This window comes from Gigantopelta aegis, chromosome 10 (genome assembly GCF_016097555.1).
Source record: "Gigantopelta aegis isolate Gae_Host chromosome 10, Gae_host_genome, whole genome shotgun sequence".
NCBI classification, from domain to species: domain Eukaryota; kingdom Metazoa; phylum Mollusca; class Gastropoda; order Neomphalida; family Peltospiridae; genus Gigantopelta; species Gigantopelta aegis.
The window spans coordinates 4,760,378-4,821,325 of NC_054708.1; the positions used below are offsets into that span (position 1 = coordinate 4,760,378).

A 60,948-nucleotide genomic window follows, 5' to 3' on the forward strand; every position below is an offset into this window, starting at 1 on the left:
TAATCTCGTCAAATACGTTAGAAGTAAAATTTCGTTTTCAAAAATGTATAAAATTGGCCCTTAGAAAAGTGTATGATATTCGAAAAACTTCTGTTGTATGAATTGATCTCAAAGATGTTTTTGAATTCTTGTTTATAGGATTTGAAACCGACATATTGGTTTGTGTAAATGAACCCCATTCCCGTATTATTGAAAATACTATTCATGAATTTTGGGCACCCCCCTTGACGTCACTACTAGCACAACACAGAACTTGAACTTTTTTCTTTTTTTTCATGAGCTCATATAACACTAAGTTTTCGAGCACGACTATCACGGGCTTAATCTCGGACATCGCCAATGACTAAGTCCAGGACAGGAGAGGTGGGGTGAGTTTGAGGTGGGCGGAATTTGCAGTAGCATTTAGAATAAGGTCAGAGAGACCTAAGCTAAAAGAGAATACATTCTGCTCATGTTTGGAAAAAAGTTGAGTCCAAAAATAAACTTTGAAAGATCGGCCAAAAAGGATTTCAAGTGATTTGAGCAAATTGGACGGGCTGCCAAAATAAAATGCGTCGGACTATTTATATAAAAAAATAAACATAAAATTTTGAACTGCGGCCAAAAATGTGTAAAGTCCGACTAAGCCCTTACCTGAAAAAGAAGTTGCCCTACGGCAATCTGATGAGCGGAGAACCGGCAAAGGCGAGGATGAAATGCTTCCATCTCTCGTCTTCGAGAATGGTGATGACATTCCGGTAGCTTTTGCCGAAAAGGGCCTTGACGATCCTGTGGATGGTGTGGCTATCCATCTCTGACCAGGACCGCTTGGGGGTAGACTCCTTCCTTAGTACCAACCCCGTCTTGTCGACTGCAGACTTGATTGTGTGTAGTTCTTAAGCGCTTCCACCAGGCAGTTGTTTTAGCTCTGGTTCCACTATTCCGCCCATCAGTGTTGCACGAACTTCAGTCTGGCTGGCCGCTCGGCTGAGTGACGGCCAACTTCTTCGCAACGGCTCCTGTTCGGGCCTTCAGCTCACGAGTGGGGAGTATTGGTGATTCAGGCCCATTCCACGGAGCTGGAGGAGGAGTCGAGGGAAGGTCGTCACGGGGAGTCTCGTACACTGTCGTGTTGAGATCGTGTCGTGGTGTGGTCGGCAGTTGAGCCGCCAGTTTTGTTTCCTCCTGTGCCGCCCTGGCGCGCATTTCCTCTTGCTCCATCTTTTCTTCTGTGTAACCGGTTCGCCGTACACCAAAGTGACGGTTGCCTGTGACCCGATGTACGCGACGCGGCACTCGAGTAGTTTTGCATAGAAAGCTATACGTCCCCCCATGTGTATGTGTGTGTGTGTGGGGGGGGGGGGGGGGGGAGATAACACGAGAGAGCACGAAACTGTGTCTGTTCTCATCGCTAGCTCAAATCGGAATGCACAATACAGGAACCCGAGATATGCTTTATATTCCCGACTAAATGCATGAAAAAATAGAAGATTATCACAAGAAAAAAGAAAAGGAACATTTTATACAGTGAATCAGAACAAATGAGCCAGTGTTATGTTGTCACTGGCAGTCTGCTCTCTGAAAACAAGTTTTTCCTAAAGGCTATATCAGCGTGTTCTAACTACACTAAACGTTTGAGCTTGTTATCTTTGTACACTGCCAATTACTTGAATTTATTGGAGTGGGGAATGTGATTTGTAACAACTAAATCTCCACTGAGGGGATTCGAACTAGAGACTTTTGGTTTGAGATGCGAGCGCTGTATCAATCTATTTAAGCTAATAGGGAAACTCCTAGGGCCGATTTCATATGTCTGGGTTATCGGTGGGTTTTGGAAACATATGGGTTAAACCTAGGTTAATCCCTGGGTCATGTTTACTGTGCATTTCACATGTCTGATTTTCAATAACCCTAGCTTAACACTGGGTTGCAATTGTATTGCTTGTTTAAACCTGCCCTTGAGGTGGTTTTTCACTGGGTTTGCTCAAAGTAACTTTTCTTCATAGATAATTTCACCAGCAAAATGGTGTTTTACATCAGTATCGCAGAGCCATTAAATGTGAACGTATTTTTAGAGACCATTGTAACCCACTACAGTAGCAGATAAAGGGTGGGGGATCAGGGGGTTCGACCCACCCCCACCCCCCCTTTTAGACAAGATGCCATTTTGTCTTTTTTAATTTTCTTTTAGCACGACTGTATATAGGTAATAATACATGAGTGGCTGTTAGATACCATTTATCTTACAACAAGTTGTTTTAAAATGTATCTTACGAGCGAAAGCGAGTTTAATACGTTTTTAATCAGCAAATGAGGTTTTAAGCCAATTTTAACATCTTTTTCGACTAAAAGTTATTTACAGCCCTTCCGCTTGTAGCTAGGTTACGCGTCACAGACAAATGATTGTCAGGTTAACTATACATTACAGTGTAATCGATTTCGATTGTGCTGTTTTTCCATTGGATGAATGGCATTGGTGACCTAAACATCACCTAGGACTAGTCAGTCATATGTCTTGAAATTGTTAACACACGTACATGTTAACAAGTATGTGTTATCAAAAATAACAAATGATGTTCTCACCAATTATGGGTGTGTAAGAAAATTAGATCCACCCCTTCACACAACAATTATTCACCATGTTCGTGGCGAACGAACAACAAAGCGCCTGAGATATATAGATGATAATAAACAAGATACCAGTTATTATATTTAAAAAAAATCATGAGTGAAATAATTTTTAGTTGTCATGAACTTTAGCGAGGGACATACATTTTATAATAACTGGTATCTCATTTATTATTCTATTTATTACCCCAACTAATGTTTCTTTAAACGCCTTTATTTTAGACGCACATGCACGTACATGTATAAAAAAGATTGTGACGGAACATGCTCTTATTTCTTTTCGCCTGTGGCGATATTAATTGTTTTAGAGGGCCGTGTGCAGTTCCAATACACACCCAGACCAGGTGCGGAGGCCATGTGGCCAGTAGTTACGTAATACCTCCGCGAGTGCGGTTTTTACAACCGTGATTTTGGCGACTAGGCGACAGTAAGTCTGGCCATCTAAGGAAAATTGCCGTCTTGGTCGCTGTGGAAATATCACTTGTAGGTATTCGGTACCGCGATGTGCCCCCAGTCGATATTCGGAATTTTGAATAAATAGATAGGATTTTAGAGATATCGGGGAGAAACAGATTGGAAGGTTTCCAGGGAACGTTAGTCCGTTTGGACTGGTAAATATATATTTCTGCTCTGTTGTATAACATTGATGTGATTGATGTGACTTTAAATATTTTAATACTGTATTATACCAATATTCTTTAGACAGTGTTGCCGGTAATCTGACGAAGTAAATTGTAGGCTTCACTGTTCTATTATTGTTATACGAGTATTTGGTAATATAAAGCTTAGCCGGTCATCATAGAGGACCTAGGTAAACTGTAGGTTATTGTCTTTATTGTGATAGGTACCAGTATTAAGTCTGTATTACAAGGTTACTGAATGAGTAGTTAAGGGTTAATTACAAATTAACCAGTTAGGAACAGAGTTGTAATTCCTTTATTAATTAAGTTCCCCTGGAAGCGTTTCTCAATTATCACACGTGTGGGTGTTGTGTCACGGGGAAGTGATTAGAATATTGTGTAAACTAGACACCTAGAGATTAACTAATTAAGTGATCAGTTCTGGGTTGTTATTATTTGTTGTTGTTAATTAACTACTGCGGCAGTACATTTGTCAGCGTAGTATTAATACAGATTCCAAAGTGTATTGTGTTTTGTTGTGTTTTCTAGTGAACTAAACGTGCTATATTATATATACTTTATATAAGATCTTATCTCTGACATACCTAGACGAGCCACGCGGGTATTGGACTGCCCGTTACAGAGATATCTAATAGATATACAGTTAGAAGAGATAATTGGATAATCGTGTTTTATTCAGTTACGGGTATTATAGGATCCCCGTGACAACGATATAAACCACATTACACACTGTTCTGAGTATTGCTATTGCTTTGTATTTTAATCACACTCACAGATAATTTTCAAAAACAAAAGTTATCTTTATTCTGCTAAAAATATATATAATGAATTGCACTAAAATGACATTTTGTTATAATTTTAACACTAAAAACAGAGTCATGAACGCAAATTCTTTAAACGTCTATCACAAATTGCAGTCTTATAATGACATGCTTTCGTGTTTGTCTCATCTTAATAAAGGGGAAAAATGGCAAGATAGGCCTACAGGTTTGAAAATTTAACAAAACGTTTTCTCGTTACCCTCAGGCGTACGGGTCCCTTTTTGGTTTTGGAGTTTCCCCAATTAAAAGGAAATGCCCAATTCTGGGTAACAACGTTTATTCATCTGTGCATTATTATCAACAGCTATGTAGGGTTCTGCACACATTGTATGTGGATTATACCTAATATTGTGAGTAGAATGATGGAAATACACAGTGAAACGTTTTCAGGCCAGCTTATTTTGGCCAAACATCTCCATCATTTTTGCCCGAATATGGTTTGCCCCAGACTGTGGGGGAGGGGGGCCAGGAGATAGCTGACCCCCCCCCCCCCCCCCCCCCCCCCCCCCCCCCCCCCCCCCCCGCTTGTACGCGAATACTATCAACGAGTTTGAACTACAAAGTAATGAAGTGTAAGCTATCCCTCGCTTATGTCCCTTCCTAGATCTGCGGGTAACCCATGTAAAAAGCGTGGTTTTGTAAACACGGGTAAAACACACACATGTGAAATGCACCACGGGTGTAGGTCTTGGTCAAGTTTTTCAGTGTTTTACGTAAACCAGTGTTAAACCTAGGTTTTCATATAACCTGGTGTTATGAAACCCAGACATGTGAAATCGGCCCTTAATGTCTATTGCCAACAGGAGCACTTTATAAAAACACTTGGAAAACTCCTAATGTCTACTGCCAACAGGAGCACTTTATAACAACACTAGGGAAACTCGTAATGTCTACTGCCAACAGGAGCACTTTATAACAACACTAGGGAAACTCGTAATGTCTACTGCCAACAGGAGCACTTTATAACAACACTAGGGAAACTCCTAATGTCTACTGCCAACAGGAGCACTTTATAACAACACTAGGGAAACTCCTAATGTCTACTGCCAACAGAAGCACTTTATAAAAAAACACTAGGGAAACTCCTAATGTCTACTGCCAACAGGAGCACTTTATAACAACACTAGGGAAACTCCTAGGGCCGATTTCATATGTCTGGGTTTCGAAACGCCGGGTTATATCAAAACCTAGGTTTAACACTGGTTTGCGCAAAACGCTGAAAAACCTGACCAAGACATACACCCGTGGTGTATTTCACATGTGTGTGTTTTACCCGTGTTTATAAAACCACGCTTTTTACATGGGTTACCAGCAGATTTGGAAAGGGACATAAGCGAGGAATAGCTTACACTTCATCACTTTGTAGTTGAAACTCGTTACCGGTATATTATTAGCATTCGCGTTCGAGATGGAGAATTAGCTACAGTCTATGATAGACGTTTATTGCTTTGATACCGGTGGTAACCGATCAACTTTCATTACTAGTACTTCCTGCTTTCGTGCAGTTCATACACCATGAAGAAAATGTTTATTTTTACTAATTTAATAAATAACTATATTTATTACCACCACACCCTAAAATAAAGGCGTTTAGAGAAAACATAGCTGGGGTAATAAATAGAATAGCAAACTCAGTACCAGTTATTATCAATGTATGTCCCGAGTGAAATACTTTTCACTTGTCACTCGCTAAAGCTCGCGACAACTAAAAATGATTTGATTCGAGACATAATTTTGATAATAACTGGTATCTCGTTTATTATCCTCTATACATCTCAGGCGCTTTGTTGTTCATTCGCCACGAACATGGTGAAGGGTGGATCTAATTATACAGTCGTGCTAAAAAAAAAACAGGCAAAAGGGCATCTTGTCTAAATGGGAGGGGTTTTTGTATTGGGGGGGGGGCGCACCTGGCAGCCAAGTAAATAATGATATTGAGTACGCCACTGATCACCCCTAATTTTGCCGGGATTGAGGGGGGGGCATGCCCCCTGCCCCCCCCCCCCCCCGGCTACGCCACTGTTTCTGCAGTGTCTTCAAATGATCTCTAAAATACGTTCACATTTCATGGTTCTGCAATACTGACGTCAAACACGATTTTGCTGCCGAAATTATCCATGAAGAAAAGTTACTTTGAGCAAACCCAGCGAAAAACCACCTCAAGGTCAGGTTTAAACAAGCAATACAATTGTAACCCAGTGTTCAACTAGGATTACTGTAAACCAGACATGTGAAATGCACAGTAAACATGACCCAGGGTTTAACCTAGGTTTAAACCATATGTTTCTAAAACCCACCGATAACCTAGACATATGAAATCGGCCCTAGCGTTTCAGTACGTAGGCCTTCGGCTGACGTGCCAACCGATGGTAGTGTCCGAGATCCCACGAAGCAGCCTTCGGCGGTCTCCGTATCGACTTTGGGTAATGCAGTACAGATTACTGCTGGCCCGAAAATCGATATTTCTGTGAAGAATGGAGCCGATCAGCCGGCGACTGCTATGGGTTTTGGGGAAGAAAGGATGGCTACTATTCACCCACAGGAGACCCCGGGGGACAGCTTTACGGTTGTGACGCAAAAGAGGATGCGCCGTTATGCGAACTCACCCGATTCAAATTGTTACAATTCCCCAACCGCTGGGGAATTCATAAAATCTAAGCTGCCCCCCCCCCCCCCCCCCCCCTCCACCGGCTGCCAAACGTACTCGGGCCAAATGGGGAGTTTACCAGTTAAACTAAATACATCTGTCATTCCCCGCCTCTGGAGCCCAGGACTGGTGTTTCCCCGGGGGGGGGGGGGGGGGATACCGACAGACTTCTATAAACAGGTCAAGCCGACGAGGGAGGGGGTGGGCCTAGCCAGGTTCGTCCCCCCCCCCACCCCGTCCCTGAGAATGAAAATATATCTTTTCAAATGGTTTCCAGGGGGGGGGGGGATCCACCCGGCAGGGAGTATCCATCCCAACCCCACCCCTCCCTTCGTAAGATAGCAAAAACCGACCTTAGTGGTGTCAGGGGGCTAGTCTTCTACAGGTGGTCAGGAGAGACAACGCCAACCTCTCCACTGCCAACATTACGGTGTGGGGCAATGGATTTTTAGATGTCCTACTTACCCACCCCGCCGGGGTACAGACCATCAGGGTAAACGGGATGAGACATGAACTTCACCCATTCCAACCCAAACCAGTTAAGTGTGCCAGGTGTCAGAGATGGGGTCACACTGTTAGTAAGTGTAGGTCTACCAGGGAATACCCGGTCTGCTTTAGGTGCGGCACCTCACACCACAAGAGATCCCCAGACAGCCCATAAACTGCATTGGGACTCACTGCACTCATGCAAGGGAGTGTCCTGACTATCAACGGGCCGTCTGCATAATGGCAAACAGGGGACCTCCCAGGAGTCAGACCCAGGGGACTCAATCATCAGTGCCCCGTCCCCCCGTCGCTGTAGCTGGCGCACAAAAAGTCTACTAAGACTGAGTCTGCAGTCAATCACCAACTAAATCAAAACAACCAAACCAGATCGTATGTTACACCGGCGCTGCCTCAGGGACCAAACATTTGAGTTTAGATCAGAATATAACTGCTGTCGATTTGGTTAGGGTTATTTCGGGTTTATTTTTACTAGAGAGAGAGAAAAGGTTCCGTTTTCCAATTTTTTCTTAGATGACGTTATTATGGTTATTATGAAATTTAACTGACAGTTTAAATTTAGCCTGTCTTAATGACGGTAGTCCTACGTATCTATCCGACGCCTACATTACTTGGTCATGTTTGTATGTGACCCTAGTGTCTAGTGACTTAGCTGCCAAATGCGGGTGGAAGGTGCTTGATGACTTGGGCAGCGACCACCTCCCTGTCAAAATTTCTTATAATGTTTTGGATATTGTGGTGAATAATATTAAATATAAACAGAAATGGAATTTTGACAGAGCAAATTGGCCTAAGTTTAGACAACTGTGTGGTGAATTAGATCATAGTTTAATTCGTGATAGTGACACCGGTTGGTTTAGTGAAAACCTAGTAGGTGCCATTATCGACATAGCAAATAATACTGTTCCTAGGTCTTCTGGGTTGGGTAAAAGGAACTCGGTCCCTTGGTGGATTGAGGAACATACCAAGCTCAAGAGGATTAGAAACAGATGTAGACAAGTATTACGAAAATCTAACACTAAAGTTAATATTGATAATTATAAGGATTATAAAAGCTTAAAATTAGTATAACTAAAGCTAAATCTGCCTCATGGTATCAGTTCTGTAGCTCCCTAAATAAGAATTCTAAGGCTAAAGTGGTATGGTCGAGGATCAAAAGAGTGCAGGGAAAAGCTACTACAAATAAAATTATTTTGAAAAATAGTAAAATATATAAAACAGATATAGATAAAGTTAATATACTTAGAGCCACGTTTAGAACCAATTCGGTTACTGCTAATTATTCTAAAGATTTTCAAATTAGAAAAAATCATATTGAAAAAAGTAGTCCTACCCTACAGGTACATAAACCCCAAAAGGATGACTTGTTATATAATGCACCCTTTAAATTTCAGGAATTGCTCAATGCTTTTGGTAAGAGAAAAGGCTCAGCTCCTGGCCCAGATAATTTTAGTTATATATATATATATATTTTAATATGCCTACCGAAACCCTTGAGCTCTTCCTGGAACTTTTTAATTTGATCTGGTCTGAGGCAGTCCTTCCCCCAAGTTGGAAACATGCAGAGGTAAGGATCCTGCAGACCCATCAAATTACAGACACATATCTCTAACATCCAGCGTCTGTAAGACCATGGAGTACATGGTAAACCATCGCCTTATCCACTCTACCACCGATCACCTTGTGCGTCTTCAATCCGAAATTAAAGTAGCTTTTAGGAGTGGACACAAGGTGGCGGGTGTGTTTGTGGATATTGAAAAGGCGTACGACATGGTCTGGAAGCGCGGATTACTAATTAAGGCTTTTCAAATGGGGATTAGAGGAGCAATGTTCGCCTTTATCAATCAATTTTTGGAAAATAGAACATTTGCTGTTAATTTGAATAGTAATCTGTCCCCTACTTTTATTTTGGAAAATGGCATACCACAGGGCTCTGTGATAGCACCCACTCGCTTTTCTATATTTATCAATGATTTGGCTAGGGTGCTGTTCACTGGAAACGAGAATCCAAACACTAATTTAAGTATCGGGCTTTTTGCTGACGATACCGCCTTCTGGAGAATAGGAAATTCATATGAGGACATTCAAAACGATCTCCAGATGGACGTAAATAATTTAAATAGATGGGCTGAATCCTGTGGAGTTACCATTTCCAAAGCAAAAACAAAATCTATTATATTTCAAAAATCACGAAAATTTAAAAGTATTTTTTATTTAAAATTAAAATTAAAAGATACAGTAATTAGTCAGGTGCAATCAGTCAAATGTTTGGGTGTGATTTTCGACAATGCCATCATTTTTGGGGAGCACATAGCTGAAGTGACTGATAACTGTATTTTGTATATCAATTTAATCCGAGTGTTATCGGGCACATCATGGGGCTCTGATAGGAAAACTTTACTTATGATCTTTGAAGCTTTCATAGTGTCTAGACTCCAATATGGGGCCCTTGCCTTTGGATGTGCCACTGACAATGAGCTAAGGAAACTTGATGCGGTATATGGTAGGGCCCTCAAAATTATAGTTGGGGGAACTATCTGTACCCCATATGATAGTGTCTTGGCTGAATTAGGAGTCCTACCCCTGGCTCTTAGAAGAATCGGGCAAGGTATCAAATATCTTAGTAAAACAAAAAATCTGGTGCCTGATTCTCCTATAAATCTGATCAAACTAGTTCAGCTAGATACTGTTAGAGATAATCACATATCTATAATTTCATATTTAAATAAATTTGCAATTGACTTTGGTATTGCCGGTCTGCCAATTAGTAGAGCTAATATTAATTTTGAGTTCCCATGGCAGATCGGCACTCCATCTGTCAATTACCACATCCGCAATGAAATTTTAAAAGTTGATAATTTTAGTCATAAGAAAATTTTATTTCGTGCTGTGGTTGAAAACTTTTATCCCAACGTGGTTCATGTATATATGGACCCAACCACTGGCAAAAGAGGAATGGCATTTTTTTCGGGTAAATCATGGTATTTGGCCACTTTGTACCTTCTGCATGTTATATCAGCCTAGAAGGCATAGTTTTGAAACAATGTGATATTTTTGTGGTCAAATATGTGGCTAATGGTACTATGTGTACCCCAAATTTGAAGGTTGCACGTATAGTAGAATTGTTTTACCAAATTTAAGTATGCCCAAAATATACCTATTTTGGGTCGTTATGCTGTTGCACTTCAAAATTACTAAATTTGCAAAGTAAGTATTTACATAATTCAATACAAGTAATTTCAAATTACTTACTTAAATATCGAAGATAATTTTATCGCCGAAAAATTGATGTATGTTGATATTTTGTGGGACAAACGTTGTTTATACAATGAAGCTATATGTGAATGGTGCTCTTCGTTATACGTGTTCGTATAGCAACAACCTTCTTCTTGTTATGGGCTTAAAAATAACTCATCTATTTAATTTATCCTACTGGTTTTCACTTCTGGACTGCTATTTAAGACTGTTCATAATGTACAAACCAAACAAAAGCCAATATGAAGCTGCATTTTTTAACTTTTTTTTAAGCGAATGCCTAAAAATTTGGAAATAAAATTGTGTAGTGTCCGTAACCACCTGGTAATATTTGTCATTTACAGGTGATAATCAGTATTATAATATATTCTGCTTTTAGATATTTCGTTGTAGACCTGGAAAATTCAAAGATTCTGATCATTATTTCCAATTATTCCTTCTCTAGCAGCCTAAATTGGTTACGGAGTGTACCAAAAAGCTGTAGTGTCCGTAACCACCAAAAATGAATCATGTTTGTCAGCTTAAAACATACAAGTAATGCAACAATATAAAGTTAATTTCTACTTCATTTAAATTGCATCATCATATGCTAAAACATTTCCAAGAATATAAATGATGCAATAAAAGTTACTGAAATATTGCATCATCCAGTCTGTGGCTTAAATAATGAAATAATTGGCATTTGTCATCATTAGATGGTATGAAACATATTGGTGAGAGTTTTTAGTTAGATGGCAGTTATGGACCAGTGAACCTTCACTTAGATACTCATAAAGAAATGATGATGCTGAAATGAACAGAAGGTAAATTTGAGAATGTACTGTACAAGATATAGTTTATGTAGTATCCGTAACCCATTTTAGGCCTATATGACAGATCAAACTAATGTTACTCAGTTCGTGACAATTACTTTCCTGTGTACAATTTGTCTTCTGAAACAAATGTTATATGTATTTAATTCATTTATCAGTCCACAAATTATAAACAATTGTGTGCATAATTTATGAAAACAATTGTAAATTATTTTTTCAGCCATGCATACTTTTGATGTATTTTCTATTGTCCCTGCACACAATATTTATCTGCATGGCATTGCATAAGGATATACAACATCATAGAGTATAACAAATGTAGTATATGGTAAATATGTGTTCCTATGCTAAAAGGTTACGGACACTACAAGAGCCACACATCAAATTGTACTATGTGGTTTTAGTCAATTTTGGTGAAATTTAACTTATTGTATGCAGATATGTTTTCCTATTACGTAAAAGTATACATTTTAAAAATAATATGGTAGCTATCTATATATTAGGCCATATAAATCACAGAATATATAAAAAATTATACATTACCCATACTTGCTCTATGCTATTGCCATATTGGGCCAATTTCGTAAACTAAAATATATTTAAACAAATATACCTTTAAAAGAGGAATTGACCTTAAAGAGTTATGACACATTTTGATTCTAACAGTTCAGAATGGACACGAGATCAAAGCGAAAGTGTGATGAAGATCTTCAAATCAGCAAAACAAATAGTAACAGTATTGTTGAAATACCATTGAAATCACAAACATCACGAGAGAACGTTGCTCTGAAGTCAAAAAGAAATCTAGCTAACATTTTCATTGCGGAAATCAGTAGTGTTCACGATTCAGAATTTGAAGTCAAATACATGAAAAGGTCAGGCAACATTTACATTTGGCCAGAAGCATCAGATGTATCATGTGAGCCAAAACAACAACTTGTTCGTACTTTGTCAGAGCCAAGTCTGATCAACGAAAGAGGACATTTCAAATTTAACACATCCGAGATAGACACAGTCAAGTGCGAGCAACTAAAACTCTTCCAACAAGTGTATTTTAGATGAAGTTGAAACACATGTACTGTATAAATGGTGAAATATGAAGATGTGCTGTCTATTGGCACCATTTAGATCAGTTTGAGGAATTCAAATGCTCATGTGTGCTGTTGGCAAGATGTTTCAAGTTCTAGTTCAGTGTGTAGTGTCCATAACCTTTTTACAGTCGTGTTTGTAACATTACAATATTTTCAGTTAAAGTTCATAAATAGTTGTCATTGTGACTTTTATTGCAAGACTTTGGTTTCAAGCTACTATATCAAGGAGATATATTTAGTTATTGTGTCTAGTTTTTTTTAAGAATGGACAACGGATTGTTGAGAAAAAACAATTTCTAGCACTCACTAAGCAAATGTTGTTAAATTTTCAAGTTCTAATATATGTTGTTTAAAGTTTAGCTGTTATTTTCATATGTTAATGTTTTTAGTAAGTTAATTAAACAAAATGATAAAGATTTAACTGTAATATGTTCCTCAGTTAGTATGTTATACACTCCCTGTAGTGTCCGTAGCCATGACCCAACCCACCTTTAACACACTCATGAAAAGTACATTTCCCATGTACTCTCCAGTAAACCGTTACAGATTTATATAGAGAAGGTGTTAACCTTTCAAAACAAAATTATGCTGCATAAATATATTAAAGTTGACAAATGACCCCTAAGTGCAACACAAAGTGGCCAAATACCGTGATTTACCCGATTATTTAAAATTCTGACATACAAATTAAACCGATTGCCGTTAGGGCTAGGCTTACTGATCACATTTCGGTCTATACATCCGAATTAATGGCCATCCTGTATGCGATGATGTGGATTTATAATTATCACAGAAATCATAGCCCTTTAAAATATGTGATTTTCTCTGAGAGCCTTAGTGCTCTACAGGCCATCTCTGGGTCAAGTAGCGTCAGACCGGAAATTATTAAAAGAATTTACAAATTTTAGAACAAACAAGTTTCTGTTGTCCTCGAGTGGGTCCCTGCTCACATTTGCATCGAGGGGAATGAGTTAGCCGATGCTAGCGCTAAGAAATGCATAATGGACCCAAACGTAGGTGTCTCCATTGAAATACAACTTTAGTGAGATTTGTTCTATGGCAGAGGCCCACTTTGGTAAGTTGTGGCAAACCGGATGGAACCACAACGCCAGAGTGTGGCACTCCCATATCAAACCAAGGGTCACAACACCTGGTCTAGTTTCTTTTAATGTTAAAGCCACTGAAATTATTGCTAGGCTTAGAATGGAAAGAAAGAAAGAAATGTTTTATTTAACGACGCACTCAACACATTTTATTTACGGTTATATGGTGTCAGACATATGGTTAAGGACCACACAGATTTTGAGAGGAAACCCGCTGTCGCCACTACATGGGCTACTCTTTCCGATTAGCAGCAAGGGATCTTTTATTTGCGCTTCCCACAGGCAGGATAGCACAAACCATGGCCTTTGTTGAACCAGTTCTGGATCACTGGTCGGTGCAAGTGGTTTACACCTACCCATTGAGCCTTGCGGAGCACTCACTCAGGGTTTGGAGTCGGTATCTGGATTAAAAATCCCATGCCTCGACTGGGATCCAAACCCAGTACCTACCAGCCTGTAGACCGATGGCCTAACCACGACGCCACCGAGGCCGGTGGCTTAGAATGGGTGTATCTTTTGGTCTAGATGATACAAAATTTAAAGTCAGGAAATCGAATACACCCAATTGCTTAGTGTGTAATAAATTAGATAATGTAAATAATATTTTGGTTGAATGCACTAAGCATAAACAAATACGACTGAAACTGGAAAATTTCTTTAAAATTAATAATATTGTTTTTAATGCATATAATTTATTAAATCCGTCAAAACAGCATAAAAAAGTAATAGACAGGTTGTTGATGGCCTTTGTTTTGCAGTGTAAGGTTATTATTTAAGTCTTATTTCACTATCGGCTGTGTACCTATCCGGCTGTAGTGATTGATTACTTTTCCGTGTTTGTTGATATGCTGTAATGATTAAATAGGCAACTAGTGGTTTTACGACTTTTATCATTATATGATAAACATTAACAATATTGGACGGTCTGCCGTCGTCCGTGGAACTCTATCGCGCCTGGTCGTTTTCCTCTCTAACCTTAACCTTTCTTCCGGCAATTTTAAATATTACTGTAAAGTGTATATATTTTGAATTATATTATATTTATATTTTCATTGCGTGGTGTTATAAGTGTATGTTTTTATGTGTTAGGGTCAGCTTCAGGTTTGTTAAGGGTGGGGTTTGTTATTCAGCAATAATGCACTCCGCCGTTCGCCGGCTCGGCCTTTTTCATATATGTATTATTTAAAATGTATAATGGTGTTTGGGGTTTTTTTTAAAATTAGGATGTTTACTGGCATGCTCTTTTAATGTGTTGTTATATTTTATCCAGTGTTTAATTATACATTGATTTAATAAAATAATAAAGAATTTAATAGAGCGGGATACTGCTCCTATGCCGGCGACTAAGACCTGTTTTTTTCAATACCTTCTCCCAAGTCGTTAGGGTTTATACATTAAAGTGGTGACAGCGTCTGTTCAATGACGTAACATTTTTGTTCTATTGGTTATCAGAGAGGCGCCTCGGTTCTTCTGGATCTACAGAATACGTTTCACCGCCACGACTTGCCAGACGCAAAACTTTCCAAAAAACATCTTATAAAGTACTCTTCTGCTACCAGTGTTGGAGTCATTTCTTGGGTATATGTGTCCCTCTCCTAGGGATACCAACGCTGAATACTATTTAAATCTGAGGGGTGCTGGAACTGGAGGACACGACGGCTGGACGGATGGGGGGTGGTTGGTTGGGGAGTGGGGGATGGGGTATTCCACCGGAAATATAGGGTTAGGGCGCTTAGGCGTAGGCGGTTTCGGCCGTAGGGTGTGTTTAGGTTCAGTCTGGGGGCCTGCCCCCTCCCTCCCCCCCCCCCTCTTTCTCGCTTCCCTCCCCTCCTTCGGTCACGCCGAAGTTACCGATATGACCGGTACCCCTTTGCCATTTTTTCTTATGAACCCACTAATTACAAAACGTCCTGTGGTCTTGGACTAACCTCTAATTAGCCTCCTTTCCCCTCCATTCAGGGCTAAAGATAATATTTTAAATATTATTTTTTTGGTTCTTGGACTGCCCGTTCAAAAATTGGTGTCTAAAATAATATGCGGTTGTTTTTATATTATATTTTATATTAGATAATTTTCTTTTAGAACTACACCAACAAAAGTTATTATATTAAAATCTCCCATTTATATCTTTCGAGTAAATATTCAAAATGCCCCTATAATTTCTGACCCGGAGCAGACTTCTGGCTATCCAGAGTTCGACCCCGGGACAGACATGCTTGAAGCTCTAGTGGCACATGAGCATGTAAATACTATACCCGAACCCGAACACGAGCTGTTAACGTCTGACAATGCTAAAGAACTTAATAATCTCGGAAAATATTTATTTAGAGCAAATACCGTTAGAGATCAGCTACTGGAGCAAATGGGTTAATAATAACAAAACTTCTATTTATTCACTTATTACTATTTGTTTACATGTATATTAAACCAATAATACATGTATCTCTCAGTATACTTAATAATGACTTGTATGTATTAAATAATATAAGTCAATAGAACCTTAATTTAATTATTTATTTATTATTATTATTATTTACTAAATCACTCTGCTCCATAATCCTGTATATATTTATTATTTTGTTGTGTATTGTATTATGCTGATAAGTTGTAAAAACTTAAAACAATAAAGAACTTCAACTATATACCCCGATGAATGTAAACAAAATAACAGACACTATGAGACCTCGGTAATCCGGACGGTATGTTTTTTTTCTCTAAAAGTGTCCGGTTTAACGAATTTCCGTAATACTGACTCATACCTTAAGACGACCGGCCTCGGTGGTGTCGTGGTAGGTCATCGGTCTACAGGCTGGTAGGTACTGGGTTCGGATCCCAGTCGAGTCATGGGATTTTTAATCCAGATACCGACTCCAAACCCTGAGTGAGTGCTCCGCAAGGCTCAATGGGTAGGTGTAAACCACTTGCACCGACCAGTGATCCATAACTGGTTCAACAAAGACCATGGTTTGTGCTATCCTGCCTGTGGGGAGCGCAAATAAAAGATCCCTTGCTGCTAATCGGAAGAGTAGCCCATGTAATGGCGACAGCAGGTTTTCTCTCAAAATCTGTGTGGTCCTTAACCATATGTCTGACGCCATATAACCGTAAATAAAATGTGTTGAGTGCGTCGTTAAATAAAACAGTTCTTTCTTTCATACCGTAAGACCTATTTTCCTTAAATGGCAAAACAAGTAAAAGAAATAAGCAACAAATACTGATTTTTATATTATAAAAAAATATATCTAATAAAAAAAGTTACATTACAAAAACATTGAACAGACCCATAGGTGAAAAATAATTCTACATGTATATTTTAAGAAACAAAATCAATTTTAAAAGTTATTTCTTAACTGGATTTTTTTAACTTGTATATTTTTATATATGCTTTTATCTTCTGTCTTCAGTATGTTGACCCCTGCTCGTACTGTAACCTCACCGTGGTGCAAGGGGTGAAGCATTCTCCTTGAGAATGGCTAATACAGTACACCTCCCCTTTTGGGGGCACCTTGTTTGCCATGAGGTGCAACCCGTGAAAATGGATGATGGGATCGGCCGGTCATGCCAAACTCTAGAGCAAACAACCTATGTTTTGTTAATTTTGTCAAGAACAAACATTATTTATATACTATTTGCATGTGTTGCTCTTGGGCGGTGGCTAGGGTCAATCAGGTGATTTATTGTGTGCTTAGTGTCTGAGTATATCAGCCATGTATCCCTGGCATGATTGTCTGGTTGTTATCCGCAGCTTCGTGTCCCCTTGTTGGACTCGGTGGTGGGTGGGGGCATGGTTGATGAATATTTGAACTTTATGATGGATACAACTACATTCATACCTTCTGATGGGGCCCTTAAAAGGGTCCACACCGAGGTTTCGGACTCTTCATCATCCACGCCTTTGAACGTAAAAAAAATCAAAGGTAATTTCTGGCAAAACCTGGCCAAGGTTCCTTGTAATCGGATCATCTGATGATGGGGGCCTTGCAGAAATTATCACGCTTTGCAATTGCAAAGGGTCTGCAAGGGCTAGCTGGAGAGCTTAAGAATATCAAGAAACTGTGGAATGGCTCTTTGTTGGTGGAGTGCACTACTGAGAGTCATTCTAAAAATCTTCTTAGGTCGAAAGTCTTATGCAATGTGCCAATTGAGGTTGCACCACAGTCCTCCCGTAACTCTTCAAAGGGAGTGATCCGTTCTAGAGACTTGGAGGGAGTAAGTGAGGGTGTTGTCTTGGTCAAAGGATAAATGTTCGTCGGAATAATGTACTTGTTCCGATGAATACTCTGATCTTGAAGTTTAATGTACCAACTCTACCAAACACTATAAAGGCAGGGTACCTTTCATACCCAATCCCTTGAGATGCTTTAAGTGTCAGACGTTTGGTCATGGGCAGAATACGTGTCGTAACAGATTGAGTGTGCTCGTTGTGGTCATTATGATCATGACAGCAAGGCATGCCAAAATGATATGGCATGTATCAACTGCAAAGGCCAACATTTTGCTTGTTCACGCGAGTGTCCAAGGTGGAAAGTCAAAAAGCAGGTACAGCAGGTGAAAGTGGAAAAACAACTGTCTTTTTACGAGGCAAGTAAAATTGTAGAGACCTCTACGACTGTAGTGGCAGGAAGATCTTATGCTGCTGCAGTTAAGGTTTCTACAACCAGTGTTGCTATTCAGACGGATGTAACATGGCCTAATGGTGACGATCGATTTAAGAAGATTTCTGATATGGATAAAGCTCAAAAGCAAGCTAAGAAAGCTCTAAATGTTGTTCAACAGAAAGTTGTGGAGCCAGGTCCTAGTAAGCCTAAGTCAGGAAAAGACACTAAGACTGTTCTTCAGGTCGACTGAAGAAATATGAAAAAGCATTCAAAATTCAAAAACATAATCCTCTTGCAGTGTGTCTTCAAGAAACTTTCTTGAACACTGATAATATTACCATGAGAGGATTTAACCTCTATCATAAATTTCAAGAAATTGAAAATAGAGCAGCTGGGGGTGTTTCCATTCTTGTTAATGAAAACATTCCTCAGAGTTTAGTAGCATTAAATACTACTTTACAAGCTGTTGCTGTAAAAGTTACAGCTCATAAAACTATTACTCTGTGTTCAGTTTACTTGCCACCTCGTAATCATTTTAACTTTAATCCTAGGGACCTTCAAGATCTTATTGACCAGCTCCCTACTCCCTTCATTGTTATAGGAGATTTTAATGGCCACCACACTTTGTGGGGATGCGAGGATATTAATATTAGAGGAAAAGAATTGGAAGACTTAATTCTCAAAAATGGCTTACTTTTATTCAATGATAAAAGTCATACATATTTTCACTCTGCAAGTCGTTCTTTCACTTCTATAGACTTAACCCGTTGTACTCCTTCACTTTTTCTTGATTTCTCCTGGAAAGTTGGTTCAGACCCTTGGGGTAGTGACCACTTTCCCATTATCTTGGAGAATGATGGACCTCCATCGCTTGAAAGTGTTCAAAGGTGGAAGTTGGCGAAGGCAAATTGGGGTCAGTTTCAGCATCTGTGCAGCACTCGTTTGCAAGTTTGCTATTACTGATGCTGATGATCACTTCCATCTTGAAGGATATTGCAGATGAAACTATTCCTAAGACTTCGGCAGTGCCAAAGCATTTCCATAAACCATGGTTTAATGATGCGTGCAAAGATGCATTCAAAGAGCGAAACAGGCTCCTTGAGAGCGAATCAGGCTTCCGTACTGGGGATAACCCTGGATGCATTTCGTATTGCTAGTGTCAAGGCTCGCAGAGAGATCAGACAGAGTAAGAAATCATCTTGGAGAAATCTGTCTGGAATAGGATCCGTAAAATCAAAGGTAAAGAATCCAGTAATACAGTTCATCATTTGTCTGTCAATGATACGGATGTCACGTCTCGCTGTCACATTGCCAATGCATTGGCAGACAATTTTGCTCATAACTCATCTTCTGCTTTCAGTACAGATGCATTTACGTCTGTTAGAACTAAAGCTGAAAAGCAGTCCATTAATTTTTCATCTGAAAATGCTGAAGTATACAACAGGCATTTCTATTTGGAGGAATTGCAGGATGCTCTTCATAGAGCCCATGATACTTCAGTAGGACCAGATGAAATTCATTATCAGTTATTAAAACATTTACCTGAATCATCTTTGATGGTTCTTTTGAATATTCTTAATAACATCTGGATTTCTGGAGACTTTCCTTCTGATCGGAGGAAAGCAATTATTATTTCTATTCCCAAGCCTGGCAAGGATCCAACCAATCCTACTAGTTGTCAACCTATCGCTTTGTCAAGTTGCATTCGTAAAACCACGGAACATATGATCAATCGTAGACTTGTCTGCTATCTTGAATCTCACAAATTGCTTACTAACGTGCAATGTGGGTTCAGATCTAGACGTAGCATGATTGATCATCTTGTTAGATTTGAAACGTTTTGTAGGGAAGCTTTCATCCATAATCAACACTTGTTTCAGTGTTTTTTGATTTGGAGGAAGCTTACGATACCACGTGGAAATATGGGATTTTAAATGACCTCCATGGCATGGACCTTAGAGGTCGACTTCCTGTTTTTATATCTCAATGTTTAAGAGATAGATCTTTTAAAGTCAGGGTGGGGTCGACTCCGTCCGACATTCACCCACAGGAGATGGGTGTGCCTCAAGGTAGTATCCTGTCTGTAACTTTATTTTCTGTGAAAATTAACAGCATCACCCAGTGTTTAACACCTGGTGTGGATTGCTCGTTATATGTCGATGATTTTCAGATTTGCTATAGATCGTCCAATATGAGTATCACTGAACGTAAGTTGCAGCTTTGTTTGCATAAACTTCATCACTGGGCAACTGACAACGGCTTTCGATTCTCAAAGGCAAAAACGGTTTGTATGCATATCTGCCAAGAAAGAGGTCTCCACTTAGATCCACAGTTGTTTTTGGACAAAAATCCAATTCCAGTTGTAGAGGAGACTAAATTTCTGGGGGTTATATTTGACAGGAAGCTATCTTTTGTGCCCCATCTTAAATATGTTAAAAAGAAGGGCTTGAAAGCTCTCAATATTTTAAAAGTTATTGGTAATACAGAATGGGGAGCAGACCAAAAGATTATGTTCTGTCTGTATAGATCTCTTGTGAGGTCTAAACTAGATTATGGATGCATTGTGTATGGGTCGGCACGCAAGTCTTACTTGCAGATGCTAGATCCTATACACAACCAGGGACTTAGGCTATGTATTGGTGTATTTAGAACATCTCCTTTAGAGAGCTTATAAGTTGATGCACACGAACCTTGTTTGGGTGCTAGACGTGCAAAGCTTTCTCTGCAGTAAGCTACCAAGATTAAATCTTTACCAGCACATCCTACACATAATGCAGTGTTTGACAACAAATATATGAAGTTGTTTGATGCAAGGCAAATGCTATTCGTACGTTTGGTCTTCACACTAAGCGCTTTTTGTCGCTTTCCAACATTGAGTTAACTGACACTTTGGAAACTCCTTCATATTTTGTTTTACCACCTTGGTTTATTATACCACCTACAAATGTGTTTGATCTGGCGCATCTGAAGAAAGATTGCACAGATGCTGTTGTGTATAAGCAATTTTTCATGGAAATTCACAAGTACCATGATTACATTCCTGTGTATACAGACGGATCACGGGATGGGAATTCTGTGGATTGTGCTACAGTCTTTCCATCAGAAAGTGTCATTTCCATCAGACTGCCTGACTCGGCATCAATCTTTAGTGCTGAAGTTTGGCAGTCATTAGAAGAAATCAAGGATTCCAGTGCATCCAAATTTATTGTTTTTACCGACTCACTTTCGTGTCTCCAAGCTTTGCGCAATATGAAGCTGGACCATCCCTTAATTGGGATGGTGATACAAAAGTGTGTCTTTTTATCTATTGCCAATAAACATATTGTATTGTGTTGTGTGCCCAGCCATGTTGGCATCAGGGGTAATGAAAAGGCATATTCTTCTGCGAAGTCTGCTTTGGATTTGCCTCATGCCAGGGTTGGTGTACCTCATACAGATTTTAAATATAGTATCAACCAATTTATCTTTTCGACTTGGCAACGTGATTGGGACAGTGCGGTTGCGAACAAGCTTCATGCTATCAAGCTAGTCTTAGGAGAGTGGCAGTTCTCCTATAGACAGTGCAGGAAGGATGAAATAGTCTTGTGTCGTGCTCGCATCGGTCATACTTACTTGACCCATTCATTTATTTTGAAGAAGGATCCTCCACCTCAGTGTGAGGACTGTTAGTGTACTCTGACGGTACGCCACATTTTGGTGGAGTGTCCTCATCTCAAAGAAACTAGAACATATATTTTTGGTCAGAGAAATGTGATGGAATCCACATCCACAATTAGTCTTACAATGTTTACGTGCTACTGACTTTTATTGTAAATTTTAATATTATTTGTCTGAATTTTTTTTAATTTTGCACAGTTCTTTACACTGCTGTTTTAATTTAACTGCTGAATTTTTATACTGATGTTGCTCATCAAATATTTGTTCCATTTACCATAGGTCGACACCCAATAGCCGATGTATTTTTCGTGCTGTGGTGTCGTTAAACATCCATTCATTCATCCATTCATTCATTCACTATGTTGATTGTTTACATTTTAAACCATATACCTGTTTCTACTAGTAATCGTAAATTTGACGTAGGCACTACTATTACAGTATAATCTATTTCGGTACGATAATCTCGGGAAATACGTTTCGAAGTAAAATTTCGTTTTGTATAATGCATAAAATTGGCCCCTAGAAAAGTGTATAATATTCTAAAAACTACTGTTGTATGGATTGGTCGCAGAGCTGTGCTTGAATTCTTGTTTATAAGATTTGAAACCGACATATTGGTTTGTGTAGATGAACCCCATTCCCGTATTATTGAAAATATATTTTATGAATTTTGGGCACTCTCTTGACGTCATTACTAACACAATACAGAACTTGAACTCATTTTTTTCACGAGCTCATATAATACTAAGTTTTTCGAGCACGACTATCATGGGCTTAATCTCTGATATTGCCAGTGACTAAGTCCGGGACAGGATGGGTGGTGGTGAATTTGAGGTGGGCGGAATTTGCAATAACATTTAGAATAAGGTCAGAGAGACCTAAGCCAAAAGAGAATACATTCTGCTCATGTCTGGGAAAAAAGTTGAATCCAAAAATAAACTTTGAAAGCTCGGCCATAACGGATTTCAAGTGACTTCAGCAATTTGGACGGGCTGTCAAAATAAAGTGCGTTGGACTATTTATAAAAAAATAAACATAAAATTTTGAACTGCGGCCAAAAAGTGTAATGTCCGACTAAGCCCTTACCTGGAGGCGATGGTTCTAAGAGAAGTTGCCCTACGGCGATCTGATGAGCGGAGAACCGGCAAAGGCGAGGATGAAATGCTTCCATCTCTTGTCTTCGAGAATGGTGATGACATTCAGGTAGTCCTTGCCAAAAAGGGCCTTGACGATCCTGTGGATGGTGTGGCTATCCATCTCTCTGACCAAGACCGCATGGGGGTGGACTCCTTCTCGGCGGTGAGTTAGTACCAGCCCTGTGTTGCCGGCTGGAGACTTGATGGTGTGTAGCTCGTAAGCACTTCCATCAGACAGTTGTTTCAGCTCTGGTTCCACTATCCGCCCATCGGTGTTACCGAGGTGTCCCCTTGCACGAACTTCAGGATCTCATGTTCCAGATCTGAACATTCCAGACGGCTTCCGAGTCGGACAATGGGCGACGATGGTAGAGTTGGAGGAGGCCTTGCCTTGTCTGGCCGACCGCTCGGCTGAGTGACGGCCTTCTTCTTCGCAAAGGCTCCTGTTCGGGCCTTCAGCTCACGGGTGGGGAGTATCGGTTAGTCAGGCCCATTCCACGAAGCTGGAGGAGGAGTAAAGGGAGGGTCGTCACGGGGAGTCTCGTACACTGTCGTGTTGAGATCGTCTCATGGTGTGGTCGGTTGCTACTTCATATTTTGACTTACCATAGTTTGACACCCAACAGCCGATGTATTTTTCGTGTTGGGATGTCGTTAAACATTCATTCATTCATTTCCTCTTCCTCCATCTTCTCTTCTTCTGTGTAACCGGCTCGCCGTACACCAAAGTGACGGTTGCCCGTGACCCGGTGTACGCGACGCGGCACTCGAGTAGTTTTCCGTAGAAAGCTACAAGTCCCCCCATGTTGGGGGGGGGGGGGGGGGGGGGATAACACGAGAGAGCATGAAACTGTGCCTGTTCTAATCGCTAGCTCAAATCGGAATGCACAATACAGGAACGCGAGATATGCTTTATATTCCCGACTAAATGCATGAAGAAATAGAAGATTATCACAAGAAAAAAGAAAAGGAACATTTTATACAGTGAATAAGAACAAATGAGCCAGTGTTATGTTGTCATTGGCAGTCTGCTCTCTGAAAACAATTTTTTCCTAAAGGCTATATCAGCGTGTTCTAACTACATAAAACGTTTGAGCTTGTTATCTTTGTACACAGCCAATCACTTGAATTATTGTAGTGGGGAATGTGATTTGTAACAACTAAATCTCCACTGAGGGGATTCGAACTAGAGACTTTCGGTTTGAGATGCGAGTACTGTACCAATCAATTTAAGCTAATAGGGAAACCCCGGATGTCTACTGCCAACAGTAGCACTTTATATAAACAACACTAGGGAAATTTCTGATATCTACTGCCAACAGGAGCAGTTTATAACAACACTAGGGAAACTCCTAATGTCTACTGCCAACAGGAGCACTTTATAACAACACTAGGGAAACTCCTGATGTCTACTGCCAACAGAAGCACTTTATAACAACACTAGGGAAACTCCTGATGTCTACTGCCAACAGGAGCACTTTATAACAACACTAGGGAAACTCCTGATGTCTACTGCCAACAGAAGCACTTTATAACAACACTAGGGAAACTCCTAATGTCTACTGCCAACAGGAGCACTTTATAACAACACTAGGGAACTCCTAATGTCTACTGCCAACAGAAGCACTTTATAACAACACTAGGGAAACTCCTGATGTCTACTGCCAACAGGAGCACTTTATAACAACACTAGGGAAACTCCGAATGTCTACTGCCAACAGGAGCACTTTATAACGACACTAGGGAAACTCATAATGTCTACTGCCAACAGGAGCACTTTATAACGACACTAGGGAAACTCCTGATGTCTACTGCCAACAGGAGCACTTTATAACAACACTAGGGAAACTCCTGATGTCTACTGCCAACAGAAGCACTTTATAACAACACTAGGGAAACTCCGAATGTCTACTGCCAACAGGAGCACTTTATAACAACACTAGGGAAACTCCTAATGTCTACTGCCAACAGGAGCACATTATAACAACACTAGGGAAACTCCTAATGTCTACTGCCAACAGGAGCACTTTATAACAACACTAGGGAAACTCCAAATGTCTACTGCCAACAGGAGCACTTTATAACAACACTAGGGAAACTCCAAATGTCTACTGCCAACAGGAGCACTTTATAACAACACTAGGGAAACTCCAAATGTCTACTGCCAACAGGAGCACTTTATAACAACACTAGGGAAACTCCAAATGTCTACTGCCAACAGGAGCACTTTATAACAACACTAGGGAAACTCCAAATGTCTACTGCCAACAGGAGCACTTTATAACAACACTAGGGAAACTCCAAATGTCTACTGCCAACAGGAGCACTTTATAACAACACTAGGGAAACTCCAAATGTCTACTGCCAACAGGAGCACTTTATAACAACACTAGGGAAACTCCAAATGTCTACTGCCAACAGGAGCACTTTATAACAACACTAGGGAAACTCCAAATGTCTACTGCCAACAGGAGCACATTATAACAACACTAGGGAAACTCCAAATGTCTACTGCCAACAGGAGCACTTTATAACAACACTAGGGAAACTCCAAATGTCTACTGCCAACAGGAGCACTTTATAACAACACTAGGGAAACTCCAAATGTCTACTGCCAACAGGAGCACTTTATAACAACACTAGGGAAACTCCAAATGTCTACTGCCAACAGGAGCACATTATAACAACACTAGGGAAACTCCAAATGTCTACTGCCAACAGGAGCACTTTATAACAACACTAGGGAAACTCCAAATGTCTACTGCCAACAGGAGCACATTATAACAACACTAGGGAAACTCCAAATGTCTACTGCCAACAGGAGCACTTTATAACAACACTAGGGAAACTCCAAATGTCTACTGCCAACAGGAGCACATTATAACAACACTAGGGAAACTCCAAATGTCTACTGCCAACAGGAGCACATTATAACAACACTAGGGAAACTCCAAATGTCTACTGCCAACAGGAGCACTTTATAACGACACTAGGGAAACTCCAAATGTCTACTGCCAACAGGAGCACATTATAACAACACTAGGGAAACTCCAAATGTCTACTGCCAACAGGAGCACATTATAACAACACTAGGGAAACTCCAAATGTCTACTGCCAACAGGAGCACTTTATAACAACACTAGGGAAACTCCAAATGTCTACTGCCAACAGGAGCACATTATAACAACACTAGGGAAACTCCAAATGTCTACTGCCAACAGGAGCACTTTATAACAAGACTACTACAAATATGGCAGGTTTCAGTCGACTACTCTGAAATAGAATTTGTTGATACATTGCATCAATAATTATTCAAAATAGTCTCGATTTGCACGTGTATATATCCATCCTGTCAGTAAAAATATACCACATTAATTTGCATACTTATAACCTTTGAAAATGTAAGTGTATTTTCATAATAATTATCAAAGATAAAGATAATGATAAGATGGGTTTTTCTTACATTTGAAATATTTTAACTTACTACATTTAAATCAGTTCTCTACCAGTGTATTCAATATAATAATAATAATAATAATAATAATAATGGTTAGGTTGAATTTCCACAATATGTCAAAATTATCTTTCTTGGCAGATATGCATACAAACCGTTTTTGCCTTTGAGAATCGAAAGCCGTTGTCAGTTGCCCAGTGATGAAGTTTATGCAAACAAAGCTGCAACTTACGTTCAGTGATACTCATATTGGACGATCTATAGCAAATCTGAAAATCATCGACATATAACGAGCAATCCACACCAGGTGTTAAACACTGGGTGATGCTGTTAATTTTCACAGAAAATAAAGTTACAGACAGGATACTACCTTGAGGCACACCCATCTCCTGTGGGTGAATGTCGGACGGAGTCGACCCCACCCTGACTTTAAAAGATCTATCTCTTAAACATTGAGATATAAAAACAGGAAGTCGACCTCTAAGGTCCATGCCATGGAGGTCATTTAAAATCCCATATTTCCACGTGGTATCGTAAGCTTCCTCCAAATCAAAAAACACTGAAACAAGTGTTGATTATGGATGAAAGCTTCCCTACAAAACGTTTCAAATCTAACAAGATGATCAATCATGCTACGTCTAGATCTGAACCCACATTGCACGTTAGTAAGCAATTTGTGAGATTCAAGATAGCAGACAAGTCTACGATTGATCATATGTTCCGTGGTTTTACGAATGCAACTTGACAAAGCGATAGGTTGACAACTAGTAGGATTGGTTGGATCCTTGCCAGGCTTGGGAATAGAAATAATAATTGCTTTCCTCCGATCATCCATGATTTTCATTTTCATTTCAACTTATTTTCGTGCTTATATATCTAATTAAGGTCCAAGCACGCTGTCCTAGGCATACACATCAGCTATCTGAGCTGTCTGTCCGGGACAGTGGGTTGGTTGTTAATTGGTTAGTGGTTAGTGAGAGAGAAGAGGGTGTAGTGGCCTTACACCTACCCATTGAACCCTTGTAAGCTCGCTCTGGGTTGGAGCCGGTACTGGGCTGCGAACCCTGTACCTACTAGCCTGTAGTCCGATGGCTTAACCACTACGCCATCGAGGCTGGTCATCCATGATTAATCACTTTGCAGTACATTTGATGATTATCCCACTATTCATGTTAGATGGAGAACTAGGAAGAAGACCCCTTAAATTAATTATTCAACAAAGAATTTTAAGTGTTTGGGCCGGTATTCTATCTGGTAAACGATGACTTTATTTGTTTACTGCATGAATTGATGTTACACGACTTTTCTGTTAATAGATATAGTTATAAAATAGATAAAAATGGTCGAAGATACATTTAACCAGGCAGGCATGACAAATGTTTGGATGTCATGGAACTTTTCATCTACAAAAATACTTCTTAATCAAGTAAAATTAACACAAAATGACCAGTATTTACAAAAATGGAATAGTAGCATAGCTTTATCACCAAGAGGTAAAATGTACACTATATTTAAAAAACACCTTAGATTAGAAAAATATCTTATATTACCACAAACATCCTGGTAGATAATCTATGAGAAACTACGTTGGAATTCAAAATGGTCCGAATCAGACATGGTTTTAATTTGATTTTCAAACATGTATCAAATTGAGGCTCAAATGCGCTGTCCCGGACATACATATCCATACATGCAGTCTATGAAGGACGGGTTAGTTTCTGAGGAAAAACGTCGTCCTTCCACCTCCTATTTAAGTTTTTAAATCTCACTCTATGTGGAAAGCCGATACTGGTTTGATAACTACTAGCATTAAGGCTTAACCACTATACTACTAGGCTAGTCGTATCAATATCTATGACTGAAGCCAGTTAAAGTTCTGTTTAATAATACTACAAGATACACTGTACAATTAATAATCGGTGATTCGATGTCAAAGTGTGAAGCAAGATACAACCACTAAATATAATTACATAGTTCACATGACCTGCGGGAAAACCTTTCTGCAAGCATCTTCATTGTTTTCTTTCATAGAATGCATGACCGATTCCATACTGACTCCTTCCTCCAGCATGTATTCGTCTTTGAACAGTTTTTGTTTGTGAGATGGCAAATCCCAATAAAAATAAGGATACCCTCTTAGCAACATGATGCAGACACGCGCCTCCCGGCCGATACACATCACACCCGGGGAACCAGATGCCCCTTTCTCAAATCTGCAGTGAAATCGAACAAACTTTGGGTCTTCCAGACCTTCATAACCATTGCTTCGAAACTTATTCTGAATGCAAAACTTGGTACCTTTTTTTATTTCGTCACTGCTTGGTTCGACTACGACACACGCTGGGTCGCATTGCTTGTCTTCGCCCTTGTCGTGACCTACAAATGTGAATTGATGTTCTTTGTTGACGTCACAAAACGTGACCTGCAGCGGCGGCGTCCTGCCCTCAAGATTCAACTCCAGTACGATGACGTCGAGTTCAACCTCGCGATACAAGTCTCTCAGGAAAGTGTAGCGCCTTGACGGATTTTCATCTCTGTTCAGGGTATTGGAAAAGTCAATATATGCATTAGGGTTGTTGAAAAATGTCGCATTTGCATTAAACGTTTGATAACCTGAAAAGAAAAACAAAAACACGAAAACATAAATTAATAAGGCATTTTACGTTTTTGTTACGATTTTTATCTTAAGATGAATGAACTAAATCAATGAATATTTAACGACAAGAACATAGGCTATACAGTTATATGCTGATCAATATCAATATAAGATTATAAAATTACTAACAAAAATAGTGTAGACATCAATGAAGTATATTAACATTAAATACCAACAAATTAAAATCTTTAAGGAGGAAGAAATTGTTTTATTTAACGACGCACTCAACACATTTTATTTACGGTTATTTGGCATCAGGCATATGGTTAAAGGAAACATGACACGAGACCATATTATAGCTCATTTTAAAAGAAAAATGATATAAAAATAATATACAAATAACTTTATAACAATAAAATACGTGTAGTTAACTTAAAATGAAAAAATTACGCTAATCAGTATCAAAGTACGATTTATGCATATTTCTTCGTGAGCGTTCGGAAAAAAAGGGAAGTGACGTCAGAGCCGCTGTACTCTTCCATTGTTGTTAACTGTTTATATATGGAGTAAGGGGCTTACGATCTTTTCAGTTCAACAGTGCCGTACTGCGCGGCCTTTGGGTGTAAAAATAAACAGTTTAAACGATCGGGATTGTCTTTTTATGGTTTTCCAAAGGATTGTATCCGAACAAAGACGCGTGTATTTTATCGCAAAAGAAAAGATTGGACACCAACACCGCATAGTACTTTGGTGTCAGCCTAATTACAGCCCGGAGCCCGAACGTTACCGGAGACAAAAACAGTACTCGGTTTGCGAATGCCGAGGTGTACATTGTACATATTTGGCACAAAGATACACCTCAGCATGATGTATTTATATATGTTAAAACAAAAATGTAGAATTTTTTATTTATTTATTTTTTGGAAAAAAAAAAGATTTTTCATGTTAGGGCTGTAGGCCTACAAAACATAACAAAATCTGTATTCACCGTCCGAAGAAGGAAACGTCAATAAGTAATTAAATATGGCATATACAAACATGGGATTTGGCATGAGGATACATCTCAGTACGATGTATTTAAATATGTTTTTAAAAAACGTGTAGAAAACAATAATAATTTTAAATAATGTTTTTAATCTTCGGGCGGAATACGTCACAAAAACGTTCCTCATCGCCCGATGAATGAATGTTTAACGACACCCCAGCACGAAAAATACATCGGCTATTGGGTGTCAAACTATGGTAATGCAAATAAATAAAGTGATGATCAACATCAATATAAAAATTCAAGGTTTAAACAAAAACAGTGTACTGTGCCAAAAAATACAAATACAAACATCACAGAATTTTACGGACACCGAATTATACTCTAAACTTCAATTTGTGCTGTATTGGCCATTCTCAAAGAGAATGTTACACCCCCTGCACCACGGTGAGGTTACAGCACGCGCAGGGGCTCATCGCCCGAAGCCCCAAAGCAACACGAAGTTCAATACAAAAAAACCACTACTGTCGGTGTCGAAATAACTATTATGTTTCATCCACGGGCTGACTTGAGAATCGGAGTGTTGTTTTTAGTTAATTGGTCCTTTCTTTTCCGTGGCCTGCACATGTGATTCCTGATTGGCAGGTGTATATTGCAGGGTATCGACCAGGTAATTACCACGGTCTAGACATACGTACAAAATACGTGCCAGTTTTTTTAAGATCACAGGGTATTATGGCGTAACCTGTCGCGACTATAGTACAATGTTAATAGACATTATCAGCCGCCCTGCTTCATTACTGTAAATAATGCTGTAAAACCCTTGATTAAGTAGACTTTCGCATCTAAAATTACAAAACTGACCAATTACGTAGTACCAAAGAAAACAAAATTATCACTTGGGTATCGTGAGTGGTCGTTTTTACTCTAACGCACCCTACCAATAGGCCTAATAATATGCTACTTTTTTTTTATGAGAGAAAAATACTATAACCCCATTTCGTTCTATTGATGCAAATAGAAATATATTTAGTTTAAAAGTTGATTATACTCTCAAGTCATTTATGTTGTTTTACAAGCCAGGTTAATGAAAGTGAAGCGCCTTGTCGTAAATTAGAGCGTTTGTTTACACTGTGCATACAGATTTCATTATGTACAGCCCGAACATAAAAATGCGATATTTTCTTTAAAAAAAAACCCCAAATGTTTGTCCTACATTTATATTTTTTACATATTTAAATACATCATATCGAGGTGTATCTTTATGCTAAATATGAACAGTATACACCTCGGCATTAGCATCCGAGTTTTGGTTTTGTCTCCGGGTTGCTTTCGGGCTCCGGGCTGTAAATTGGTCGACCGGTCTGGTCTGGCACCATCAGTTTCTCCACCCTCCGACTCGCTATCCGTTTTTTCTTCAGTATCACTGTTGTAAGTAAATGTGTGTCTTTCTTCATTTACTAACAGCTCATATTGATACGGCAAAACGTTTTGCGAACGAACACTCATTGTTTTGGTAAGCTGTGCAAGTCTTAGATTCTTTATGAGTGGTACGGACTAATGCTTTTAAGTGTAAGGCTTCAGATCAAGCGACGCGTCTCTGACGTCACGGACCTCGTGATTGCCCTGCTCATTAAAGATCGGCAATTTCCGCTAAGAGCTCGTATCTGGGGTTCTTTTATGGAGATATTTTAAGTAATTAATTTTTTATAATTTTTTTTTTTAGGTGATTCAATTTATAATTAATTGTACATGGTTGGTGCCAAATATGGTTTACGTGACATGTTTCCTTTAAGGACCACGCAGATATTGAGAGAGAAAACCCGCTGTCGCCACTTCATGGCTACTCTTTTCGATTAACAGCAAGGGATCTTTTATATGCACCATCCCACAGACAGGATAGTACATACCACGGCCTTTGATACACCAGTTGTGGAGCACTGGCTGGGACGAGAAATACCCCAATGGGTCCACCGACGGGGATCGATCCTAGACCGATCGCGCATCAAGCGAACGCTTTACCACTGGGTTACCTCCCGCCCCAAAATCTTCAAGAAGACAAAAACAAACGCTGTGGTAAGACCATGAAAACTGTGTATGGATATGTGGTGATCAATTTTAAGATATACTAAATATACGGACAAACATGACACGTGCTCAATTCCAATTCAATCTGCATATTATGAAGTGACATTAAAGTAGAGAATTATGTTTTGCTACTATATATAAACCAGCACTAACAGTGTAAACGATTTGTATCATACATTATCGTTATTAAAAGTGTCTGACTCTGAAACACCACAGACAAAATCTGACTTTGTAGCAGTGAACAAAGTCAAGCCTAGACTAAAATTAAGTAGGAAGTCAATAAAAACAAAACCTAGGGAATTGTCATACAAAATATTCTCCAGAAAGATAAAGGGTACTTGTAAATTAAATTGGAAACTATTTTGTGGGGGGTTTCTGGGAGACTCTCTAACCCCTTGACCCTTCCCTTTAGGGGCATTATCAAAGTCTACTTGACAAAAGTTGTGTAATAATAATTGTTGTGAATAAAAATATTTTATTCCGAATTACGTGTCTAAAACCAGCTACAGATTAAGTTTGAATCAAGCCTTCACACTGATAAAGAACTAACTGAATATAAGTGGCGAACATTTTCTATGTAAATTGTATTTTTAACCAGGCGTTCTGGAGGAAATAGCTGTTTAAGCAGTAAAGGACCACATAACAATTTTGATCTTTTTAGCTAATTATACGAATATGTAGAATCGATTCATTTATAATTATTAATCACAAATCAAAGTAAAAAAAGTAAAGTTTGTTTTATTTAACGATGCTACTAGAGCAAATTGATTTTTTATCTTATCATCGGCTATTGGACGCCAAACATATGGTGATCTTAACACTGGTTTTTTTAGAGGAAACCCGCTGTCGCCACATAGGCTACTCTTTTACGACAAGAAGAAAGGGATCTTTTATTTGCGCTTCACACAGGCAGATAGCACAAACCATGGCCTTTGTTGAACCAGTTATGGATCACTGGTCGGTGCAAGTGGTTTACACCTACCCATTGAGCCTTGCGGAACACTCACTCAGGGTTTGGAGTCAGTATATGCATTACAAATCCCATGCCTCGACTGGGATCCGAACCCAGTACCTACCAGCTTGTAGACCGATGGCCTAACCACGATGCCACCGAGGCCGGTAAAAATCAAAGTAAAATAAAATAGCAAAATGTGACATTTTCACCTAATATATGACCATCTACACACACACACGCATACGCACGCACGCACGCACGCACGCACAGACACATGCACACACAGACATACACACATACATACATACATATATATACACACACACACACACACACACACACACACACACACATACATATATATATATAATTTTTATTTTTATTATTTAAAAAAAAATTTATTGCCCCAGATCAGTGTGACAATGGCAAGGATGGGGTGCCTTGAATCATTAATTTACACAGTATTTGTAACAGTATATGTACATACATATTCATATCCAAACCATACACTCATACATAAACATATTTTCACAGATATACACATGTTGTTACTTGTGCCTGAGTAAGAAGAAGAAGAAAGAAGAAGAACAAAAAACCTAAGAAGAGGAAGAAAGATGAAAATGCAGAAAAAAAGAATAAATAATGAATGAATGAGTGGAATTTGTTGTTTAGTTTGTTGGTTGGTTTGTTGGGGGGGAGGAGGGGGGGGGTTAGGATTTGTTTTGGGTGGGGGCTGATGGAGTAGAAATACTGTGTACAGTTCGCAGACATATGTTTTACTGAATTTTTGTATCTTGTCTAGCATTTTAATGGTATAAATGTAATATTTAATATTAATTGTTAACCAGTTTACAGTTTTAACAAAATCAGTATCTATCATCCCAAAAATAACTACATTTTGAAGTGAAGTGTAAACTCCATTTTGTCAAATATCCTATTTTCTACAGCTATCCAAAGCTTTTGTACTTTGGCACAATCATAGAACAAATGTTGCAAAGTTTCAGACAAGTTATTACAGAGTGTACATTTATCTCAATCTGCATAGTTTATCACATGTAAATAAAAGTATACTGAAACCACATTAAAGTGGTATCTTTTGAAGTGTAATTTTATTGCTCAAAATGTTGAATATAACATTACTTACCGTGTTTTTATTTACCAACAGTTTTAATTTAAATGGCAGAACTGGTCTTTTAATGGTGATCAATTAATTATTAATAATATTTAATGTTTTTAAAACAGATTTTGCTGAATTCATTAATGATGGATAGAATACAAATTTTCTTTTATGTTATATGTTTTGGTGAAAGTTTCAAATTCAAAAAGGTTTCCTTGTTCATCAAGTAAGTCGTTAATGAAAATAATTCCTTTGTTAATAAAACTCCTATATAAACATGATTTATAATTTTTTAATATCTTCGCATTATACCAAATATTAAGTCCCTGTATATCGTATGTGATGTGTAACGTTTGGTTTTATTGAACTAGTACCCATATATATACGGCACCTCTCCAATATATATATATATATATATATATATATATATATATATATATATATATATATATATATATATATATATATATATATATATATATATATTTTTTTTCATTACAATAAACTAATCTCCATATATAATGAGATCTTTAGAATTTAAACTAGTAGTGGATTCAAATAGTGTAATCAATTTTGTGGTTTGCCGAAAAGGTGTTTGTATTCATGTAGATTTTTAAGATGAAACTTTTAGGCCACCATATTTATAATCTTGTGTTAATATCTTTTCCTTGACTTTTTCTTGTTTGGCAAATAAATTTGAAATTGGTTTAAGGGTTTCTATCATGTGTTTTGTGGATTTGGTAGTGTTAATAGTAATGAATCACTTTTGGCATTAATACAGTTTTAAGAACTGTAACCCTTCCAAGGACAGACAGTTTTTTAATTGACCAAGTTTTAATTAAGTGCTGATTTCTATGATCTTTGAGTTATAATTATATTATATTACACAATCTAAATTAACTGTAAAGTAGATTAACATTTTGAGCACCCCATTCTAGTTTTCATCGTGTGTGATGATAGACTTCTTTGGATTGCTTTTTGCTACCTATTCAAGTGGCTTTCGACTTGGTGTAATCAATTCTTAAACCAGAAATACCTATCTAATAGTCAAGTAAAACCATAGTATTATTCAGAGATCGGGATGGTCCATCTAAAATAAACGTAGTATCATCAGCGTATTGTGATATCAGGTCTTCTTCGGCATCAGTAGTAATGCCCTTTATATCTTTGTTGTTTCTAACCAAATAGCAAGGATCTCGGAGCATATTATAAAAATATATGGAGAAAGTGTCCTTGCCTGCATCCTCTTTCGAGCTAAAATGTTTCTGATATATGATCATATTGAATTATACTAGACATACAATTATTATAAGACGTTTTTACCCATCTTTTTATTGATGATCCAAAGTTAAATATTTCTAATGTTGTTGTTTTTTCTATCAAGGACCAAAATAGAGAGTCAAATGCCTTTCAAAATCTACTAGTATCAAGAGACCAGGCTCCATATTCATAAACATACTTAAGTCAATGTATGATACTTATCTATGTACTTTAAGTATGTATTTAGGTATCATACATTGACTTAAGTACGTTTATGAATACGGAGCCAGACATGTAATGAGTTTCGGTATACTGCACAGTGTCATGTACGTTTTCTCCAATATATCGATCCTTAATGAAACCCGTTTGATCATCATTTAATATTCTATCAAGAACCGTCTCAATTATGTTAGCTATGCAACCTGCAGCTATATTATATGAGCAATTTAAAAGATTTATAGGTCTCCAATTTGTGTTTTAAATTGCTTAGGCTTGTTTGGCTTTGCAATGCATGTTATTATTGCTAACTTTTGAACCAATACATTTCTCCAATAGCATAACTGTAATTAATAGATATAATTATAAAATACCCTAAATCAGAACCCCAAAAAGTTGAAAAATTCAGCAGTGAATCCATCCGAGCCAGGACTTTTATCGTTTTTTATATTTTATATAAAATGCAGAGCTTTTGAATAAGTATTTTGTCCTTCTTTTGATTCTGTTTCGTCATTGGTTAATTTATTAAAAGTATAATCAGATATTTTGTGTGTTATATCATGAACTGATTGGTCAGATGGTGCTGAGTATAGCTTTTGAAAGAAACATTTTATTTGTTTTAAAATTTGTTTAGGGTCACTGGCTATTGTTCCAGTATTTAATTCAATTCGTGATATTAATTTTCTGTAATAGTTTCTAGATTCCATATTTCAAAATTAATTTGTTGGTTTTCACCTTGTTCGATCCATTTTGCTCTGGCCTGAACAATGACCTTTCAGTTTTTCTCTCCTCAAATCTACCTATTCCTGTCTTCTGTGTTCCTTAGGATTCATTGTTATCACTTTCAGTTTCTTTAAAGTCTTTAATATGCTAACAAAGTATATTTTCAAATTCATTACTTTGTTTTCTTTTTAAATGCTGAATATGATATTGTTTTACCTCTTATTTTCATTAATAATGTTTCCATAAATGTTGGTCATTTATTATAAAGTGTATTTCATCTTTTGGAAGTGTGTTTAAAATGAGTGGGTTGTAAATTAAGACAGCATATTGAATTGTTACATTATTTATAACTTCATTTATAGTTTTTCATATTCTTTGTCAGTTAACACTGAATTATTAAATTGCCATAACCCTTTACCTTTTTTTTTTTGCTTAATTCAATATATAACACTACAGGTGAATTGTCTGATCTATAGCTTTTCTCTATTATAACGTGGCATTAAATTATTGGATAAAAGAAAAAAATATATAATCTAGCAAATTTCAGTGGGTTTGGTTTTCTCAAAATATACCTTCTCAAAGGGGTGCAATTCACTAAGAGGATCTTTCAAATAAAAAACTTCAGTGTTCTGTAAAAGACTTTGTCTCGCATTAGGATTATTAATATGTAAATACGTTTTGATATCCAGCTTTTCGTCCAGAACTAAATTTAAATCACCACACATTAAATACTGTTCATTAGCAAATTATTCGAATATACTTTCAAAGAAACTGGGCTTATCGCTATTAGGCCCATAAATGTTTACAAGTGTTATTCGTTCTTCCTCTATATAGCAATATCTAAAATAATAAAGTTACCAGACTTATTCGATTTTATTTTATGAAGTTTATATCCAAAGTTATTGTTTCACATAACTGCCACCCTCTTGCCTTGCTTGTGAAATAATTGAAATGCATTTGTATCCCCATTGAGTTTTTATATATGTTTCAAGTTCATGAGTAAAGTGTGTGGCTAGCAAGCAATATATCTTGATTGCTGACATTTTAGATAGTTCAAGTAATTTCCCCGCTTCACCGGATCTCCAAGTCCCTGGTTTAACGTCATTATTCAAAAACGTGTCATTTTAAAATATCAATTAACTGCTCAAACTTGACTCTTTTTACTGGTTTTAGTTTGTAAAAGATGTGTAATTAACACAGTCAATACTTTGTGCGTCAGTAGAAATAGGGAAGCCGAAATACTTTTACTCCATCTGACTGTTAAGCTAAATTGATTGTGAGAACGAAAATAGTAAAACATAAAAAGTAGGAAGTTAGATGCTGAATGTGATCAAAATATAGTAGCATCAAAACTAGATTCAACATTAAAAAACATATACGGTAGGTCATGGGTTATTTCCCTTTGCCCAAGCCTCTTAAGCGAGTACTAATGTATACGGTGTATATATATATATATATATATATATATATATATATATATATATATGTGTGTGTGTGTGTGTGTGTGTGTGTGTGTGTGTGTGTGTGTGTGTGTGTGTGTGTGTGTGTGTGTGTGTGTGTGTGTGTGTGTGTGTGTGTGTGTGTGTGTGTGTGTGTGTGTGTGTGTGTGTGTGTGTGTGTGTGTGTGTGTGAGAGAATCTGTGTGTGTGTGTTTGTGTGTAATTTGCAAGTAGAAACATTTACAATGGCGTGCTTAAGAATGTATAACCTACTAGCTATATTGGTGTATATCGCTCCAAAATCATTATTAGATATAATATTGTTAACATGGGTTATAATTTGTTTTTACATTCTTTCAACGCATTAAAACGTGTTCTGATCGAACTCTACATTGCTATTTAAAATTATTTTTTATACATACTAATCAATGATATGTTATAATTACGAAATTGTGAGCGATATACATACATATTTATATCACGAGCAATCAATATAATTTCAAAGCAAGTATGTACATGTTGAACTACATCGAGAAATACCACACACACACATGGACGTTGCTGAATCAATGCATGTATACGAGCGCACACAAACACACACATTCTTTCGTTCTCTCTCTCTCTCTCTCTCTCTCTCTCTCTCTCTCTCTCTCTCTCTCTCTCTCTCTCTCTCTCTCTCTCTGTGTGTCTCTGTGTGTGTGTGTGTGTGTGTCTCTCTCTTCAGTTATTATATATGCACAAACAAACATATGCATATATTATTGAAGTGCGGTTTAATGAAATTAATTTTCTGAAGTACTTTTGTATTACAGCGGAATATCTATGTGCAATAAATACAGGAATTTGAATTTGACTTCTAAATACATTGCACAATGTGGCATAAACAGTGTGGAGCTTAGATATGAACTATAAAAAGTCCTGTAAAGTAATTACCTTCTAAATATTGTTTCACAATGTGATACGCCGTCATGATGTACCGTTCACCAACTCGGAATCCAGTCCCAGTTGTACCTTGATTGATGCCGATCCATATAATGCCAACTGATCGACCAAATTCACTCACTGTCTCCATGTACTCTATAGTCTGAGTATTATCAGTGATCTTCTTCAGTTCGCCCCCTGACTTGGTGGCGAATCCTTTAAACTCTGTAAAGAAAAGCCAGTAAATGCCATATAAATACAAGATTTCCGTGAAATTTGTATGCCCCGCTTATCGAAAACTGATTAGGTGTCAGTCATGGTTGCATCTATAAGTTTACATTTGATTGTTAAAAGTATTTCGCCCCAAAAGGGTTTTGAATTTCAAATTAGTCTACTCTTCAGTAATACACCAAACCAATATAAAACTTGTAAAGTGGAACAGATGCCATGGTAATTACGAATCTGCTAATTAGCATTTTAAGACCATATCTCTGCGCAAGACTGCTTCCAAAATGTGTTAGGATAGAGTTGTTTTCCCTACACAAGAGAGCTGATCTACGATATATGGTTCCAACTAAGTGTGTTGGAGGACTGCCACTTTATAGGATGCACCTAAAAGCTTTCTACAGCTTCCGTAAACAAAGTACATATGGGTGTGCTTAGAATAGTATTTCAAACAAGGAACTGTAAACTTGTAGTTTAAATTAATGTTGAAAAAACCCCACACACATTCGTATCATATGCTTGTTCTTTTTTTGAAAGGAATTATACAGTCCACTGATCATTGGGGTGGGGGCTGACTGACGGCATGCTTCCACGAACTATTTTTTAAAAACTAAACGCCTTGACGTACACTTTTCTGCATTCTACAAGTATTGTATAATTTATGTATACATGTGTATACACTGGAAATATAAACACCACAGACCTGTACCAAACTGTATCAAATTAAATAATTACTCCAATAGAATAATTCGTTACAAATATGAATAATAAGAAAAACATCTATCATTTCGTAACTTTCGGTTTTTTTAATTTACGGGTTTTTTTCTTTTCAATTTACTATGTAGGACTTTGAATTTAAAAGTTTAGCACAATTGATTTGCCTCCCTTAATAGCGCGTTTTTGTGAATTTTAGGGGAGGTGATAGCTCCCCTGCAAACCTTTGAAAATATGTTGCCCTGAAATGCAATTCCCTGCATTCTACAAGCGAAATGCAACATAATAAATGCGTGTAAATGCAACCCATTTCAAATGGATTTCTCACGAAATATAATTTCTGAACACAAGTACGTGTATGTACGCTGAATATCTTAACATCAGAGCATTGCTGTATGTTACTGGATCAAATGAAGTGATTACTCACGTTGAACAGCTGTACGATCCAATCAAATAATTCGTTACAAGTACAATCGCAAATATCATGGATGATCTCAAAAACTTTACTATATAGCAATGTATTATTTTCATGTTACCATATAGGACTTTATGCTAGTTTCACTTTATTTCACACACATAGACACATACACATGTGTGTGTGTGTGTGTGTGTGTGTGTGTGTGATGATGCATTTTACTTGTAGAATGCAGGAAATTATATACAACGTGACAAATTTAGTTGAACAAGGAAACATAACATTATGATTTACAAACGCAAAAGTGTTTTATTAATTTGAATTAAAAAGTGTAATTTTAAAAGAAATAAAATGTATAATGACGACAATAATGACATCTATTAGTATGTGGCTAAGTTGGGATTCTCATGACCTTGGCGTTGTCCCGGGTTAAACAAATTTCAAAATACTTACCTGATTTAGGTTGTGTAGGTGTTTTCGATATGTCAGAAATATACTGAACTGTAGACCCTTTACCAAGCTGAATAATCCCTGGTCCTCCATGGCCTTTAGATTTCAGATTAAGTCCACTGGACGTTTGTTCTACTTGGGCTGAAACAGTTATCGGGTGATTCATTAAAACCAAAAACCACTCTGCTTCTCCAAGATAAATAGTGATTCATTAAAACCAAAAAGCACTCAGCTTCTCCAAGATAAATAGTGGGAAGATGTATGCAACTCTTAACAGTGGTGTTTCGTACAAAACCAGTTTATTCATTAATACATTTTCAGTTTAATATAATAATTATTTTAGGTCCAGTTTAAAGATGCAAAACATAAATTTTTAAAACGTTTGTCATTAACCTACTGGGTGTACTCGACACTGTTTCTGTCACAGCCCATAGTCATTTAATTTTTGTAGGATAAAATGCACGTCATCTTGGGTTATCTTTCCCAAACATTTTGATATTTCCTTTTTAAGTCCTCCGACTGCAGTCCCATGGACTATTCAACGTGAGACTGGATCTCCAAGAAAGTCAAGTTCACGGTAGAGGACTTTAAAAAAGAAAATCTCAAAATGATGGGGGGACAAATAACTCTCGGAGATAGTGGCTAGGCCATCTGACTAAAGGCTGGTAGGTACTGAGTTCGCTCCCCGATACCGGCTCCCACCCAGAGCGAATTTAACGGCTTAATGAGTAGGTGAAAGGCCACAACACCGACTTCTCTCTCACTAACCACTAACAATTAACTATTAACCTTCTGTCCTGTACAGATAGCCCAGATAACTGCGATGTGTGCCCAGGACAGCGCGCATGCACCTTATTTGGATATAAGAACGAACATAAGTATAAACAATAACAAAAACTCAGGAGAAGCACTGTAGTCTATTTCATCCAGAAAAATAGACTTTGAATGGTACAGCATTGTTTTTACATTTTGTTGTGTATCGTGCAGCACTTTAAACGGAAACTAGACGTAGAACATGACACTTGTAGAATCCATAGACATGTCTGTTCTGTATTGCATACGTTTTCCGCTATTCAGCTTCAAAATGTGGGACATTTTAATTTTTGTTTTTCATTAATAAATAGAGGCTATTTCATGTTTCACGAGTGATGTGTGAAAACCATATTTCACAAATTGCAAATATTGAAAACTGAATGAAAATATTGTTTTCATACATTGAGAGTTGACATAAAAGTTTATTAAAAATCCCCACTTTGAAATGGTCAGTTTATTATTTACATATTTGGTAATTTCGGCAATATATTTCGCTTTCTGTTAATATCATTCGCTTATCCTATCGAAAACAGGTAATGCCATGATATATTTGTTCCGCTGGAACTTTTCCAAAACAATTACTTGACCATGGACAAAATTAATAAAAATTATCTTTATAAAGGTAAATATGATTTCTATATTTTCACTGTAACTAAATTACAGTAAAAATATGACTTTTAACTGAATATCACGTTTATGGTTTCTGTTGATCTATATGTCATAGCTATGTATATAATAAGATCAACTGCAAATATATTTTAAAGCATTGCAATACATTATTATCGGAATATTTTATATATTACACTATTACAGTATAATTACTATTACATTGCATTGCTTTACGTTACATTACATTGCATTACATTATATAACATGTACTATTTTAGTGTTTGCAAATACTTCATTTAATTTAACTTATTTCTGCGCTTATATACAATAAAGGTTCAAGCACGCTGTCCTGGGGATACACCTCAGCAATCTGGGCTGTCGGTCCAGGACAGTGGGCTTGTTGTTAGTTGTTATTGAAAGAGAATAGGGTGTAGTGGTCTTACACCTACCAGTTGAGTTGTTAAAACTCGATCTAGGGCGGGGGCCGCTACCGGGCTGCGAACCTAGTACCTACCAGGCTTAACCACGACACCACCGAGACGGGTTTTGCAAATAAGAACACACCCCTCAAAATCCACACAAACAAAAAACAAACGCAAAACAACCAAACAACCAAACCCTCTTGTCTTTAGGCAGTCTATCTCTTGACTGTTCCAGACGTCAGACAATTGTATCTGACCTTGGCACTGCCTCGGATCAACGCAAACAGTCTTGGACCAATATTTAATAACATAATTGCATTGGATTTACATTTACATTGAAATAACAATGTTAAGTTAACGCGAATGTTATCATAAATATAAACATGAATCAACTAGGCTTTCAAGACAAATTATACTGAAGCCAGTACTAACACTTTACATGAATATTTGTGATTTGTTTATAATTCATATTTAATGTCGCTTGTGTAAACTATTAACACAAAACTAAAAATATAATAACAAAATAAAAATAAACAGTAATTTGTAATTTGTAATTTTGTTCAACGAATATAAATTTAAAGATACAAATGTTATATTTCGCTAGTTTAATCTATCCCAGACATTGCATTTACATAATTAACTGCAGAATATCAAAACTGTAATGAAGGAAGGAAATGTTTTATTTAAGGACGCACTCAACACATTTTATTTACAGTTATATGGCATCAGACATATGGATAAGGACCACCCAGATATTGAGAGAGAAAACCCGCTGTCGCCACTTCATGGGCTACTCTTTTTGATTAGCAGCAAGGGATCTTTTATATGCACCATCCCACAGACAGGGTAGTACATGCCATGGCCTTTGATATACCAGTCGTGGTGCACTGGCTGGAGCGAGAAAAAGCCCAATGGGCCCACCAACGGGGATCGATGATTGTCACTCAATGTCACACTGGATTCTGGGCTAAAATAGTGAAGAGAAAAACCCTATTTCTCATATTTAACAAACCAGCGGTGAGTGCATTGCCCTCAAGGAATTATGAATGGATACCATGTTCTCGGTACCTGTGACGTGAAGCCCCCCCCCCCCCCCCCCCTCCCCCCGTTAAATATATTCCAATAAAATATGTTATTCAAGGTGTAATTTTTAATTTCAAAACAAGCATTAGTAAACAAATAAGGTTAGCCATTATTCAACTTTGATACAGTCACTTTAATCATTAAAATGCATTCCTAATTTAATTAATGGTATCTAATTGGACACATAACCAGACATAACATTGATGAATTACTTGTTATTTGTGACTGCGACCCTTGAGGAAATTTGTGGTCTCCCTCAAAGGTAACTGACGAATCCGCACCCAATTGTATAATACCACCGTCCTCCGCAGTCGCATTAATGGTATCTGTAACACAAAGATAGCATTTACAGAAAGATCAATACAATTAAAATTTATTTTTAAACAAAATCACAAAATACATGTATCTACTTAAAGTCATGGCAAACGGCTTACACACATTATCTAATAATAATAATAATAATAATAATAATAATAATAATAACAATAATAATAATCTTTTGTTCAGTTTGTCCATTGTTCTACTTTAAATTAAAATAATTTCTTTTTTTAAGATTAATAATAAGATAACAACAAACAATGTATGCAGTTTGATGCGTTCTGTCATTGAATCCTGATTGAGAGAACAAAGTAAACTAATTATCCTGTACTCACTATATATATTTTCTCAAAATATAATGAATAAATAAATTTCTATATTTTCGCTCACTGGATATAGCTTTTTGGGGGACGGCGCTACTTTTACACTATTATCCTGTTCAATTATTTAGACCCAAAGTTTTTTGCAAATGTTACGTTTATTTCCCATTCGATATTTGTTTTCTTTGCATTTACATGAAAACAAACAAAAACCCCGACAGGTTTTATATACAAATCATCATATAAAATGCACGAAGTTGACTTAATTCCACTTTTAAAAAATCTCTGTGTCGTTTGAATGCACGTTATTTCGCCTATAAATAACTAAGGTCATTTGCATATCAAAAGCATCATTCTATAGTGCGTTTCAAACTAATGTTCGGTTCTATCGTCCATCCCATAGACAGGATGGTGCATATAAACGTCCCTTATTGCTTATCAAAATTGCTTATCGGAAACAGTGGCCCATGTGGCGGAAGCGAGTTTCTTTCTCACTGTCATAATGCTCCTTAACCGTTTTGTCTGACGCCACATAAACGTATATCAAATGCGTTGAGTGTGTCGTTAAATAAACATTTCTCTCGTATGTATGTGTAGTCTATATGCATTTCTAGTCGATTAGTTTATAGGTTGTTAGGTTGTTTGATAGTGAATGATATGGAAATAAATTGTTTTTGGTGTTAAAGAGTTCATGCATACATTAAAGTAATACTCCTGATGGGTATGGAGAAATAACTTAATCAGTCGACGAACTCATTTCTTCATCACTATCTTCGTTAAGGGGGACTATCACAGGGGGTATTTTATTTCTTATAAAACTATTTTGTTTTCTAAAATCTTCTTCGATCTTTATTACATGTTTAACTGCGTCAGAGAAGTGTGTAGGTGTGACAGAGTTCAATGCATGTGCAAGTTCTCTCCTCACCGTGGTAATTTTACCATCATTATGACGAGCTATGTGCCCTTTGACTTGACTCCAGATCAGTTCTATCGGATTGAGTTCAGAATGTCTTGGCGGCAGTCTTAGACACAAGTGCCCATGGCGTTCAGCAATATCATCAGTAACAAATTGCTTTGCACATTTGTTACTTTTCACAAGTTCATAAAGAACTGGCTTTGTCATGTTACTCTCAAAAGGTATATTTTTGTTTCGTAGCCACGACTGAATTTCTTCCTTTTTAGCGTTTAGTGCAGGACATCGTGTAATCTCAGTTAATTTGTTGTGGTAGCTTGCGTTATCCATGACGATAACAGAAGGTTCTGGTAGAGAAGGCATAAGTTGTTCTTCAAACCATTTGATGAAATTGTCATGATTCATCTCACCATGATAGTCTCCGTCTGTTTTTTTAGCCTCAAAGATCAATTCACAGCCATCTATCAATCCATATTTATCACAGCCAGCATGACAAATAATAAGTCTAAGGAACTCGATCAGCAGCGTCTGATTTCGGCAGGTGATTGGCGGTACTTGTGCCCGGGTGGATATCTGTCCAGTGCTGGGATGTTGTGTGGTAGACATTCACCCAGGTCTCATCTTGATACACTATTAAATACCCCTGTTCTCGTAAACTGGATATTTCATGGAGATAGGACAGTCTCCTGTGTGATATATTGGCCTCCTCAAAAATCACTTTTCCGGTTGTAGACATATGTTGGTATTTAAAATCGAGGTCATGGAGTGTTCTTCGTAAAGTTGATATGGATATGTTGATTCCACATTCCTCCATTAAAGCCACGTTAATCTTATGTAATGTAGGTAATTCGCCCTCTCTATAAAATCTGTATACTCGTCGTCTAATAACATCTTTCTGTTTTCGGTCGCGTTTTTTAACAGTGATTTCTGTGCTTGGATTCGTAGAGCTTAGATTTTTCACAGTTCTTTTTACTGTTGAAACCGAAACTTTAAGTGCAGCGGAAACTCGATCGACAATTCGATAAGAAGCATACCTAGGTCTACCGCGCTGATATTCATCTTCAAAATAATCGAAAACGTTCTAAATACACGATTTTACATCAACTGAAGTGTTTTTCGATTTACCCATATTTTTCCTCAAATAACAATAACAAGAATGTCGACTAATACATTTTCAATGAATTTATATACCCTACCTAACTTGTATTTTACGTGGTTTACACATTGCTACAATAGCACGTGCAGTCATAGATCGAAATAATGATGTTATTGACCAAGCAATGCTATCGTATTTTGAACATTCAGGGCTGTATCTGCGGGATGAAAAAGTGGTTGAACCCATACGAGTCCGAACAATAGCCCTTTGGTTTTCCGCATTACAAATGTAACACCCCACCCCCAAACTCCAGCCCCTAGCACCACCCTAAATACTATATATATATATATATATATATATATATATATATATATATATATATATATATATATATATATATATATATATATATATGAGTTCCCAATTTAGAGGCAAATTAAATAACATTTTTATTATTATTAGATGTTGGTGGCCTTTGACATTTTATCCCCCCCCCCCCCCCTGGTCTTCTGGGTCCGGCCCTGCATTAAATTTAATTATAAATTTGGAAAGCACATTCCTGCGGTGTGTGAGGTGATTTGTGTGTATTACTGTGCTACACCTCAGTTGTGTTAGGTTAGGTATGGTATGCTAATATATAATTGATATAATAAAATAAAAATACATAATACATTAGCTAAATTTATTAAATATAATGCACCTACAAGAAAGGGTTACATGTTCTGTTTGTTTACATCTATGTTTGACGGAAAGATTAGACAATGCTGTTACATACTGCAAAACAATAATAACCTTGATTTAGTGAAACAAGCTATAATGGCCTTCACGTAGCCTCAGATCCCAATGTTTTGATATGCAAATGACCTTAGTTATTTATAGGAGAAATAACGTGCATTCAAAAGACACAGAGATTTTTAAAAAGTGGAATTAAGTCAACTTCGTGCATTTTATATGATGATTTGTATATAAAACCTGTCGGGGTTTGGGTTTGTTTTCATGTAAATGCAAAGAAAACAAATATCGAATAGGAAATAAACGTAACATTTGCAAAAAACTTTGGGTCTAAATAAATGAACAGGATTATAGTTAGGATCAATAAAGGAATGCTATATTCAAAGTTATTTATTCTATTGTTTCCAGTTTATTATTTTGATTTTAAAGCTATTGTGCAGAATATGTTTTATTTAGAGTTAAATAGTACAGCGTAAGGGTTTATCACCTAAGTAGTTATTTGGTTCAATTCTTTAATAGACGTTCATGTTGTCGTAATTATTGTTGTTATTATGTATTTATTTATTTATTGTTATTATTATTATTATTATTATTATTATTATTATTATCTCAAGAATTCAGAGGTGGTGGATTACAAATGTTAAATATATATAATTTCATGATGGCTTTAAAAGCTTCATGGCTTAGGAGATTAATTTTAGGTAACCCAAAATGGATTAAACTGTTTGAATCTACTACTAACTTATCCAATAGAGACCTTGTAATAAATGGACATTATTATTTGAATATAAAAAGAAAAAAAGAAAAAAACATGTTTTGGAAGGATGTTTTATACAGTTGGGCGTTAATTCAACAAAAACTAATTTTGGAAAAAATAGAAGACATTTTAAGCTCAAATATTTGGTACAACAACAATATAACAAAAAATACAAAACCATTCTGCTATAAAAATTATTTAGAAAAGGGAATACTATTTATCAACGACCTTCTTGATGAAGATGGAAATTTCTTTACATTTGAGAAATTAAAAAATATATATAACGTAAATTCACACTTTTTAGAATATTCATCATAGAATAAACAGCATTAAGACATTTATAAATAAAGCAGACAATGTTAGAAATGGCCGCTTTACATTGCTAACTAATCCTGTATTTCCGGTAAAATTTAATATTATTCTTAAAAGTCAAACAGGTATTAAAGACATGTATAAATTATTAAATCACGAAATTAGTACACCAACATCACAAATAAGATGTAGAAACCAAGGTTTTGCTTTTAACTCAAAAGAATGGGGAAACTCTTATAGAGTGCCTTTTATAAGTCTCAAAGATACAACATTGATATGGTTTCAATACAGAATTATACACCAGATACTAACAACTAATACTTTTTTTACATAAAATTAAATACATAGATACTAATGAATGTACGTTCTGTGGCAGTTCACCAGAAACATTAACACATTTATTTTACTATTGTAATGAAGTGACTGATCTGTGGCATGCTGTTGTAAATTGGATTTTAAACAAAAAAGGAATTCGAATAAAATTAAATAAAACAATTATTTTATTTGGACAAATAGGCGATATAAAAGACATATTTATAAACTGGCTGTTAATAAATATTAAATATTATATATACAAGACAAAAATGGAAAAAATGAAATAAATATAATAGCTGCTCAAAACCTTTTGCGAAATAAATACGAAATAGAAAAATATATTCTTTTTAAAAACTGTAAATATGAAGAACATAATATAATCTGGGCACCATGGAAACGACTCTTCAGTCAAGAAAGTAATTTGATGGAAGAAAATAGAAACAATTATCAAGCGAGAGTTTGACGTGAATTTTGACATTATTACTTATCACTATAATTAACTACTATAACTTTTCTTTTTAACAATCCTTCTTTCTAAACTTATATATTTATTTTATGTCCCCATTACATCAACCAGCCTATTTAAACATATTTCTATTAACCAGCCATTTATAATGTGTTTTTAATACTACTATCTACATGTACATATGCATTAATATTAAATATATCACCATCTACATTATTTGTATAAGTATTACTATTACTATAATCAGCATACTACCACAATATGTATGTACTCCTAGTATTTAGCGTGTATAATCTAATTCATATTCTATGAGGCGATGAATCAGGGCACCCCAACCCTGGCATCGTCAAAATTAGCTGGGGACAATAAAATATTTAAAAAAAATATATATATTATTATTATTATTATTATTCAAATGCAGGGTTTAACCAGTCGATAGCAAGAATTTGTTAATAGACGTTCATGTTGTTGTTGTAATTATTGTTGTTCTTATTTATTTATTTATTATTATTATTATTATTATTATTATTATTATTATAGGGTTTAACCAGTCGATCGCCAGATGCAAATTGAAGTTAGATTTAACGAATATATTTAATCAGTAATTCGCTAAAAATCACTTTTGAGTTAATGAGGGTTGTTGTGGGGCTGGGGTATAAAAAGCGTGACTGACTTGCACTTTGAGGTTCTTGTAGATTTACGTCTTCTACTTCAACGTCCTCCTCGTCTTCCGCGTTCCGATCGTCGTCAATATACGGAATTGTCTGCTGAATGTCCGACGAACAAGTGTAAAAAGAAAAAGAAAACTAAATAATATTCCAACAACTGTTTCAATAACACAGGCACTGAATGTACTGCTCTTAGGTGTTACTTTACGCACACAGAGTACCCTGTTTATTTAACAAATCTAGAATACGCTGTCAGTATTTACGTGTTATGGGGTATACACCATCAAATGATATCCCATAACGCATGGGGTTAATTCAGCTACGCGCAGCGTTTCCACGAACACACTAGTATACATCATGCATATAAATATTATCACTATGATACATCATGCATATAAATATTATCACCACTAACAGACATATCTGGAAGCGTCTTTGAAAGAAGACTCTTCTATAGGATGACAGCCACCGCCGGGATCTCTTCATGAGAGGCTGTCCTCCTGTAGACGAGGTACTAGATAGAGATTCAACCACTATTTCGACAAATGCCCATTCGACTCCGCCCTGATCATGTATTATGGTTTTGTCGTTCACATTGGATACCCTATTATCCTATTTTAGTAGCACCCGCACATATAGCAAGCATAGGGCTAGCTTGTTCATTACAGGAATTTATTGGCCAGACGAAACAACATTTTATGGCAACAAGAACTGTCAGTTATCACCAATGGCAGGACTGGCAATGTTAACTGATATTATTTTATTGTTTTATATGTTGTTCTCATGTAACGTATATCATAGTTATTTAATTGCAGGCGCGGATCCAGGAATGTGTGCAGGGAAGTCAACATGTAACTACTCAAATGCACTTTAAAATGAGTGGAACAACTGTTTTTCGTCGTAACTTATCATGTATAGCCCACGTATAGAATAAACTACGTCTGCAACATCATTTGTAGCATATATATAGAATAAACTACGTCTGTGCCTTATCATTTATAGCACACATATAGAATAAACTACGTCTGTGCCTTATCATTTATAGCATACATATAGAATAAACTACGTCTGTGCCTTATCATTTATACACACATATAGAATAAACTACGCCTGTGCCTTATCATTTATAGCACATATATAGAATAATCTACGTCTGTGTCATCATTTATAGCACACATATATAATAAGCTACGTCTGTGCCTTATCATTTATAGCACATATAGAATAAGCTACGTCTGTGACTTATCATTCATGGCACACATATAGAATAAACTACGTCTGTGGCTTATCATTCATATGGTACACATATAGAATAAACTACGTCTGTCATTTATAGCACACATATAGAATAAATTACGTCTGTGCCTTATCATTTATAGCACATGTATAGAATAAACTACGTATGTGCCTTATCATTTATAGCACATGTATAGAATAAACTACGTCTGTGCCTTATCATTTATAGCACACGTATAGAATAAACTACGTCTGTGCCTTATCATTTATAGCACACGTATAGAATAAACTACGTCTGTGACTTATCATTTATAGCACACGTATAGAATAAACTACATCTGTGATCTATCATTTATATTACACATATAAAATAAACTATATCTGTTATCTATCATTTATAGTACACATATAGAATAAACTACGCCTGTCATCTATTTTATAGTACTCATAAAATAAACTATGCCTGTGGTTTATAAACTACGTATGTGCCTTATCATTTATAGCACATATATTGAATAAAATGCCTTATCATTTATAGTACACATATAGAATAAACTACATCTGTGATCTATCATTTATATTACACATATAGAATAAACTATATCTGTTACCTATCATTTATAGAACACATATAGAATAAACTACATCTGTGATCTATCATTTATATTACACATATAGAATAAACTATATCTGTGATTTATCATTTATAGTACACATATAGAATAAACTACGCCTGTCATCTATTTTATAGTACTCATAAAATAAACTATGCCTGTGGTTTGTGAGCTGATATTTTTTGACAGAAGACATCACGTACAATACCCGCTTGTTCTGTTGCACTCCCTACCACTTCAGAGGTCGTTTGTCGAGTGGGCGAGTTCCCAAATGTATTGCTGGACACAACCATTTCTTCATTTCTTTGGGGTTCATCCTCTTCCCTCGGGTGTTCCTCTTGAGCAGTGTTTCCACAGGGAGGTACATCTTTCTTTTTTGAACAGCAGGTACCCATCTAAATAATACTGACAGTACATGTATAATAAATAAAAGAAGACAGTTTAAAATAGTTTCAGCAGTATAACAACAGTATAGCAAATAAATGTGTACATGTGTTTGTTTATTTATTTATTGGCAGTGGATAATAATATTTACATTAATGGCACATATTACTACTAATCAGAGCTGCAACTGTACAAATGCAACTTACAGAACACTCGATATATATATATATATATATATATATATATATGTATGTGTGTGTGTGTGTGTGTGTGTGTGTGTGTGTGTGTGTGTGTGTGTGTGTGTGTGTGTGTGTGTGCTCAAACCTGTCTTAAGTGATCACACAAGGGAGTAGATAAAATTGGCCGATTAAGACAGGTGGCCGCTGATTATAGGTTGTCAAATATAGTCTTTAAAACATTTGTTGTTGTTTCTTGTTTTACCGTCTGTACTGAAGGAAGGAAATGTTTTATTTAACTACGCACCCAACACATTTTACTTACATGTTACATGGTTAAGGACCACACAGATATTGAAATAGATATTGAAATAGGAAACCCGCTGTCGCCACTTCATGGGCTACTCTTTTCGATTAGCAGTAAGGGATCTTTTGTATGCACCATCCCACAGACAGGATAGCACATACTACAGCCTTCGGGAATGTATTAAATTAACCGTTTTCAACATGTTTGGGGGTTTTTTCATTTCTACTTCATGTGGTGTATTATGATAGTACGTGAATCTGCATATTATGTCAAACATAGCTTGCCCGGAGGCAATTAGATGCAGTTCAGAGTCATACTTTCTTAATTGCTACACAGCTGAGATGTCGCGACTGAATGGATACTTGTATTCCTGAAGGTGTGAAGATCGGTTATTTGCGGCACCTTATCGCTGTTGTTAAAATATCCCTTTTATATAACATTAAACATTTACTGTGGCCGCTTACTACAGGTATTTTAGAGATTTGGGGCCGCTGGTGATTTATGATTTGAGGTACCATATACTATGTGATTTATGATTTGTAGTACATATATATTATATAATACACTATGTGATTTATGATTTGAGGTACACATATATAATACACTATGTGATTTATGATTTGAGGTACCATACATTATATAACACAATATGTTATTTATGATTTGTAGTACACATATATTATATAATATACTGTGATTTATGATTTGAGGTACACATATATTATATAATACACTATGTGATTTATGATTTGAGGTACCATATATTATATAATACACTGTGTGATTTATGATTTGAGGTACAATATATTATATAATACACTATGTGATTTATGATTTGAGGTACACATATATTATATAATACACTATGTGATTTATGATTTGAGGTACACATATATTATATAATACACTATGCAATTTTGTACACATGTGGTTTATGATGTGTGAAACAAACACATAATGCACAACGATTGTGATTTATGTTTTGTAGTTCACAAAGATAATACACTGTTGTTTATGATTTGTAATTCACATATATAATACACTATACGATTTATGATTTATAGTACACATAAATAATACACAGTTGTTTATGATTTTCAAATTGCAAATATATAAATTAATATCATACCTCAGCACTATGGAATCCCACTCAAGATCGTAAATAGCATCAAACTGCTCTAAACTGATTTCAGGTCACAGGTCATTTGCGGTCAATACCTGACAGAAGATTTTGAAATCAAGACCGGAGTGAAGCAAGAATGCATACTATCTCCCTTCCTCTTCTGCCTTGGTACCGACTGGGTCATTAAAGGAACAGTATAAGGAGAAAACAGCGGCATCAAATGGACGTTCACGGAGATACTTCAAGATCTAGACATTGCTGATGGCATAGCTTTTCTGTCACATCGCTGCAGAGACATCCAAAGAAAAGGTGAGGAACTGTCCCAAAATGCCGGATCAATTGAATTAAAACATCAACACCAACAAGACCAAGGCACTACGAAACAACAACCAAACAGCAGATCCCATCACGATTGGAGGAAGAGACATTGAAGAGGTGACCGAGTTCACCTACCTTTGGGCCAAGGTGACAACAGATGGAAACTCTATATCAGAGGTCAAGGCAAGGGTCAGCAAGGCAAGAGGGGCTTTTGCGGCACTGAAGAACATCTGGAAGGCCAACAAGATCAGCAACAGAACCAAGATTCGCCTGTTCAAGAGCACAGTGTGCTGCTGTATGCAGCGGAATCATGGAAGGTCACCAAAGGCATCTGTCAGATGCTGGAAGTTTTCCAGAACAAGTGCCTCAGGAGGATTCTGCGCATCTACTGGCCAAACAAAATCACCAACAAGGAACTCCATGAAAGGACAGGCATGCAGCCCATCTCTCTCGAGGTTAAATGCCGCAGATGGAAATGGATTGGACACGACTGCAGAATGCCACTGACATCCATCCCAAGAGTGGCCATGTGCTGGACCCCTGGTGGCAAGAGAATGAGGTAGAGGCCCGAGGAGGAGACCTGGAGAAAATTGGTGGAGAAGGAGATGAAGGCTCTTGGGTGGAGTTGGGGCCAGGTGACGAAGCTTGCAACAGACAGACAACATTGGCGTTCTTTGGTGTCGGCCTTATGTGTGACCGCACACGAAGAGGATTAAGGATTAAGGCCCCAGATAGCACAACAACGTTGACCCAACGTCGCCATGGTTGGCACTATCGCCACGATGTTGGCAAATCGTTGGTTCGGGCCGATCTCGCCTCACCTTGCGACCGCGTGAGGAAACCTCTGACCTTTACCTTCAGTTAGTCATTTATGTTTGAACAAAAAATATTTCCAGCCTTCATTTCAAGAATTTAACCAGTCACGTAAGTATTTGGATCACGATATAAAATCTTAATGAATATAAATATTTTGTGCTTCAAAAAATGTATGATTTATATGTGAAATCACGATGGTTTTGTGTGAATAGTAAAAAATAAATTACCGCATCGAAGGATTTGCGCCGAATTTACTTTTGCTTGAAGGCGTCGGCTCGACGTTAGCACGTTGCACCGACATTAGCAAAATACTCAAGTTAGAAAAACAAATACCGGTCACTATATTTGGTATGATAAATAATGAAACTAGAAAACAATTATCAACATTAAATATTTATAGTATGGAAATCCAACAGATTAAGCCATTATAAATAGTTTACAAAGGAAATTTTAGATAGAAAAAATTATATTAACAAAATTATAATTATAATAAATTTAATTAATAATTCTGTATTTAAATAATAAAAAACGAAATCTCAGCTTGTTTGGAAACAAACAGAATGAAAACACAAGCAAAATAAAGCAATAAAAAATATTTAAAAAAAAATCTTATTAAGATCTCGGTATCTTATCATTCCAGGAACATTTTGTTTTCAAAATCTTGATTAGTGGTATTTCTTGTCTATTAAAAATTGATAAGCAACTACTGTTTAATGTTTTAAAATTGTATAGCAATCTCTGATACTTGTGTAGCAAATCATGAAACGATACTGAACAAAATGTTACCTGCATTCTATCTCCCTCTTCTCTCTCACTGTTTTCCTTTCTTATTTTATTTTTCAAAAAGCTAAACATCTCTTTATGAATGCTATGATTATATTATATATTTATTTAATATAATATATTTGATGACGTTAAAAACATATTGGAAGGCAGTGATTCAGGCTCCCCAAGCATGACATTGTCATTGATATGGGGATAATAAAATTTATAATCTAAAAACTATATGATATTTATATTAACACTATTGGCATCTACAAAGTGATATTGAAAATGTCAGGCAGTCTGCTTGAAATTTTATTAGTAAGGTGTGTGGACATAATGTATTATATTATTTGTTCACACAAACAAATCTTTCAAAACATTTATTCTAAATCCTGTGATGTATTCTAACAAATAGTATAAATCTGTCATGTGTTATTTTAATATGTATGTTAAGAGCTGAACAATTAATTAAACATCCACTTGCAACATATTTTCATATTTAATGCTGCTGTATTTATAGGTTGCCTATTTTAATTCTTTGGACGCATAACAGCAAAGGATATAATTGAGAGAATAATGGAGTGCATATTCACCCAGCCCTTTGCTTGTCAGTACAACTGGGTTGGCAGGAGGAAACAAACGGCATCAGGAAATTAATTCTCAGAAAGGTGATAAAAGGTATTATTACCCCTAATATTATGATTCAAAATATCTTGATACTATCAAAGTGTTACGTCCCACTAGGAGTGTTGCGTCACACTTGACATAACAAATGATCACCGTCTGCATTCTTATGCAATACTTTCTCAATTTAAAACAATTATTTGGGTAATAAATAGGATATTAGACTTGAAATAATTTTTATTTATCACTCACTAAGGCTAATGAAAATCATTTCATTTGTGATATAAACTTGATACGAAATGGACACTCGTTTAAGATCCTATAATAAATTGTACACAGACATGAAATATTTATTGTTTGTTGGAAATTTGTTGGTATATATTAGGTTTACAATGATTAATTTTGCTAATAATTTAAGTTAAAAACCATTAATTCAATAATAATTTTTTCAAGCTATAATTGAATTAACTTGTGACAAAATTCGACATCTAATAAGTTGAAAATATGTATTTAATATTTGCCATTTCTTATTTTCTGAAGATGCTGCCAAAAACAGCAACATAAAAGAGGCAGGAGCGGAACTGCATCTTAGAAATTGGTTAAGATATGCATCGGACCGAAGTGGGGGCCACAAATGGAAGTGAGTTTTTGCCATCATATTTGACTATTTTCATTTAGGGCTATTCCTTTTAAAAGTCATGAGGTGGGTAGGGGAGGGCCTGGACATTTGTGGACCCCTACCTACACATTTTCAGTATTTGTTAATAATGGTGAACATAGTAGAATCTGTATAAAGACATCCCTCCCCACATTTTTAAAAATCTTCAGGCTTACCCCAACCCTTATCCCTTATATCTTTATTTAATGTGTAACACTGAATAAGATAAAACAAATTAAGAACTAAGACACAACAAGTAATGTACATCAACATGGAACACAATAAGAGAAAGTCTATAGGTGTATATCACACCTGTATGTGGCAAGTCATGTAATAGCTAGGTTATTTAGTTTTAGAATTATGAATAAGTAGTTTCATGAGTCGGGATGTAGCCCAGTGGTAAAGTGCTCGCTTGATGCGCGGTCGGTTTGGGATCGATCCCGTCGGTGAGCCCATTAGGCTATTTCTCGTTTCAGCCAGTGCATCACTGGTATATCAAATGCCGTGGTATGTGCTATTCTGCCTGTGGGATGGTGCATATAAAAGATCTCTGGCTACTAATGGATAAATATAGTAGGTTTCCTCTCTAAAACTAATATGTCAAAATGATCAAATGTTAGCCGAACCCCCTCACTGAAGCCAATGGTCCGCTTTCAGAACTAAAATATACAGGTTTATACATATGGAGTTTCTGGTGGTGCAAAAAAACAACAAAAAAAAGGTCCACTTGGTTCATATTCGACCCCCCCCCCCCCCCCCCCATGTCCAGATCACGCTACGCCCCTGCCGATGATTAATAAATCAATTGGTTCATATTCGACCCCCCTCCCAGGTCCAGATCACGCTACGCCCCTGCCGATGATTAATAAATCAATGTGTTTTAGTGGTGTCGTTACACAAAACAAACTTTAAAGGGACATTCCTGAGTTTGCTGCAATGTTTAAGGTGTTATCGACTAACAAAGACTTTTTAACAATTGTAATTACATATCAAATATATTTTTCTGCACAAAATATTAGTGACTGTATATTAAACATGTTTCTGATCGTTCTCATATTTGTACTAGGTTAAATTACATTTTATTTCCTAAAATATTTTGGGTTTCTTACAAATATTAAGACGACCAGAAACACATTGAATATACAGACATTGACATTCTAAACAAGAACATATATTTAATATGTACGTTTAATCGTAGCAATATTTTATTAGTCGGAAACATCTTACAATGCAGCAAACTCAGGAATGTCCCTTTAAGTACTTTCCACGACTACCCTGTTTGTGAGATGGTGCATATAAAAGATCCCTTGCTGCCAATCGAAAAGAGTAGCCCATGAAGTGGCAACAGCGGGTTTCCTCTCTCAATATCTGTGTGGTCCTTAACCATATGTCTGACGCCATATAACCGTAAATACAATGTGTTAAGTGCGTCGTTAAATAAAACATTTCTTTCTTCCTTCATTAAGTACTTTCATGTTAACTCGAGAGAAATGTTATACGTTATTTTTTAACAACAGTAATAGTCTGAACAAGGTGACATTTGCGTATACTGAATACACACGAACAAGCTTTTTATTCAGTGGTATATACTTTAATTTTAAATAATTTCAGGTGTATATTTAAGACTAAACTGTTGAAATTCTTTTAGTATGACATCATGGGCGGATCCAGGAAATATTTTTAGGGGGGGACCAAAAAAGAAGGGCACATTGACTCGTCAAAAGGGCACCTTACTACAAGTTTTGATATTTACAATTAATATGAATTCCTACAGTTCTACGTCATAATATACTAGCAATAATGAAGTAAATTGGCGTCACTCGCGTTAGAACCTCAATGGGGCCCCATTGAGACTCAATAACACAGACACATATCTGCAAGCTTGCGCATGTACACGAAAATCTTGATTTCATTTATCTACAATATAATTATTGTTTACTTAAAAAAAAAAAAATTCTACAAACAAAAAGGGCACTTGGACATTTTGAGGGCACTTGAACAATTTTTTGGGGGGACGCGTCCCCCTGGTCCCCCCCCCCCCCCCCCCTTGGATCCGCCCATGGACATCATTATCTTCTGCATTTGTCATTGCAGCACTTGAGGACGAGAGGCAACGTGCGAGACCAGCAGCCATGGAGACGTATTCGGAATCCGAAAAAGATGAACAAGATTGATATGTAGTCTAATAATAAATCAGGGTTTCTGCCAGAGGGGAAAACAGGTATGGCGCCATACCCAAATTTTTATTTTTTAAAGTCAACCTTTTCACAAAATTAATTACTTTTATCATTACTGTATGATTTTCTTAACCCTAACCCTAAACTTAACCCATTTTCATTCTGGGGTTGCAATGGATTCCATAGCGCCATACCCAATAATTTCTTTCTGGCAGAAACACTGTAAATGCTACCACTGTGAATTTGTTATTCTGAATTACATTGGGCCAACGTTGTGGCAACATTTGGCCAACGGTGTGGCAACACTGGGCCAAACCGGCCTCGGTGGCGTAGTGGTTAGGCCATCGGTCTACAGGCTGGTAGGTACTGGGTTTGGATCCCAGTCGAGGCATGGGATTTTTAATCCAGATACCGACTTCAAACCCTGAGTGAGTGCTCCGCAAGGCTCAATGGGTAGGTGTAAATCACTTGCAGCGACCAGTGATCCATAACTGGTTCAACAAAGGCCATGGTTTGTGCTATCCTGCCTGTGGGAAGCGCAAATAAAAGATCCCTTGCTGCTAATCGGAAAGTGTAGCCCATATAGTGGCGACAGCGGTTTTCCTCTCAAAATCTGTGTGGTCCTTAACCATATGTCTGACGCCATATAACCGTAAATAAAATGTGTTGAGTGCGTCGTTAAATAAAACATTTCTTTCTTTACACTGGGCCAATGTAATTAAGAATGGCATAACGTTGGGCCAACTATATAACGCGGTATGCAAATGTCAACGTTGGCCCAACCATGGTGTGCTATCTGCGACACTATACGATTTATGATTTGCAGTACACGTATAATACGTTGTTTATGATTTGTAGACATAATTCACTATAGTACTTCCTACACGGAACGTCTTTTTTATACTATGGAATTTACTACAAGTTATTTATTTCCGAGCCGATTGTTTTCTAAATTGTACAAAGAAAAATCCAAAAGACTTTATGTTTCTTCTTACAAAAAAAAAATGAAGGAGGATGTAAATGATTTGTGATTTGTAGTACACATATATAATACACTACCTTTGACGAATTAAAACTGGCACACCGCCATTTTTAACCAACATTCTACATCACCGATTGACAATTTGACTGATATTATCATATACCACCACATGTATTCAGTGAATTACATTTTTAGTAATCAGCACATTACGTTACTAAAACAATATCCATCATTAACATTGTTTAACATTAACATTAATGTAAATATATAAATATATCAGTTAAAATAAAATATACCTGGCCTAGGTTATCCTGCTTCAAAAATGGCCTATATCTATGTTAATAGTCTATTTTTAGCTCAGGAAATTCCCATTACAGGGTATAGGAGAAGCCACGGTGACGTCACATGTTTTGATCACGTGGTACCGCGTGAGCGCTGGTAGGCAAGAAACCAGTTGACAATACTGGCATTAGTAGTAATGAACAATCGAATGTTTTTCCGTCAATTAAATCAGTGTAGACTAGTTTTGATGAATGGTATTTTGTCATGGTAATTTCATACGTTGTTGTTAGATGCACAAGTCCTGGGTATAATATCCGCCCGGTCCCCTCCATTATTATTTTTAGTTAGGGTTTAGGGTTGGGGTTGTGGTTGGGGTTGGGGCTAGGGTTGGGGTTAGGGTTGGAGTTAAGGTTAGGGTTAGGGGAAGGGGGGACCGGGCGGATATTTTTCCCAACAATCAACTTTGCCCATCCCACAACGGAGATCGTCATTTTATACAAGGTTTGTTGTATGTTATTCATTCGTAATACTAATACATGTCAGTATTTATTGAAATGAAAAATCGAAAAGATAATAAAATTTAAAAAAATAATAATAAAAGCCCCCACCAAACTGTGACATGGAAACAAAGATACCCTGTGAACAGTAGGCCTACCCATTCAATCGACAAACAACGTTTTATGTAACTTTTTGTTTGTATTGACAGATCCATTATAGTGGGTAAAACAAAAATCGGAATATATTTTATATTGTATTAATGCCATAAAATATGTAGGTGGCTGGAGTATTTATATTTTTAATTAAATAACGGAGCTGTGTGTGTGTGTGCAATCAAGCATATATATATTGTTTCATATGAAAATGGTTCTGAAATATTTCCATTTATTAATTATAATATTTTTATATGTTAATTATAATGTTTTACTTTTTTTTATTGAAGAAGTGATCCACAGGTGTATTTGTAATGTGTAAGTTGATTTTTTAATAATAAAATAAAAGGTATAAACATTTCAGGGTGGGATATCAGATGTATTAAATCATTTGTTTGGGATTAAAAATAAATAAATAAATAATAATAATAATAATAATAAAACTGGATATTGATCCACAAGTTGGTGATAGCCACCATATTTTATTAAAAATATAAATTATGTTACATGCATTTATTATATAAGTTATCTGAATTTGTTTGCAGCAAATAAAGAAAGAAAAGGGGAGCTGATTGTATTTAT

At 36.7% G+C, this 60,948-nt stretch overlaps 1 protein-coding gene across 1 annotated transcript; it reads right to left on the minus strand.

Moving 5' to 3' along the window:
• Positions 1-27,571: 27,571 nt before the first annotated feature.
• Positions 27,572-59,788, minus strand: LOC121384162. Its single transcript, XM_041514418.1, has 7 exons — positions 59,731-59,788; positions 51,308-51,509; positions 49,260-49,353; positions 43,570-43,683; positions 40,434-40,571; positions 38,639-38,851; positions 27,572-28,939 (listed from the first exon to the last, which is right to left on the minus strand). Exons 2-7 carry the CDS (start codon positions 51,497-51,499, stop codon positions 28,302-28,304), a joined length of 1,389 nt encoding a protein of 462 aa, XP_041370352.1. The 5' UTR covers positions 51,500-51,509; positions 59,731-59,788; the 3' UTR covers positions 27,572-28,301.
• Positions 59,789-60,948: the final 1,160 nt, after the last annotated feature.

Coding starts and splice junctions, on each gene's coding strand:
- LOC121384162 (XM_041514418.1), bottom strand. CDS start 51,499: ATGGGTACCTGCTGTTCAAAAAAGAAAGATGTACCTCCCTGTGGAAAC. Junction 43,684..49,259: donor ACAAGAACCTCAAAGTGCAA/GTCAGTCACGCT, acceptor TTTGTGTTACAG/ATACCATTAATGCGACTGCG. Junction 28,940..38,638: donor TGTGAAACAATATTTAGAAG/GTAATTACTTTA, acceptor TTTTCTTTTCAG/GTTATCAAACGTTTAATGCA.